A 69,277-nucleotide genomic window follows, 5' to 3' on the forward strand; every position below is an offset into this window, starting at 1 on the left:
ATTTTTGAAGTCACACTATTCTATGAACCTTTTTTATGCAATTTTGATGGCATAACATAGACCAATTTATTGTTTACCAACGATGATGATGTATTTTGTGGGCGGAGCCTAACTGGTTGCAGAAAGTGACAGTTAGCTGCTGGTCCCAGCAGTGCAGTTGTCAGATCATATGAATTGTCCAGATGTTTTTCCTGATTATTTTTATGGTTTATTATCAAATGACTATTCATACATGAGTAAGCTAACCCTTTACAATGCTGTGAGATTTCCTGACAGGATGGTAAAGGACCCAAAATAGCATTAAATGACCAAAGTTTGAGTGGTTGAACACCAATTTCTTCAATTTACTGCTACTATATATGTAAATGTTACTTTAAGTCGGCAGAAACTCTGATGGAAGTAATCGATATGAATGATACGGTTTTCTGTTCTGACATCCAACGGCACAGCAAGACATCGTACACCTGAAACTCATCTGTTTCCTTTTTGTTTTTATAGTTTTTTGCCACCAGTCTGTGCACGCAACGATTCCAAATTGGTCTATATTACCCATTTTGAAGGGGTCATTTTTGGACATACCAAAATATGGTGTTTTTCTGGCCAACTTATGCTCTAATATGTAGCAACAGATTATAATTGACCCATTATAAGCATTTTTAGGCATTTTCATATGTAACCTTTTTGACGAAAATCAACATACTATAGTATGACTTTTTTTTGAGGGGATAATTTTTAGACATCCCAAAATATGGTGTTTTTCTGTCATGTTTGGCAATATTGACCATTCGCAAAAACTTTGCCCCCTTAGTTACTGTTGCTATGTCAAGCTTCCAGGACCGTCAACAGTCATGGAGTGGACTGGTGATGTGTTAGCGAGTATTTTTGGATACCTCTGAGAGGTAGCCCATTCACAGAATGTTACAAAGATGAAATAAAATAGGTTCATAATGGCCTGTACATGAACTTGTTTGGGTTATAGCAGAGGTTTTGTAACAGAATCCACAAAATCTCTATCATTGGTATGTAACTGATACAAACACCTTATCCGTAGGCTACACTCTAGAAAACATGTAAAATAAGATGTCACTGGTGCCCAGATGGTGAATCATCCATAGCACAGACTGATGTTGCATGTGCTATAGGCTACATCTGTATTTTTACTGTACTGTGACTTATTGTGAAGGACTGAATGAATACCAGAACCGGACCAGGTGTGTTGATAACGATGATATTTATTTGGCTTACCCAGAAACATCCAGTTTCCCCCCAAAAAATCAGCAGCTGCTATTGTTTCACAGAGAGGAGATGAAAGACTAATCCATGAAAAAGATAGCGCTAAGCTAATTTACTGCCGTTAGCATCCTTTGGCCGACTCTGGTAAACCTGAGGCTAACGTACACAGTCAAAACTCTATACAGTTTGAAAGATAAGAAGTAAGACTCTAGTTTCACACCACTCAATTCATAAAACGCAACATGACCAATGTATAGTATAGTATGTTTCTGACATTTTTGAAGTCATAACTACATGACTTTTTTTAATACATTTTTGAAGTCATACTATACTATGTTTTTTCCGAAGTCATACTATACTATGATGTTTTTTAATGATATTTTGAGGACATCCTATACTATGACCCTTTTCTCTGCATTTTTGATGGCATACTATACTATGCAGTCTTTTTGACATTTTTGAAGTCATACATGACTATGACGTTTATTTCTGAATTTTTGATGTCATACTATACTACAGCCTTCTATTTACAAGGTATATTTGTACATATCTATATTTCCATATTTCTATTTTATTTTATTGTACATATTTTTATTTTACTTAAAATGATTCTAGATTTCTATTTGAACGTACTTATCTTTATTTACTTAAGACTGGCTTTTGTATTTATTTATATTGTCTAAATTTAGTGTAGAGTGCTTTTTTACTTTTTACCTGTGTTTGTTTGCAGAATTACTTCTTTATTACTTCTATTCTTATACAGCTGCAACTGAAACAAAAAGCAATTTCACCTGGGGATCGATAATTTATTTCTGATTATGATTCTGATTTGGACGTGTGGAGCTGGGGACTAGAGTTACAGACCCTGTGAGGCCAGGTACCGTTAACATAGCAAACATTAAGTTACCAGGTAACACTCACGCTAGCTAGGCTAGCAAGGTGCATCTATAATTCATATTAACTGTGATATTAATTTGGATGTTGGCTTTGGCTTGTGAACATCTTGAAGAAAAGAACAGAAGAAGAAAAAGCAGTTGACTCCTTAGTGTATTTAAATTTTGTTTTTTGTCACAAATTAAATATTTTGACTATTACATATTACATATCAATGTAAAATTCAGTACTGCACAGATAGTTATAATACAGCAAAAGACATCCATCAACATTGTTTGGTTTGGTTTTGCAGTTTGCATGTTACTGTACCACTTTTCATGCTCAGATGGTTATTTTAACTATTAAGTAGAATATGTAACCACAATAGATGTGAGATGTTTTTTCTACTCTGCATGGCTGACACATCAAACATAGCCAACACTGTAGCAATACTCTGGTGTTATAATTTTACAGTACAGGCATTATTTGGAAAAAATAGGCTACAGACACAATATCAGCATAAAGAGGTTTCTTGTAGCAGGGTTTTAATGTTTCCAGCTGGTGTCTCCGCTGACTGTGTTGAAAGGAGGCTTTGGATGCACAGCAGGAGTCAGGAGTTGTGGGAATGTGTTGTGCAGTCCTCAGTGGTGCCTGCTGAAACTTTAGAATGAAAAGGAAAACTTTGGATATTTGTGCCATCATCTTTCCCAACAAAGAAAGCTGACAGCCGGTGACAGGAAAGAAGTCAGACTTTGCCTATGGTAAATGGGATGTAACTTAACTCTAGGTGTTTAAATTCAGGTCAGCCATTGGCAGTAAGTCTTGTATCTGAATTGAATACCGCATGTGGTCTCCGAATGTGTGTTTCACTTAAGGCATTTAAATCGATTTAAGCCAAAAGAAATATCTGAATTAGTAAGATCAGAGTGGTACATTTTCGGAGCCTGATTTGAATAATGTGTTTACATTTGGACTTTAAATGGAATTTACTTTGCTTTGCCAAATTCTAGACCAAGGGGCATAATTTAGATGTTAAAATGTAGAACAAATCTGATAAAAAGGAGAAGTTTTCAGTGTGTGTGTGTGTGTGTGTGTGAGAAAATAGAGATGGTTCATGGGACTAGATAGTTAAGAGCAAGACATGCAGATGGGGGTTGTGGGGGTGGAGTGACAGATAGAGAAAGAAGAGAGAGAGAAAGAGGAGTGGATGCAATGAACAGGAAGCATCCGGAATGAATTCCCAGAGATGGCCACGCATGGCTGGGCTGAACTGGCCTGGATCCGGGAGGTGGAGGTTGGGTGGGGGGTTGAGAGGCTCCTGCACGTCCAGCTGGACAGAAAGAGAGAGACAGCAAGACGACATAGAAAAAGCGAGCGAGAGAGAGAGAGGCCCCCGGGCGCTGACAGGTGTAGCCCTCCACTCCAGCTGAGGCCTCACAGCTGACCTGGATCTCGGGATATTTCTCTCTATGTCTATGTCTCTCTCTCGCTCTCTCTCTCCCCCTGTCAAAACACATGCTCTAACTCTGAGGGTTACACACACGACAAGCTACGCTATGTTACACCATGTTCGCTATTCTTCATTCAATATGGCAAGTCTCCCAAACCAGGCTGCAGCACAGCCACAATTCATCACACACAATTACCTGGAGTTCAATAACTAGCACCTTTTATGAAACACAGGGCATCTCTTCATCCTACATCTCATTGCAGCTAATTATTATGACTGATGCACACGGTAGAGTACACAAACTCTTAACAAGGCAGTTAACTTTCCACAAGCAGGAAGTTAGTAAAACTTTGTTTTTTCCTCAAAGCTATTCCTCCAAGGATCAAACACAATGCAGGAACAAGCATCCACAGTAATAAAAAAAAGTGGGTCTTCTACAGTGGTTAGATCTGTATGTCTCATGAAAGAAACTGTGTAAGCAAAAACAAAGGGACTTCTTTTCATTCTTGTCTGGGGCAACAATGGCGAACAACATACGGATGACATGAAAAATGTCTTTGGCTGGATTTAGAACAAGGATGTTGTAAGTAAACCAACTGGACCCCCAGAATGGTCACCAGGGAATCACTCAGTGTGCTGGAATTTTACTTGATGCAACTGCTGCTGAGACATTTACCTTATAGAGACAACAAGGTCTCCAAGCTCAACGACAGAATGGACTACCACTGATAACAACAAATATGAGGAATTTGTCAAAAGCAGCTCGCGGTACAGCGGAGGGTTCTTAAAGTTGCACACACGTAATTATACATACACGTATGGTTTGCAGTTTTGGTGAATTTAGGCTACAAAAACACTGGCTTGGGTTTAGGGGAAAAAACTTCCTGGTTAGACATTATAAGATAGTTTAAAAAGTAAATGTATGTAGTACATGTACGTAAATACTGGAAGTGAAGTGGTTACGAGGATGACGTGTCTACTGTACTTCACGTAAAAATGTAAGTCACGTAAAAAGTCACATACTGGGCATCCCGGTGGCTCACACCGGTAGAGCGCTAACCATGTATGCCGTGTGCTGCGGCGGAGCAGGGTTCGAATCTGGCCTGAGCTCCCTTTGCCGCATGTCTTCCCCTCTATCACCCCTTTCTATCTCTCACTATCAATAAAGCAACAAAATGCCAAAAAAAATAATCTTTAAAAAAAGTTACATACTTTTGTTTCACAAACCCTGTTCTCCTGGGAGAAAGTCCAACATTTGTTCAGCCTGAATATATGCTACATTTGATATTTTCAGCACTAATTGTCACCAGACAGCATTGTTATGTTTACACTGGTGGAATTGAAGCGGTTCTGATTTCGTAAAAGCCACCAGACTCTTCTTTTTACATCAGTTGTCAAGTCTCATTACTGTCTCCATTAGAAAGTTTGCGTGCATGACTTTGGTGTTTTCAAAGGTTAGTCTGGATTGGTCAAAGTCAAACCGTAACACAAGCAAACAAACCAACTGATGTGGCAGCAGTAATCCAACATCCCGTATTCTGCGAGGTAAAATGAGTTTTTGTCAAAGGAGTCTGCTGATGCCCCCGTAACCAGCATTGCTTAGCCTTCGTGCCAATCCTTCCTGCATCTCCGAATTTGGGGAGAGCTAACAGCTATGTAGGTAATATACTGACTATGGATAAATATCTCATTCAACACCACATCAATAAATCTGAACTATCCTTCCTCCAAACTAAAACCACCCCTCCCATAAACTCTGTTGCTTCCTACCACAAAGGGAAAAGAGCTTTGGCATTGGACATTTGTCTTTTGGCTTGCAAAGATGATAAATGTGCTGTAAGTAACTTTTTCACTCACTCCAAAACTTAAATCTTCAGCTCTTTTTGCAAATAAATAAAATGCAACCACATGTAAAATAATCCCAGGCTTTCCCACGATCAAATGAAACAAAATGCAAATTGTCATTAGATGTTCTGCTGACTAATATGATAACACATAACACATGATATGAATTCAGCTCATTTGGTGGGGTGGATAAAGAGACTGTCAAGTATTATATAAGACGACCTCCTGGTCCTCATCTTCTGCAGTGTCATAATATTATTATATTTTAATATAAAGAATTATCCCGTCCATCTCAAAAACATCTTTTTACCAATTACTGTTTTTATCATCATCCAGACCTTTTTGTCACACACTGTTATTTGAAACATCAACACTATTAAAAGTAGCCCAGAATTAATTTAATTTGCCTCACTGGCTCGTTACGTGAAGCGACTCTTAACGTGATGAGTAAATGAGTATTCCAATATGACAAGTTAAAATGATAAGGTCAGTGCTGCTGAACAAAGAGGGACCATTATCTGTCATTCGACAAAGGACTAGATTACACTCATGTTAAATAAACAATGAATTAGAGCGAGTGAACAAGAACAGATTGATTTGCTGTTAGCAGCACGGCAATTAATTTTACACCGCAAATGAGAGTACGGAACAAAATACAAAGACAGAAAAAAATACAATGAGTACCATTGTGAAAGAAGCATTGTTACATGTCATTGTCAAATGTAGTGAGTGTAATGCACTGTACTTATTACATGCTTTGTCTTTCCCTGCCTAACAGGGGTTTCATACTTTGTTGTCTTTTAATTTTATTCCCTTTACAAGACAATGTGCAAATTGGATGATTTAATTTGTTTCCAGTGCAGTTTTTTGTGAGAATTTCAACATCGCAATGAGGTAGATAAGACCATAAGTCTAATGTCATTCAATTTAAGATGTGTTTAAAACAGGGTTACTTACTTTGGAAAATAATTTCAAGAAAATCAAGATATCAGAGTTGAGTTTGAGGTTAAAGTAGTTATTCACGCGGACATTTTTTGCAGAATTGCAATTTTTTGTGCTTTTGTATGTTTTGTTCTTCAGTTGTACCATTTATGATTCCTGAGAGCAAAGGCATTTCACATGAGCAAACATGTCTGTACACACTTCTGCGAGCGTTTAGCATCACAGTGCACAACTTCAAAGACTTCAGGGACAGGCATTTTTGTCTTAGTTGTGATATTTGACAATTTGGGCAAACATGCAAGTGCATCCCTGTATGCTCCCACCCCACTCGCACACTCACATCCCCTGAACCAAGCCTTTCCTTCTCAACACACATCCATCCAACCACACACACGTACACTCATGTGGATATTATCAGCGGTGCTCAGCTGAGGCTCCAGGCCTGTCCGGTCCCCACGGCGTAGCGGTGACCAGGGGAGGAAGAGCTTATCTCGGCCCCAGGCCCCTCCCTCGGCCCCATGCCTTGGCTCCGGGAGCTGGGAGGCAGATGCCATGCAGGCCCCCAGTGTGGCGTGTTTCTGTGGCCAAAGCGTATAGCATTTAATGCTTAAGGGACAAGCTTTTGAACCAGACAGTCCATCTTGCCTGTGTGTTTGTGTGTAAATGTGAGTGTTTGTGCAGGCCGTGCAGCAGATGGAGGTAAAGGCTTTTAGTGTGACCAACTCCCTCTGGTCCACCTGGACCAGATCAGAGCATTTGGTACTCTCACACACAGACACACACACATACACAGACACACACACACACACACACACACACACACACACACACAGAGGAATTGACACATGGATTTAAACTGGCTGTATTCCCTGGGTAATAATACATGGGAGTGAATTATTACCAGGTGTAGTGTTATTCCAGGGATTTTTGCTTTCTTTAAATTCATATGGCCACAATCACTGGAATGTGGTGTTAAGATGTTATATGGGAGACAAGTGTAATGAAGACAATGTCTAGAGAGATTAATCGGATGATGCTGTATGAGACATTGAGGGTTTTTCAGATCAATAATTTCACCATTTTTGAGCTGATTTCAGATAAAGCCAATTCTCTTGTGAGCAGCTGAGACAATCAAACACCTCCTCACATCCACAGCATGTTCTCACAGTCTCACTGCACCATCACTTCCATTCATAACAAACTATTTCCCCATTGAAATGGAGAGTATTGCATAGCAAGACAAAGGTGAGAACAGGTGTTTTCTGGAACGCGCAGCTGAAAAACTCCAAATGAATTTTAAAGAGACAAGGTTAACAGCTTCGAAAAGCTCCTTTCGTCTCAGCGAATTATGCTAAGTGTTCACAAAACATTGGTCTAAATATAGGGCTGGAACGCGCCGCAGATTAGCTTGCACAGTGATGGGTCTATAAGACGCCGGCACAGAGCTGTCTTCCCCTTTTTTTTGACTGGCACAGCTTTGAACCCCACTGCTCAAATTCATTCCACAGTGGATAAATATCTGCAAGTGTGTGTGTCAACCTATTAGCCCGTCTGTGTGTCTTCGTATACATGTACCAAGAGGATGAATGGTTTTTCTGAGTTTGGAGCGAATCCTATGTGTTCGACTGTTTTCTTGAAATCGCTGACGTATAAGGATATACAGGGCACTGCGGTAGAATGAAAATGACGCTACTGGAGTTTATTTTTAGAGCGAGAGCACCTTCCTCTTGGCTGTTAAAAGGCATTAAAGAAAGACTGACATTTCGGCTCTTGGGGGTTACTATATCATGCAGGCTCGCAACCCCCGAAAACGAAAAGAACGGCTCGACTTGCTCAAGTCCTGTTTCAGCGAAGACACCCATGCTCAAAAATTGGGAGTCTTGCCTTTGATGTGTAATCACACATGCGCATGTCTACCACTCACACAGGCACAATACATTTGCTGAGATAAAGTGACTGCAGTGTATGACCCATTTTGCAGAGGCAGGGTTTTGCTTTCATAACGATGGGGTGTGAGTGAATGCGTGTGTTTGAATGCACAACCAGTATCTTACACCGGGATGATGCAGCACGACAGGCTTTTAAATCTTGAAAAGGAAGTGCTAGGCTGGTTTCTGGTAAAAATGCTACTGCCACACGTCCAGTCATAATGCCGTTAGCCATACTCCCCCGGGGCGACAGGCGAGCCAGTAGTGAAAGTACTCACAAGTGGCAAGAAAAGGGGAAGCATTATCTTGAGTTGAAAATTCAAAAATCTAGTTCAGGGTGTGTGTTGTGAAATATATTTCATGTTCTTTAAGTGTGGCGACAAGCCTCGAAAACCCCTGAACATGCTCCTCAAGCAGTTAATAATCATTGTTTCACGGTGTTGGAGGAGCGAGGCGAAGATAATGTTTTGTGTGGAGATAACGCGTTGCCTCTTTCCTGCCGCCTCCCGTTAACGCATGAGACAAATGGAATGGGCGCATCGCCTTGGAGCCATCCAAATGAGGGTGTCTGCCATGAAGTGAAGTGAAGTGAAGGAGGAGGAGGAGGAGGAGGAGGAAGAAGGAGGGGGGCAAGTGCCACAAAAATCAGGGAGCGGCTGCTCGACCCTCGCGGCGCATCACGGCAGCAGTCAAGTGAATGTGAAAACAAGAGAAAGCTTTGCGGAATATTGATTTAATGCCGCAGCCTGAGCAGGGGAAGATGCGCGCTCCAGATTACGTGCGCTCTATTTCCCACCCATACAGAACCTTGAGTTCCTCTGCCTCCACACTCCAGAGAACCAGGGAGAGACAGAGAGAGGATGTTCTTTTATGTGTTGTTGCCCTCTGTGAAGTCCAACTGTGTAGAAAATCAATATGGAAATATAAAAGAGAAAACTGCATAAATATGTAAAACATATCGTCCCCCTTTGTTTCTATACAAGTAGAAGAGAATATCAAGGGATCTTCATACTGTAACCTCCCACCAAAGCACCTATAGGTTATATCCCTTTCTTTCAATTAGCTCCCCATCTCCTAAATAATGCATTAGCTTCTGAACTTGTTATGATCAAAAATTTATTGTAAAGGTTGGCTTAGGTTCTGGTAGCACTCAATAGGAAGCACCAAGACAAAATGAAGTCCCAGCATGTCAGAAATTGGAGGTGAATGTGTTTGTTTTTGTGTCCTTTCAAGATTTCTTTCTTCTTTTGTATTCCAACCTCTTTTTTATTTTTAAATGAACTTTTGTCATTAGCTTGTAAAAATGACATGATCCTGTTTCCCGCATTTGCGCCACGATGATTGCTTTGTTAAGTATCTTATTAGTACATTTTCTGATCTTCCTGCATCATGTCATTATCAAGCAAATTATCCTGGAAGACAATGCAACAGATTAAACTTTATGAGCCACAAATTAGAAGATTTAGTTGTAAATTTGCATGCCTTTTGAGTCGCATGTGTGTTGGCGTAACTATATTTCACAGTGAAACACGAATTTGGTTATCAGTGCAATAGCAAACCACTGAAAAAGCCTTATGAATATGAATTACATAAGGCATGAAGGTCGAATAACAAAACAGTATCATCTGTCCAATGTATCAAACTGACAACTTAATGACATTCATGGCACCTTAATGGCTTAAGTTTTTACTCTTCATTATAATGCTGGAAACGAGCTATCAAATGATGTCTCATTTGAACTAAAGTGCCCACATGTTCAAGTTGACAGCCACTCACAACTCATATGTGAACTCACCAGATATTTTCATTCATGCAGCACACAATACTTGTATTTCCCCACGCTGGAACTTGTAGATGACAAAAACCAGATCATCTTTGGAACAATTTGTTACTTACTGACCCCCCTCCACCCACCATCCACCCCCAACCCCCCCTTTAGCCGCTGAAAATTATGAACACTGAGCCGCACTCACATTCTTGCGCACAGCCAAGTGAGGAGGCGCCTCCGCTCCCGTCCTGGGCCAATGGCGCACAGAGCAGCCTTATTATACTTATCCCCGGCTGGCCAATGGCGCACCTCTCCCCTGCTCACATGACGCCTTTCTGTGCGCTCCCTCTCCTCTCAGCGCTCAATCCCGGCGAGTGCAGGCATCACTGAAGACCTGACACCGGCGGAATCGGACGTCCACTCTCCTCGGCAGAATTAATCAGGTGTTATCTTATACAAACTTTATCCTCATCGCACGAAGCTGACCGTCCCTGTCGATGAGAATGAGCCGCGCTTCGCCGGAGGAACAGACTTTTTTCCGTCTCCAAACGACCGGAGAGGCGCAGGGGCGAGACAATAACGCCCAGAAGTTATTGAAATGAATCGTAAGTAGGCTATATTATATATTTTCTTCTTCTAATCTCTTATTTATTGCTATCTACCTTAAAGTAGTACTTGTATTTATCGTGCAGTCGTATTTGTAGTCGACTTCAGTTTTCCATTTCTGACAGCATGTGTCACGTTTGTGCCGTCTGCTTTCTGTCCTTTTTATTTACATTTACGAAATAATCATTACAACTTGTATTGCTAAACAAATGTGACTTTACTTGAAGCTTGAGTGATCTCTGAGTTCATTTTTGTCCTGTCGACATTCTTTGTGCGTCTCTGAATTTTCCCATTGTGAGTGTGTGGCTGTCTGCGCGCAGCGCCATAGCATGAAATATAGATAAAAAGCACACGGTAAACCCGCTGACCCCAGCCAGGCAGCCTGTGCAACCGGTCCACACGGCTCAATGAGGACAATTAGGGGAGGGGGGCACAAGAGAGAGAAGAAAAAAATGGAGTACTTGAAGCGCACTAAAATAGGGCTGCACTTCACTTCAACCCGCCAGGCAGGATAAGGGTGGATCTTCAATAACCTTTTGAGGATATGACAAAAAAACGTCCCTTAAGTTTAGACTGAGGTCAGATAAAGAATTTTATCTTTTTCCCCCCACTGAAATGTCTTCCGCCAAACAAGCATTTATGTCAAATCCAAGTGTTTTTGACAGACTCAGTGAGGTCATGTCATTCACTGAACCTTTTTATTGATTGGAAATTAGAGGGTAGTGGGGTCAGAAGAGGAGGAGGGAGGGGGGCAGCAGCTGTAAAATGTATGTACATTTTGGAGCCAAAGCAAAAATGGGTGCCCTCTGATTTTCCGTGATTTCTGCACAATCAGAGGGAAAGAGCGGGGGGACCGGGGCCATTTGATGTTTTGAAAGGCTTCAGATGGCTTTAATTAGGACCTATAAAATCTGTCTGCCCCATTCTCTGAGGCGGCGCTCTGGAGGAGTGAGAAGGGAGGGGAGCTGACAAAAAAAAAAAAGAAAAGAAAACCAATACAGAAAGTCACTTCGGCAAAGGATTGTCTAATGAAATTTTTATAACCCTCCTTTTTTCTTCTCGTTGCTCCCTCCCTTGCCTCCCACCCTCCCTTCCTTGATGCTGGTGGTATGTAGGCAGCCCTCTTATTCCCTCTTTGTCTGGCTGCTGTGTTATCTACACCCCCCCACAATCCTCCCACCACCCTCAACCTAACTACCACCTACAGTCAGCCCGACCCCAGACACCTGAAGGCTAGACATAATGATCAAGAGAAGTTCCAGTCTGTCTGGAGCACAGCCAGTTGTTTGAGGTTTTCTTCTTCTCTTTTTTGTCCTCATGCTGGCCTGGCTGGCGCTGCCCGTGCCTCTGCCTCTTTCCCCTCTCTCCATCCATAACAGACACACGCTATGTTGTTTGTGAGTTTGTATGTGCGAGTGTGTGTGTCGTACTTGGATGCAGTTTCATCGCTACAGCCACTGTGTAGCTTATATGGATCTTGTATGGAGTGTGGGTGACTCACACAGCTGCAATACACACACTCATGAGGAAACATCAAAGACTTCTTCTGTGTGTGTGTGTGTGTGTGTGTGTGTGTGTCTCAGTGTGTGTGTGAGAGAGTGAGATTTCAGCTATGCTGTTTTGATGAGCGTCTGCAAGAATATAGGTACAGCCAAAGTGCCTGTAGTTATTTCGTTTTATCTGTTTTGTTCAATTAGCTGAGGTTACTGTGCGCTGCTACTTGGCTGTCTTTTAAAGCGTTACATTAACTGCACGATATCGCTGTTCAGAATTTTTTCTGTAGCGCATATAGGAGGCTTTGAAGCTCGACGTTATCCCTTTTTTTAACTTTTTCCGGTGTGATACTGCTAAACCTGAGTCTCAGAATTCAAACGAATTGGGGTGAATCAAATAATTATGCCATTATTAATGAATGGGAGATGAATCTTTAGAGCTTCAAAATATAATTCCAGCTCAGAGATTTAAATTTTTTTTTTTACTGCACTGAAGGTTTTAAACGAGGCCTTCAGATGTCGTCGCACCTTCACTCTGACGGTGGGCGTCTTTGAGTTTAGGCTTAAACCGATGTTGCTTCTGAAGTCGAGCAAAAGGAAATAGAAAACACTAATTAGAGGTGGGAGTCGGTAAAAATGCGTCGATATGTGGATTTCTTTGACGGACAGATTCATCTTTAGGAGTATCTTCCTTTTGAGGAGTGCATGTCTTTGTTTTCTCGATGTGTGTTGGTTAGGGATTACATCATTTGGCTGCTGCTGGGTTAGCTAGATAAGAAGCTAGCTTGCTTTATGGAAAATGGCTGGTTGGAGTGGAGTCTTTGTCTGACGTCTATGCTCGACAACACTGTGAAAACCAGGACAAGCAGAGTGATGTTTTTCTGTTCCTAGTCGAATGAGCCTAATAATTTCGGAGTTGTTTTTGTCAACAATGTCCATTTTTGATAAACTTGTTTGTTAGAAGATTATCCCGTAACAGCTGGGACGGTCTCTCTCTGTACCCTCAACCATGTAATCTTCTCAGATGTGATGTTTTGAAGAACAAGTGTTGGTAAAATTTGCACAGAGCTTCAACCAAAATCCTGCCACTTGTTTTTCTGTGTGTTTTCTGTGTATCATGGCATCAAGGAGATTGAGGATGTCTCTTCCTCTGCCACCACCCTTTGAAGGGGGAAGTAATAAAAAGCTCAATGGGTGCAACAAGCTGTTCTTCCCTCCTACACTTTGAGGCTTTCTACCTGGAGATGAATAGGAGGCCCCTCCATAACGAAGGGGGAGAAGACAACATTTTATTGAAGGCTGAGGATGTGGGGGGATGCACCATAGCTTATAGACACTTGGTGTGAAATAGTCCAGTTGTACCAGTTTACAGGACAGCACTGTCTACTGAGTCTGACACTATGATAATTATTGTTTTAGGTTCTATGAGGGCATAATTTCAAAATCAATAATCTGTCAACATGTTTGAGTACAAATGATGTTAATCTTTTAAGGTTTAAGTAGGTCAGAAGGGTGTTATGTAAACATTAACAAATTGTCCTGTTAAATCCTGCTTGAAGTAAAATATTGTCTTCATAGCGTGATAATACAACATCCATGATAATGACATTGGACAATCACAAAGCCACAGATTAGGATTTACGGTAACCAGATTTATGCGTGAAGGAGTGAAGTCATGGTCAGGAATGTAAATGGCGGAGTCATTCAATTACCACCGTGCCCTTTCCTGGGAAAAGTCCCCAGCCGTGAAGAGGTTAATTGTTTTTGAATCTCCATCCGAGGGGAGAAAATGGGCGAATGGGAGGGATAATTGAGCCGCTGATAGTTGAGTGGATTATGGATTACTGCGCCTTTCCAAAAGGAGAAAAGAAAAGGAGGTGAACGAGAGAGGAAGGAGAGAAGGGAAGGGAAGGAAGGGGTGTGTGTGAAAGGCCCGTGTTGTGCGATGCAGCCGCAGGGGTCGTCTGGCCTTCTTAAGAAGATGGAGAACTCCAATCCTGTTTAGCCCACGAGGTGACCCTTGACCCCTCGCATGCTCCTCCCTGCTCCAGGTGCAAGCCCTCACTGCTGGCAGCTCACACACAGACACAAGCTAATTTTTCACACACTCTGCAAGCACTGGGGGAAGAGAAGAACGCAGATCCTCTCAACATTTTCACCCCCCTGCTTCTTTTTCTTCATGCCATTCTATTGTCAGGGGTTAAAGATCGGAGCCTGCTTGTTGGGGTGGGGGAGCATTCTTTTTTTACCCTTCCTCTTAATATGTGCGTGCCAAGAAAATGGATGACTGTCTTTGAACGGGGGGAAAAAAGATGATCTGACATGGTGCAATAATCACAGGACTGTTAATCAGAGGGATGTCATGTATAATTACTACAGTGTTTGATAACACCACAGCGAACCACCTCAGGCCATCAGGGAAAGTTTCCCGATGCCATTAATGGGCGTTAATAAAATTCAAGAAAACCCGGATGGAACGAGCCCTCTGCATGGCCCACTGGTTAAAGCACTGTAAGGTTAATGAACCAATTTACATACTTTCTGCTGCCATCTGGGTGGAGTGACGAGGCAGATGCTTCCTACTCTGTACTGTTGCTTGGTGCTGTTCAACACAGAGGAATGTGTCAGGTCCACAGAGGTCGATGAGCACATTTAACGTTTAGCCTGTGGTCAAAAGCAATCATGAATGAACTGAAAATCGATGCTGCTGTTAGGTCCTGTAGAAATACAGTGAGCTTTTCTAGCATGTGTTTAATTTCATTTAACCCAGCTGCAGATGGGTGAATAAATGAACGGATGTTAAATATGGTTGGTATCAACTTTGACTACCACTCAAGGTCAACAACCTTAGCTGTTGTTCTCCATTAAAACTGAGGCTAAGTGTGAATTATACGCTCACCCCTCCCTATTTAAAAATAAAGGGGGAAGGGAAGAGGGGAGTCATCTGCCCCTCAGGCGATGAGAAACTTGACAGAGGCAATCCGAAAGAATCGAAGAGACGGAGGTGTAGACTGGGGCAGAAAGAAGATTAGTGTCTGTCCAGCTCTCTGCCGTCGTCATCTGGGTGATCACGTTACAAATAGAGCATTCTCGGAGCGCTCTTTTCGCAGAGGAACACAATGAGGTCTGTCGCTGATCAATAAAGCAGTGTGAAAGCAGAGGGATATACTTAAAAAATCAAAGGCTCTGGCTGGCATGGCCATCATCTCGTCCCGTCTGCTGGAATCAGATAAGGGATCGGGGCCTTGCAGGAAAGGTTGTTCGGCCCCAGGGCTGCTCCACTTGACGCATATCCCTCCTACTGGCACCATTGCAGACTGATTTCATCTGCAAATAGGAAAAACCAAAACGTTTCTGCATCTATCTGGTCGCTCTGATACTGTACATGTGGAAAAACAGCTGAAGGGATGGACGGGTAAAAGGGAGCATAATATATAATCCCCGCAGCGTGTATGTGGAGAAAATACGCAGCTATTTCTCTAACCCCTCTGTTGTCCTCCATGGATGATGGCTTTTACCTCATGCTTCACTTACATGATTTAAAGAAAATAAAATCGCCCCGGTTTTGGTTTGACAATGTGTCAGAGCTGGTGCGAGTGTTCGTCTCAGATTAGCTCTTTGTGCCGTGAGGAGAGAGGCAAGACGCGGGGGGGTCAGGGATAGGGGAACAATACCTCCGCGATCCCAGTTGAAAGAAATCATTTGCACAATTTTATGAAAGCTGTATTTGTCCGGTCGGATAGTTCTATCAAAGCCTAACAGCCATGGTGGAACGTGATTTAAATGACGGGGTGAGCAACAAAGCTGGCAAGGTGTCGGGTTAGAGTCATTTCTCAGCTGAACGCTCTCCAGGTAAATGCAGATAATGCGCTCTCGAGTTTTTCTTTCTCTTTCTTAAAGAAGTCTAATTTCTACAGATGGCTCAGAGCTGACACCAGCGCTGCCAGAGCTTCTGTTCTCAGAGCTAAGCTTGTACAACATTTATGTGAGATGAAAAGACATCATGGCTACACTTTATTCCTGTAAATTCATCCCTGAAATACTAGCTCAGAAAAGCACTGCGTTTCTTGTTCTGCTTAAAGTATTATCAGTGATTTTTTTCTCTCTAATTTCAAACCGACTGTCTTTTCTAAAGCCCTCTCAATTCTGACTTTTAAAATTTGAAGTACCAGGGTGATAAACGTGCACAGGATGAGAGTTCAGGTAAGTGCATGTACTAAGAGGATGAATGTGATTTGTCAGGTTGAAACCTGCTGTTCCGACAGAAAAAAAAATGGCCTGTACCCATATCTGTTGTTGTTTTCAGTTTCAGAACCCCCTACAGTATTTCCTGGTGACTCACTTCTTTCCGAGCCATTTATGCTTGAAAACTTCCTAAGGATGAACCACACATATTCTGGGTTTTATCGTCGATGAGGGACCATTGGGCATAATGAAGTTCTGTTTCCCAGCATGAGTTTGGGAGGCTCATGATTACAAATGCTTCTCTCATTGTCTCCCATCATCTCTTGCCTAATTGAAGACAATATAACGAGACAATGGGGTCTCGCTCATCATTCTGCATCAATGGCATGCTCTATGGAACGTGCCAGTCTGTTAAAAAGTGGGGTGTTGGTGGTGGGAGGGGGTGTGTATCTGTATGGATACTTGAATGCGCTCGAGCTTGTTTAATTTGGACCAAGAAGATGGACAATTAAACAACAGCTCCCGGGGGGGCTGTTCATTTTGGTCAGCTTCCCCACTTCATGGCCGCCCGCCCTTGTAAAGTCTCCTGGATGTGTCTGGGTCATGCGTTAAGGGGGTGGGGTGGGGTTTGTAGGCGGGAAGGGGATAGGGCGGGGGTGTGCCTCTGGAGAGGTTGTCTCAGATGATTAGGACAGCCAAGTGGGGAGAGTCCCTCAGTGCCTGGCCTCCTTCACCTCCCTAATATGTTCTGAATAAGTCCCCCTCCGCTGTGCGTTTGTTGTGGGGTTTGGCGGGAGGTGGAGGGGGGGATTATGTCTGGCCATGGTTTAGGAGTGTTTGTCATCTGCCCCCTCGAGGCCTGCATCGGCTCCTTTGTCTGAGCGTCAGTCGTTGGTACAATGTCAAATCACACAATGTGCCTATGCAATCAGGGTATCTCGGGTTAGGAACTGACACAGGATTTCATGTCTGGATTTTTCTTTTTTCACTGACTTAATTTTAGGGTTGAGAATTTATACAGCCAGTTTTCTCTACAAACTGTTATAGAAGTTTTATTTCTGTAGTAATTGCGAATTCATGCTTATTTTCAAATCCTAGTCACTTAAATTCCAATTAAAACTACTTAAAAACCGCAACCGCGTCACATCTCTCGGCCCATTCTGTAGTTGCATTATGTTTTACTCGCATTTCCGTAAATGACATGGCGTGCTATGAATGAGACGCAGTATGGGGGTGTTCTCAGAATATTATCAGGTTGAGGCACATTTGATCTATGAGTAAACAATGTCTTATGAGTTGCTCAAAATCAAAACAAGAGCTCTGCCATTTTGCTCCGGCTATTCAACAGTCATGCTGAGAAAAATCCATCACAGTAGAGGAAGCAATGCTCATTTCTCTACAGAGGCATCAATCAACCAGAATGCTTTGCAGCCACAGCTTGCATCTTTGCTAATCTATGATTGCTAGCGTGAGAAATCCATCAAACTCTTTAACAGCTTTTTTTCTAATTTGAACAATGAGGCGCAATGGCATCGTTTGTTCCCCATTCTCAACGCTCTCACCCATGTACTCTTCATTATGTGTAAAGGCTTAAAAAAAAAACACGCAGGAGACCACAAGGAGAAGATAGTCAATTATAATATATGCAGCAAATGATGAATTGAAATTCATCAAACAATCTATTATATAAAAGTGTAACAATATTAAAGAATTCACCTTAAATCAAGGCTTATTACTCGCTTTATATCAGTTTGTAGTATCCTATAGTGCCCACAGAATTCAGTTTAATGGTCTCAAAGGTGTTCCTATGGTTTCACACAGTGCATCTCTGTATGAAATTTGGAAGAAAGATTCATTCAGCTCCACACAATGGCTAACAAAGAGAGCACTGAGCCCCAGCCAAATATCACAAGTTACATTGAAAACAAACAAAACGGTCTTGGTGCATACTGAGAAGGCAAAACCTCTCAATGACTGATAACAGTGCTGGAGGATTTAGGCACTGTGGGAGAAATGGCTTCTGTGGCTTTGCATTCAAGTCACTTGGCCATTTGGAGCACCAGGAAATGACACACATTCCTCCTTCCCAGTAGCAAAATAAACCTAAATCTAGCTTCCTACTATTTCTTCACAGTTCCGTGTACAATTTCAGTGTTAATCACTTCGAAAAATTGATTTAGGTGGTCTTTATTTTCCGGCAGTTTGAGGACAGGTTTTGCGGAATTGGTATTGAAATCCAATGCAATTTTAATTTAAGGTTTTATTTAAATTTGTGGAATAAATAAGAAGTAAGACGTTTTGTGAATAATTTATGAGAAAAAGAAACACCCATCCACACAAACATGCAGGTTCAACTCTCTCAAGCTCAATCATATCTTCTGAAAGGATTAGAAAAAAGTATTTAAGTTTGGGTGTCCTGAACCCCATTGTAAACTATGGGAACACTATAGTTTTTAAGTCTCAGCGGTTGTTAATCTGAACTTGCTGTTAATTCTGACTCACACACGTACACTGCAATGACTAATCGTTTCATATCCCTTTGTCTCAATATACAGCTGCTTGTAATGCGTACTCTCCAAGGGCGGACATTCCTACTTTGCAGATGAGTAAATACTCCAGATTCTGATGAAACCAAACAAGTTATTTTTATGATCACTTTAGCCTTCACACACTCTTATGAGTGGCAGTTTCAGGTGTTTCTCTTACTTCTGTATTCAGAGTCTCACAAGCTTTTTAATTCACCGAAAATGTTCAAACAATGAAAATATCACAAGTTCACTTGATCTGCCTCGCCTGCTTGTGGAATTTTTTTTTTTTAGCTTCTAAGTAGTTTCCACTTCATTTGACTGTGCCTGAAGGTATATTAAAACCATTTTCATAAAGATTTTTGAATAAGCCCTTGAGAGGATTTTTATAGCCGGGATTTTAAGGAGTGTAGATAGACACATCAATGGGCTGTTTGTGTGTGCGATGGGGGTAAGGGAGTAAGTAATTACAGTTGTGTGTATGTGTGTGTGTGTGTGTGTGTGTGTATAATTGAGTTTTCCTGGATTCAGGGTAAAAGTCTCATCTGACCAACGGAAACGCGTTCTATGTTGCTTCTTTCTATCCTGGTATTTCATTGTAGAAGAGGGAGAATAGTTGTGGTATCAAAGTCGTTTCAATCGCAGCATGATTTTTGGCGGATATTATACGCTTCCAAAATTAGTTGCACCACTTCCCACAACCCAGAGTCCTCAAAAGGTGAGAAAATGATTGAATTTAATTAAATTTCTCTCACACAGAAACATCTATTGCGTGTAACATCTTTTGAGACGTGGAAGAGGTTGTAGGAGGTTCGGGTTAAAACACTGGTAAACATATCAGTCTATGCAAATCAGCTATCAAATGCAGTCTGACTTTTGTCTGGTGGTACAAGAAAGCAAATCTAGTGCGGATGATCTCTGTGTGGGCAGGAAGCCTTGAAGGTTTGCATCATGTCTGCCACGTTCTCCCCGAGGGCATTCAGCCTCCTCGCATGCAGAAACGCACACACACTCACGCACGCAAGCCACCGTTTTTCCTCAGCGCGCGGCAGGAGTCTGTCTTCATCTGTCCTATTGATTGATGAAGCAGGCACAGCGGGGTGTCCGAGAGAGGCAGGAGTCTAGATCAAGGCTGTGTGCTGAATCACTGGCAGTCTCCACACACACACATTAGCACACACACATTAGCACTCACGCTCACACACTTTTTTTTCCCCTCCGTATCTGTCATGTTCTCTCCGTGTCTGTCACAGCAGACAGTGTAGACACAGGCAGCCATGACACACAAGTGTACACACATGCATACTGAGAGACATGACACTCACAGCAGTGCTGACACACGTGTTGTCATAGCTCACAAAGACAACATATCACACACACACACACACACACACGGAATGAATTAGCATGGCTTGGCTGTGCGTGTGCCTAAGCTGGACAGACGTTTTCTATAAACATAATGTTTGTAGATTAGCTGGGGTTAATGATCCGATTGCCTCGGAGTTGCCACGGCGTCTGCGTGTGTGTGTGTGCACATGTGTGTTTTTGGCCAAGGGGAGAAAGGCAAAGCTCTACTGTGCTGTCTCCCTCACTTCCAAATGAGACATGCCCCAGGCCCCATTACAAGAGCACTATTTATGCTATTAGGGAACTGGGTTTGCCGCACGAACAGTGGTACCAGCACGAAAAAAAGCTAAAATTATGTCTTGACTAACCTCACTGGGCAGGTCCTGTATTTTCTTTGCATAAATGAGAAATCATAAGTTGTGTACTTAAAGGTTATTTTTAAAAATTGCCTGTTGGGTTATCATGCATATTATTTCTGTGCCGTTTAAAATGTTAAAGCCAAGGAATAGAGCGTTTCTTTTTTTTTTTAAGTGTTTGTTCTTTCAGAGCAGAAATAAAAAATCTGGATTCAGAGTTTTTTTTCCCCCTCCATCTTTACTTTGGTGTTTAAAATTAGCCTCCTAGCCCAAACCAGAAATAGTCTCTGTAAACTACTTTCTTCAACTCTCCGTCAACTGGAGTCGTGGGTTCAATGAGGGTGTAGTCACTCCGAGGCCACCCCCTCCTCCACGCAAACACACTCTGAGAAGCCCCTCTCATGTAATGCTGAATGGACAGAAAAGTACAGGAATGAAGGAGTGAAGAGAAAGAATGACTGAAAAATGACTGTAAGACCCCTACTTTTTCCCCCCGAATTGACACCCCTCCTCTCTCCACCTACATATTTTTCTCCTATCCCTCCCTCCCTCCCTCCATCCTTCGTCCCTCCCTTCCTCTCCTCCGGCGTTCCTGTCGAGGCATGCCTCCGTCCCCACCAACCAGCATCGTCCGGGGCAGGGCGAGGGGGCAAGAAGAGAGGAGGGGGAGGAGGGCAAACAAAGGAGCACTGTTGCTGCCTCGCTGGGGTTTTTGCAGAGGGTCGACACCAGGCTGGAGGGGTGCGGGGTGGAGGGGTACAGACGGAGCGAGAGTGTGACTGAGGAGGTTTATCATTAAGAATAGAGATTAAAATGAATGGGAGGGGAGCAGGGGTGTCTGTTCTGTTCACAGTAATAAAGAGGACAAGCAGTGCCAGTCAGTTTTTCACACGCACCCAGACACACACAGTTGCCACACTCTTAGCAACGCTGCAGTTAGTGTGAGCGAGTGAGTGTGAGAGATAGGGGAGGGATGGGGATGGTTCATTGTTTCCTGGCCATTGTACAATATTTGCTTAACCCTCGTGCTTTATCTGTGCAGCTGTATGCTACAAATGAGACGGGCGAAAAGCGCATATGTGTGCGAGACGGCTGCTGTCACAGCTGTTAGCAATTTCATCAGTGCGCTGTAAGACGCCACCTACACACACGCAGACACACAAACCCTGTCAATTTGTGGAGCAGTATGACCACGATAAAATCATTCTCCAAGCCGCACAATTACACCTCAACTTAGTCTCTGCAAACAAAAACCACTGTGTGTTAGCTGTGAAATAGACGACGCAGGTATGCAAACTGTAAATGGCAATCACGCAGCCATATAGGAGCATATAATCTTCATTCTATGGCTCCTATTTGACACCGGTTGCTAGTCAGTGCTCCCTGACCCCGACTTGAACCTCATTCCTCCTCACTTTGAGTAATCTTGCTCCACTCTGCAAATACAAAACTGGTTGTTGTCGCTCAGGTTTTCAACTTTTCAACCCAAAACTTGGGATGAAATACAACATTGAAAAATACTTAAACTGAAGGTCTATTTTGCTAAGCACAGACTTCATCGGGTCATGAACCGCATTGATTTGTAATCCCATCTTGTTTATACATTCCTTCTACACGCTGAGTGAGAAACTGTTTTGAAAGATAACTGAATTCTAGAGGCATTAACTGGAATCCCACAAGGCCCGACTCTACCAATATAGTATTTTTCTTGATGTATGTTGCTGGTAGAGATATCTCTACTCCAAACAGTGAATTAATGGTTTTGTTTCCCCTTTCTGTCCTTTTCCATGTCCATGAAAGGAGCTGGCACGGGAAGAAGAACCCGAACGAGCACTAGCAGCGTTAGCCTTCGCCACAGAGGGAAGAATCAGAAGCAGGAGAGACAAAAGCGATGAAAAGAGAGGTAAGAGAGCTCAGTTTTACCCCGGGGGTATACATTGTCTCGTTTGCGTGTATGTCTCTCCTCTGTTGCCCTTCCACCTGAGTCATATGTGTACCTGGGGTGGGTTTGGTGTTTGCATGCTTGCGTGTGTGTGTTTTTGTGATGTGTTTGAGTACGTCTGTGTTTGTTTTGTGTGTGTGTCCCTGGCGTCGAGCCACAGCCGCCCGGTGAAGAACAACCATCCTGGCTGAGTCACCTGCTGCATCCTCAACTCTTCTATTGTCTTTATCGCTCCATCTTTTTCTGTTTTCTTTTCACTTTCATTTCTCTGTAGTTAAGAGGAACCCACCAGCCATTTTAATTTCTTTGTATCTGGATATATTTCTTGATTTATATGATTAAATCACTTGAAAATGCATACATTCCTCAGTGTTTTCATGTTTTCATGACTGTGGCTTACCAATGGATGACACTTTCTGTTACAGTTACAGAAGAACAGTCTGAAATTAGATTTTTTTGCACATTTTGATATTTGAATGGAATTAAGTAGTTCCTACATTCAATTCAGAATGTATTTAACATTTTATTCAGTTTTCTTTAATATTAAAAAGGCAGTACTTTGCTTTAAGGAACCATGAAAGCTAAAACAATCTAGATCCACGAAAACAGATGGAAATTCTAAGGAAAATACTAAATATTATAAGTAAAAATAAAAAGAAGTAAAAAGAAGAAATTATCTGCACGAGTGTTGATTTTGTTAAACCGTACCGCATACAAACTCCACATGTGTGCTCACAGATGTTTAGCTCGTCCCTGTTTTGTATCAGAACACACAGGATCCATTTCATGGATACTCCAGCATCCATTACAATTTTAAAAAATCCAACATTTCAGGGATGCAGGGAGTCACAAAAAAAACAAAAAGCATTGCCTTGGAGAACAGCATAGCCAAAAGGCAAAACACAGGAGTGAAACTGGGAAAAGAGCCACCGTATTGTTTTAACTGTGTTTCAGTGGTTCCCAAAGCGAGCAGTCTCTCAGAGAGTAATCTTCTCACTCTCTCTGTGTGAAGCTGAAAGCAGCAGTAAATCATTTTCTTCCATGCAGGCATGGCCAGAATGGCTGCCACCGTACACAGATAGGGGGATGGTTAAAGAGGAGAGGCAGTGTGAGGAAAAGAAAATGTTGTTTTTCTCAGTTTTTGTCATCCTCCCTTCTGATGAGACTCTCTTCAACCTCAACCCTCAACCCAGAGGTTACAACAGCAATGGTGGGATTTTTTGTTAAAGCCTTTTTTTGGATGCAGTCCAGGTTTTCTTACATTTAGTCATGGAAGATCCAGTGCACTTCTTGCAAAACATGATCCCTTCTTTTCCTCTTGATCCATCTATAAATACCAGTTATTATCTGTATTATATTTTAGACTACATAAATGCTCATTTGCATTATTTTTTTCCTTTCTTTTTGGTGACTTCTTTCTTCTATTTCTTCTATTATTTATAAAAGATGACTTTCTAAAGGTGTCACACCATCTGTTTTCTTTCCTTCTTTCTATTAAACACCAAATGTTTCCAGGAACTGGATAAAAGAGCCAATAATCCAAAACCAAATTGCTTTTTTGACGCTGGTACAGGAGGTGGTGGTATGCATATTTAAAGTTGGTTTGCTCTCTGCTAATAAAGACAAAGAAGAAGAACAAGTGACTGTCTAGAGAGCCAAACATGCTGTCAGTGGTGTTGGCATATTTTCATAATTGGAGAGGTTGTAATGGATGCTCTACAATGACTTAGAGAGGATTGTGTAACACAACAAAGTAGTAAAGCTATAAAGGCCTCAATTTTGGGGAGAAATTTTACTAGAAATAAATAAATGAACATTTGAGGAGTCAGGAAACCCCACAAAATGGGAATGCACAAATGAGCATTTGGGAGTGTCCAGGAAACTTTTCCAGAATCCCTTGCTGCTAGGGAAATGAACCTTTGACTCCTGTATTACATGACATAATACTTACTGTCTTGCTGGCGTGGCCTGCCAGTGCAAATGTCCTTTTCCATCGCTCTTTTTCCTCTGTGAGAAATACTTACAATATGAACTGTACCTCACAATAGCGTTCTGCAGAAGACAGAACAAATTCAATTCAGCTTATTTCACTTCAGCTCAACTCATTTTATATCAGCCCAGTCCAGTCCAACTCAATTCTCTCGTCGAGCTTTTCATGTCTTTCTCTCTTACTCACTTATTTTCAGTCTGCCTGAGCCATGCAATCTCCTGTCTTTTCTCACATTTTCACGTCCCTTCACTTCTTTCACTCGATACTCACACTGCTGTTGCCTAGCCCAATCTAACAACTGCTAAAAAAAAAGGGCATTCCACCATTTTAAGACAGGAAATGATGATGAAAGAGATTTGAAAGGTTATGGGATGCGGAGGGATGATTTTAAAAAGTGGGAAACTATCCTCCGAGGGATTTTCCAGTGCCAGATATAATGTGTTTTAATGATTGGAATTCCCCACATCTCAAATCTCTGTCCAAATCACCCCAGTCGGACAAGACAAAGCTGTTTTCGGATGGAAGTGGGTTTTGAACCCGTTTGAGTAAGAAATGCCTCCTTCTTTCATCATTCTTTTGATGGATGTGCTATATATCAACCAGCAGGGATTAGTGGAGTCACAAGTTTTACAGCTACACACAACCCCATTGTGTTTGGAACTGGTCAAATGATGCAAGTGTAGTCTGGGGAAGAAAGGAAGGAAAAAGGTGGAGGATGTTGTAAGCAAGTATCCAGACATGCCACCGCTCTTTCTTCCTCAGCCTTTTTCCTCTCAAGTGTGTCTGCCCTCTGCTCCGGTGGAAGAAGGTCTTTCAGGAGCAGCCGAGTCTGTCTAAGCTGGCTTTAAAAGCCACAGGACTCAAGAAGCACCACGGTTCTCTTTTAGTGTCCATTTGTGTGTATGGAGGAGGGGTTGCAAGGCTAATGCCGCAATGTGTCACACGGTTTCATATTTCAAAAAACGCATATGGGGAAATGACAGGCAAATGAGTCACTCCGTCAACTCGTATTGATTCACTGCAGGACTGGGGGACAGAGCGAGTAATTGTCAGTTTCACGCTCACGCAAAATAACTGGCAAATGATGGACGATGGTTTACGATGGTGAAGGGGGGGCTGGGGGGACATACTCTAGTTGGGGAATGGGCATAAAATCCTGACGGACAAGTGTCCAAAATGGTAACATTTGTGTCCACACAATGAAAAGCATAGAACAACAGAGTGCTCCTCCATCAAAGCCTTCCCCCCTCAGCAAAGACACCCACCAACCACCAGAGGATTAGAGATTAGAATGAGAGCTCTTATTGAGTTTGAAGCCATAGCAGTTTCAAAATGGATGGATAGATGGATGGATGGATGGATAGAAGATTGATGTGCGTGAGGGGGCAGAGATAGAAAAATTTAAATGGAGAAAGACGGTGGTGGGCTGACAAGATTTCAGAGAGAGTAGGACTCAACAAGAAAGAGATGTTGGTGGAGAAGATTTCAAAGTGAGCGTGAGAGAATTATCCATGAGGATGAAGAAAAAAGAGAGAGTTACTATAGAAGTGGTAAATAGAGAAGTGGCGGTGAGGGCCAATGGAGCGATGCCTCTAATGTCTTTATAAGGTCATAAAATACTGCACTTCCTGGCCTCTCTCTAATTGCTGCGAGCGATGTGATGGGATGGGGGGAGCCTTAATTCTACCTGCCTACTAAATGAGGCCTCTAAATCTGTTCTGCTTGGTCTTGGGGGCTTTCTTTTGGATTGCTGTGCAAGCAAGTCAAGGAAGGTCTGTGTTTGAATATTCTTTATTGTTCTTTTGCCTAAGATTGAAGTTGAGAAAGAGAGAAATGCAAAGAGAGGGGGAAGTTCTGTACTTTAATGATCTCCTTAGAGTTATCCGACTGGAAAAATGAAGGTGAATGACGAATGACAGAAAAGGGAATAAGGAAAAATCCAAAGACGAAGTAAAAGTATAACGCACTTGCTATTCCTGACAATAACCACTTGAAAATACGCCTGATAAAGAACAGAGTCACGGAGAGAGAGAGGATTTTATTGACTCAGCAGGAAACTGCCGTAGAAATGTCTACTCTTCCCCAAGGAGCTGTGTGCTGAACTCTTAAAAACCTGAACAGTAACGCTTGCCATCATTGGAAAAGAAAACATTTTCATTTCATAAACTGCTTGTCTAAGGGACCCTGCCCCAACCTCTAACCCTCAAGTAAGCACAGTAACTAAAAGAGCCCTTAGAGGCAGAGAAAAGCTCCACTTTATTTACAATGTATAAAGGGGGGTAAAGGCACACACCATTCAAACCATTCACTACATTCTGGACCTCCAGATGTACTATTAATATCAATATTTGTTTCGAATTGAGACAACATCCATTGGAGAACTGTGACAGTCTTGTGAAATGTTTGGGAGAATGAATCATAGAAGATAGCAGATTAAAAAAAAAACTCCTTGCCAAAATGGAAAGCCTTTAACTACATCCAGATATTTTCTATTTAGGCGAACCAGATGTCTAAAGATGTGATAGATGTGTCTGTGGGTTGAATGGTGGAATTAAATGCCTTAGACAAGAATAGTGTTATCTCTTATCTTTTAATATTCTATGGCATAACTTTTCAAACTCTCACAAATTTAAATGACAACAAAAATGCCATAAAGTCTCTTCCAATGCATGTTTAAATCATTGTATATTGTTATCATATAATTTGTAATAATTAGCGGTCTACTTTCATTGCTGCTGTATGCACCAAGCCCACGCATCTTGTGGTTTTCCCTTCCTATCCAGTCAGCCTATATGTGGCATATTAAAAAACGAATAGTCATTTCAGGCATTGTGATTTTGTTTTCCAAAATGTAAATTCCAGCTTTTTCCAACTTTTATCTTTTGTCAGTGACTTATACCGAGTTCATGAGCCATGCACAAAACTTTTGCTTATTTTGATGGCGGGGGCACAGGGGTGTATTGTGTCTCAACTTGCCACACTACGGGAGCTGTATAACAGTTGCCTTTTTTGTGCTGGGTTTTATCAGTGGGTGAGAGAATGAAAAGGAGTCAAAGGCAGCCCCCTAAGCTTTCCATAATGCGTCCCGAGAGGAGACAAAGGCCTGCATTCACTGCTGGGTGTCGATAAGACCTATCATTAGTCTGCCATTGGAGGTATTACCAACACACACAAACACACTTATACACACACACACACACACACACACACACACAGACACACACATACAGAGTGCAGTGGAGTACTTATTCCTGTACCCATTCTCATTTTCCACATACACATGCATAAATACTCGTGTGCGTGCCAGAGGAGGGAAAGAGGCAGCCAGGCTCGACTTGAATCGAATAAAGGCAGAGGAGTGGACCCCCTGCCGCTTTCCCATCACAGCAGAATTCACTCAGCCTCACATGGCAGTGGATCCACACTCATCTATACCTCTTCCTCCATATATGGCTGCAACTTCAAATAGCTGATGCTACAATGAGCTAAAGATATGGAATGCACAGGGCCGTGAGGATTATTTTTATAAACCTCCAATGGATGAAAAAATTACATTAAAGACATGAGTAGAAAAAAAATGCATAGACGAAAAGAAAAATAATCTCGATCTAGTATACTTATGACCATAGGCTGTATATATAGATGATCAACGTCCTTCTCCTCCCATTGTACAAAATGAAGCCAAAAATATCCAGGATACAGAGGCTGCCATCTTGTGCATTTGGAGCCAGTGATGGAGCTGGTGGATCTGTGTCTTTATTTTGAAAAAACCTGGGTTTGTAGCTAATGCATGCAGCGTAGCGACAAGGTGCCAGATTGTAAAAACAGATCCTGTAGGAAGCTTCGAAAATGGTTCAAAACATTGCAGAAAAACTGCAAATAAACGGAAGTAAATCGCCAAGCAGAAAGGCTCAAGAGTGAATCTGGTTCTTTCACCCGCAGTCAGTGTGTGAGTGTCCTGGTACCAGTGAGTCCTATAGCCATATCAGATAAACTGTGGTTTACTTCCATTTTAAAAAAGCATATAAAGTATAAAAATCATCCAGGACTGATGGCTTTTACAACTGTAATAATGTTATACTGTATTTATTTTTCAAAATCTACACAACCGCAGTTAAAAGGTCAAAGGAAGCTGCCAGCTGTCTTGATGATAGAACTCCTTGTTTACAGTAATAATACCAAGGTCTCAGATTTAATGTGGTATTGACTTATTGATGATAAAACGCTACACAAAGTACATTTACTTAACAAGACAGGAGTAAAATGAGGTGCGAGAAGAGGAGGATGGTTGGGTTTTCTATTAGGGTTTTCCTGTTTGTGTGTATGTGTGTGTATACACTCAGGGGAGGACGACAGCACTGCTGTCTGGGTCCTAAGTAGATGATGGACCGTAGCTCGTATTCCCATTCCCTCTCATTAGCGCAGCCCCCGAGAATATATGAGGTTACTTACCTTCCCTCGCTCTTCCCGGCCAAACGGCAAGCATCGTCTCAGGGTCATTAGCCTCGCTGCTTGGAACAAATGGCCTTCGATAGCATCACTCCTAAAATACAGCAGAAGTAGATTAACCCCTTGATCCTCGGTGGATAACATATTGAAAACATTAGGAAGGAAGGAGTGGACAGAGGTGATGACCATTCTGTTTATTTTTAGCCTTTGTCTGTCTTAAATATGCTCGTTTGTGTTAGTGTTCCTTTGTTTCTTTGTTTCTTTGCAGCAGATTTTAAGAGTGCTGCTTTTTTGGGGACCTTGGAATCTCATTGCACTTCAGCTAAACATCACATTCATTTGTCTGAAAACAAAAACCGCAGAGAGAGAAGTGGGCAGAGGATCAAAGCCTGGGAGGATTTGTCTGGCAGATAGCCGCTGGGGTCCTGCCTGTGTAGACGCTCTCTCTCTCTGTCTTTGGCTTTATGTCTCTCTATGTGGACACCGCTAGGTTGCCCCCTCACACTGCCAGCTTGAAAATTATAGATCATAAAAAAGAACTGTGCAGTCACAACAACCTCCTCCCTGGAGCAGACGCCTCCTTATTACAACGTACGGGCGTGTGCACACACACGCGCTGTCTTGTCTTTTCCTCGCTTTCATCTAAGTGCCTGGCTCTGTTCAGGTTTGATATTATTGGTATTTCATCCCACCTCTTTTGATATGGTAAACAATTCACCCACTTGATTCTAACATCCTGCACATTTTGTTATCAAAAGAACCTCTGCAGGAACTTTCAAAGGCTGGGATCATTTACAAGTCTCAGGGTACGGGAGATAATCCGACAATAAACAATATAAAATCAGATCGTCTATGTAACCTCAATGTAAAAAACAGTGCTGAAAGGGTTTATTTCCATCTAAGGTCAATGCGTTCACCAAAACGTTCTTTCCATAAGGCCTCGGTGAGGTTTGTGGCCTGTTGGTGGGGAGAGGTGGGGGGGTGGCTCAGATGTCTGTTTTGGGCAGAAAGACACGCCCAGAGGATGGATATAATTAAGACAAGTGACTTTTCTTTTTTTTTTGTGAGTAAGGAGGGTGTTTGGGTAACTGCTCTGGGTGGTCTAGCTCTACATGCCTGTGCTAGTTTTATTACAAACAGGCACAATATGGTAAGAACAAAGACATATCCTGACAGAGCACAAAGATTGGTGTATATAGTATGTTCAGACATAAAAGGTAAAGATATGCAAACATCCATGTCACTTGTGTCCTCATTCAGTGAGCCTGTCGGTTGTTTGGATATGGCACAGCAGATTAAAAAAAATCTGATTTGATCAAAGCGGTTGGCAGACATACCTGACATTCACAGAGGCAACCTTACAAATGGTTCCTTTACTTTACAAAGAATAACTGTGAGTCAGTGCCCTCTGCATTTCATCACAGAGCCAACTTTAAACATGGGCACATATATCTAGAAGCCGTCATCTACATTGTACAGTTTCATGTTGGTCTTTATTTAAGTGTTGTACTGAAGCCAAAGGACTAGATGTATAAGGTTACCATGAAGACCATAAATGCTTCTCCACTCCTAAAGATACATTTTTTTTCTTGTGTGCACTTATTTAGCTGAAAGAGCATGAGGCGAGACTGTAATTGCAGTTTTTCCGTAAAGAGCAGACATCTCTTACTCTACCGATCTTACATTTCAGCCCTGGGTGGCCCAGTTGAACTCTTAACTCTTCGCAATATTTGTGTTGTTTTTTGCTCATTGAGTCTTGCAAGACCTCAGGTACTAGAATTAGCTTCAAATTGCAAGGGGGTGTTCATTAATAACTTATAGCATGGTTTGTTTGTGTGACCCTGCCGAGAGTAAACGTCACCTGTGTCATTAGAATTAAGGTGTTTGCATTAATGATGTAGGACGTCATTCCTCTAATACTGCACCACATAGTTTGAAAAGTCCAAGAACACCCAAACCTGACCCTGAACGCATCAGTATATTGCGCAACCACACTATTTTCTGTTTAAAATTAGCTGTTGCAAGCTTGACAATGGAGTCCACAAAGTATTTTTTTAATGCGTGGTTAGCGATTTGAGTGGATGAAATGTAAATTGAATGATAGAAATATTGATCAGATTGTCTTTGAGCAGAAGGAACAAAATTCTCAACGTTCCACTCTGCTCACACACTCTTAACAGCGCAGTTTGTCTTAGTCAGTGTAAAAGTTAAACACATTTGACTGGCTTACACGCACTCTTTTCCGACACATTTGGAAACAAAATGTAATTTACACAAGACTTCCTTTATTTCATGGAAAAAGAACAAAAACTGTGAGGCCAGTCAATCCCACAACAAGGGCTTTTCAAGCCCTCAATTCTGATTAATGGCGTTTTCTTGTTAACACATAAACAGCCTGTGTACCGTCGAACCCATCCGTTAATTTGCAACTTCTTTCTTTCCGTTCGTGTGAATTGGCTCATTTAGCCGCCGGAGAGAACACAAAACTTTTATTGTTGCATTTTGTGTTGAGGGGGCCTAAACACGTGGGTGGTCCCAGTTTTTTTTTCTTTTTTAATGTACTGAGCAGCACATGGATCTGTTAATGAGAGTATAAATTGGTGACTCCGTGCCGGGACCTTAATGACTGAGGTGCTCTCCCTGGTTTTGGCAAGTCAGCTTACTGGAGCAGAGAATGGGAGAGAACAAAAACAATGAGAGAGAAATGGAGAGGTGGGAGAGAAATGATGCAGGAGATGTTTAATAAAACAGTGATTGTAGGAAGGAGCATACCGTAGAAAAGAGCAGTAGCTGAAGGATTTGCCTCGGCAAGACAGAAATAGTAAATTGTATATTCTGGCAGATGCAGGCAATTGAACAGAGTGGAACTTTAGAAAGGGAATCAAGGGGGGGCTTTCTTAGGAATAAAAGGTTTAATTTCTCCTTCAGCTGCAGCGAGCAGCTTTCCTGTGCGGCCCTGTTTCACTGTATTTAACATCAAAGTGAAGTATGAACAATTGAGGCAATTTTTCATCTGGCCAAGGTCAATCATTGTTCTTTCTCTATGAATGCAGATCCAGCCGAGAGGAACTATTTTTCACTTGCTAGTCTTTATGTTAGCAAGCAACCTTTCAACAACCTTTGGGACATGTTCTTCTTTCTGTGTGTGCTTTCATCTGCAACCAGGTTTTCACATTGTACAAATATTATTTAGGAATATTCAGGTCCATTTATTTATAAAGCGGTGGTATTTTTCTAGTGTGGGTTTCATTAACACTGTGTCTGGACTGCTTTAAATAATACATGAACTTACTGAATGTAATATGAAAGAAAAAGATGACTGATGTGAGCATTAAATATCATCATACATGCAGACGTGTAGTTTAGGACCATGGGCCTGATCCTGGATACAATTAAGGCTCAGAACTACACTGTTTACAATGTTTACACAAACTAAAAATGGAAATGGTTAGGACAGATATAGCATGCTCCAACACAGCACATTTAGACTTCTTTAGTAAGAAGAACGTGTACATGCCACATCTAACTGTGACCACTCACGAGGGTTTTTGCCAAAGACCAAACAGTTCTCAGAGCAAAGATGTAAAAAGGACTCTGAGGGCTTAAAAAACTAAAAACAGCAGAGTGTCTAAGGAAATCATAAATGGTCAAAGTGGCTTAAAAAAAAGTATGAATATGTCTTCCACAGGAACTTCAATGCGCTTATTGACTACAAATGAACCCACAGCTTTCAGAGTACGCAGTGTGACTCATTATTAGTCACAATGGGAGACCAAATGGCACTCGAATCAAAGAAAACATCAGGGGATGCAGAGAATAACCATAATAGAAAAATTGCCATGTAATTCAATACTACCAGTACTATTACTACAACTAGTAAAGATAATGAGTGCATTCATTTTACAGTGTCCAAACATCCCATTTCAATTGGGGGACTCATCATTTTTATGCTTTCCTGATGCTTCATGCAGGTTGTTCTTTGTAGTCTAAATTATGTTCGCTACAAATATAGTTATACTACCATTCACTTTAGAGCTAAAATATTACATTTGTTGATGAGTTCAGCAACAACTTTGAAGAAAAAAAAAAAGATTTTGATTTGAATACTTTGGGAAATGCATTTGGGAAAATTGTGACTGATATTTTAACTATTTTCTGACATCTTATAGACCAAAGGATAAATTGATGAACCAAGAAACTAATCGATTGCAACCCTCGTTCACTTTTCTCTCAAAGTAAATCATGTAAAGGTTCGGTTGAATTGTATCTGGTCAACTTTAGACTTCATACTCAGAAATTCTTTTTGATAATTCATTCTGTCTCAGTGCACATCACTCCCCGCTCTATATAATACATCACAGCCAGTGCTGTCAGTCATTATCCTGATTTTCTTTATTGTGTTTAGTGCTCCACATAAAAGCACATTAGTGACATTTTAGCTTTATTAGAAGAGACGGAGCAGCACACAACCACTTTCATGTTTTATCGCTCTGATCTGATTTTACAAACTGCAAAGTGGCTTCAAAGGCTGATTCCATATGTTTGTGTTAGTGTAGCTCTTGTTCTTGAGGCATTACAGTATTTTTTCTTTAAACCATCTAGCCTACGTCCAAACTTCTTTTTTCTTTTTTCTAAGATGAATCATGTGTTAATGTACACACACGGCGGCTGCTTGTCATTGTTTCTCAAGACCACCCAGAGTGTAAATAGGAACTGGGTTGTGAGTGGGCTTGTTGTACATATAACATGAAAGTGCAGACTTATTACAGCTAATACTGTTCCACACATCAGTCAGTGCTGTTGAATAATTTAAGTGCACCTCACAGTGTCTCTGTGTGTGTGTGTGTGTGTGTGTGTGTGTGTGTGTGTGTGAGAGAGAGAGAGAGAGATAGTCTGTGAGTGTATGACATTTTAATAACATGGTTTACCAAACAACACCTTAATTTATCCTGTGCTTTCTTCTCCTCTGTTTGTTTTCTGTCCAGGTCCAGACATGAAGGAGGCATGCATTCACACACATGCATGCGACGGCACCTAGAGTCTGTCTGCGGTCTACCACCATCCTGCCACACACACACACTTACACACAAGCCTGTTACGGTAAGAATCAGAGACCACCGAGTTGTTAGGAGGATAATAATGGTGTGAATGTGAGAAAACAATCTCATTATCTGTTGCTATTTTCTCCTCTGAGTAATTTAAAGACAAATTGGCTACTTGGATTCTAAAATACTTTAAATTCAGTAATTAAAAAAATAAATTAGATGGGTTCAGTAATTTAACTTCTGAAAAGTCGTTTATTGCTGCTAGTAAAAAGTCAATGAAAGGATGCATATTTTTTAATTCAGCTGCTTTTGAAATTGAAATCTTAATTTATGCAATGTCATTGTATATGGCATTTCATTTTATGTTTTTGCTGCCATGCATGCCATTTGTAGTGTGTCCCTGTGTGCATGCACAAGGCCTGCTTCATCTTTTTGCTATTTCCATCATTCGAAACCAATCTCCACAAGTCAAGTTTAACAGCTGCACCACATATCCCACAAACCCCTCATATCCAGCCCCCCTTACCCACCGTGAGCCCCTCCCAGGCTTCCCAGCATCCTGCTTCGCCCTCTATCCACAAAAAAAATAAAACCATGCGTGCTGAAATTACAGTGTTTGCGGCACCATTGTGGGAAATCCTTCCCTCCCTCTGCGCTCTCTGTATTTGCCCTTCTTGTCCCTGCTTATCTTTTTCTCATTCTGCTACTGTTTTGGACAGGGTTTATGTTGATGTTCATTAAGCTGTCAAACAGCTGCCCATACTTAATTTGAAACTATAGTTTCAGTGACTAAAGTTCATTCTTGGGTTAACAAGGTATTAATGCATTTTTAAATAAGATTGGCCTCTTTGTATTTATTAGTTTTTTATTTGTTGGCCTTTGGAAATTACGTTTAGGAAGACAGTTCGCTTTTTAATTAACCTCAACGTTTGTATTTTATGAACTGCATTAAACAATTTAGATCATAAGTAAACAACAGATATCATTAATTAGCATTGATCTGTCCAATGTGTTTCCAAGGTAAATACAGAGGTGTGCAAAAGGGGAAAAAAGGATAACATCGAATGAAAATAAACAATGTATTAGATAAATTAAAGCTGCAAGCAGCGATGAACTGGCCCGAGCAGAGTGCACTGACAATTATTTGTTTCTTACCAAAATAAAAAACACTTTAATTTAGAAGTGTTAGATAATTGATCTTGTTTTAATAGTTAATTTCTTATTTTAAGTGTTCAATATGCTTATTTCTTTAAGAGATAAGATTTAAGAAATCTTGTCATGTGAAATGATCTGTCCATGCATCAAGATCATTTCCCTCAGATTTAGTGTTTTTATCTTGTTTTTAGACACACCTTTTTTGCAGTGCACATACAGGAAGATTCAGAAGAGGTAGTCATCATGAGCAGTGAATACCAGAAAAGATAAAATGGTAATCGTTGAAAAGTACAGCTCAAAAAATATTTCAGCATGACAGTGCAGACATGAGAAAAATAACCAAATACATGAATGAAAGAAGAAATTCTAGGCTTGCTGCTTGTAGGAAAGCTACTTAAATCAGTAAGCAGCCCCATCCTCGTGGTTTCTAGCTTCAGGTTAACTGACGGCACCGCCCTCACAGCAACCGTGTTACTAACCAGCTGTAATGACACACTCCATCAATTCGGCTTTTCCTGCGCAGGGCTAGCTTGGTTAAAAGTCGGCCGAGGTGCGGCATGAGAGTTTGTGTGTGTGTGTGTGTGTGTGTGTGTGTGTGCTAGCTATTAAAGCACTTGAGAATCAGAGAGGAAAGGACTCGCACTGCTAATGGATGTGTCTATTGATGTTCCCATTTAGCAGCACACTGTAAACGATAGGGCAATGATTGTGTTGAAGACGGAAGGAGGTGGAGGAGGAGTGGAGAGCGGTTTGGCTGGGCGATGATAATGACAAGGAAGGTTATTATTTGGCGCCCTGCGGAGTCTCTGCTTTGTGTGTGTGTGTGTGTGAGGGGGAGAAAGAGAGAGAGCCACTCTCCCTACATCTCTCCCGCTCCTGTCGCTCTCTCAGCCTATTGGCTATTATTCACTTCTCGCTTTTCCTCCCCAGTCTGCTCCTCTCTCACGACATTACTCACTGCTGCTAGTCTACATCCAATTGTGGCTGTCTCTCTCTCACATCCACTTCTATTTCTCTTTTCTCAATGGCCGTACCTTTTTTTCCCTTTAAATGTACAGTGCATGTATTTTGTGATGGTGGATACAATAGCAGAAAAAAAGAAGTCAGACAGAATAATGCAGCGGAGGTGGCAAAATAGTTTCTCGTTATAAATTTTTCAGAATAGCAGGTTGCCCTTGAAATATTGATTTACTCACCGGTAGTTTTTTTTTTTTTCGCCCAGCAGTGTGTGTGCGTCTGTGTGCGTGTGTGTCCTGTCAGTTCCAATCAGTCTGTGTGTGATGAATATGAATACAGTCAGCCTGCCTGCAGGTTTGGCAGGAGACCACCTCCAGCTGGACTCAGACCCCCACTCAAGTGTGTCCGTGTGTGTTTTGAGAGCGTGGTTGTACACGTCAGCTTGCATCTGTCAGCGCCGTGACAACCTGAGGATGAAATACCGAAAAATATACAACATAATATGCAGCTTGGCACACGATGCATCCACAGCCTTTCAACACAGAGGAAAGCGTCCAGTGGGAATGAAACCCCTTGTTCTACTTATTTAGATGTACAAAGAAGCTCTACGGATTCTAATGTATTGAAATTAGCTACAAATGTATGCTTGAAACTGGTATTGCAAGTTTTGGCATATTCTTGCACATGTTAGGTGCTTTTATTTATTTACTTTTTACAACTCTTTTTATTGATTTTCCTCATTTTGAACATAAAACATACCAGTTACTACAGACACCATACATATCTACAAGTACATGTTTACATAAAATTAACACATAACAAAACATTACATAAAAAAAATAAAATTAAAAAAAAGAATATACCTATATATATGTACCCAAATATGTATACACTCTTCAAAAGTTAAAAATAAAATAAAATAAATAAGCAGAGACAGGAAAAAAAACAAATAAATAAAATTAAATAAATAAATAAATTAAAAGTTCTTTCTATCAAGAACACTTTTATAACTTGCCCTCAGACTATGTGTTCTGGTTAAAATAATAAATGAATAATCTATGTTTTAGGGGCTTTTATGTCCATATTTCAGTGCATGTAAAATCCAGCCTTCTTTACTTCCTTTCCCACAATTACTGTAATCAGCCCCTAGTTTTTTTCCACCCCAGCTTGTCAGTCCCTGTGTGTGTTTTCTGGTTCACAGCATATTGTTAGCTAGAAGATTAACAGTGTTTAAATGTGTAAATATCTTGTCAGTGTGCTAAAAGTCCATCTATCGTTCTCTGTGTGTTTCTAATCGCAGGGCGGCAGATAAAGAGGGAAGACGCCATTCCAGCTGTGAGGAGACATAAGAAGTCAACATACACACTCACACAAACACACACACACACACACACACACATGCACACACAGAGCCGGAGGCGCGTGAGCAGGTGAGCATTAAGTCAGGCAGCTAAACAGATCACGTCGCAGTATGATATCTGCAGACAGGCAGACAGAGGAGGCCGGTCTGTACCTGCAGGCAGAGAGCAACAACTCACAGCACCCTCGCCAGGAATTTCCTCCCCCTCCTGAGAGAGAGAGGGAGAGGGAGAGGAATGAGAGAGAGAACGAAGGAGAGACAGACATAAACTGGAGTTTCCACTGAAGTGTTGGTACAAACCAAATAGTAATAGCCTGATTTGGCTGCCATTTTTCAGATACCTTTAATGTTACAAAACATTTTATAGGAAGCAATGGAGACATGTACTAATGGTAAAATGGGAGGCCTGTATTTCAGCCCAGAATTTCATGAAAAGATTTCAAAAGATTTTTTATTTTTTTCCCAGAATTTTTGTTATTTCTCCTAACGTGCATTAAAAAAACCCCTTTTAAATATTTAAAATACTGCCATAATTAGCAAATTAAGGACATTAATGTCATTACAATTAATCACTTATTTGATCGTAAATTTTAAGTAGTTGCTATTTTTATTGAGCCTAAATTAAAGTTACAGTAAGTTTTGTAGCTAATTTTGCTGTTTTATCTTATGATTACTATGTTTTAGCATTTAGTTTTCATATTTAACTCCCAGTTGAAATAAACAAAAGCACAAACTTTGTGTATTTAAAGGATATATTTTTTACATTTCATACAGGTTTGCTTTTGCATGCCTAAAACTATCCTTATGGCTTAAATTGTTTATGGAGAGATAATAATGTAGAGGAAAGTGAGATTGGAGAGTAGAGAAAGGAAAAACTGCCCCAGTTCTCCTTTGAACGGCCACATTTTTAACTCTTTTCTGCCTTTAGCTAAGTTTGTGAAAGCAAATCTTTAGCATCAATAAAGAACAGCACATTCACACGCTACTGTCCTATCAACTACAGATGGGTCTTTTGTTATTTTGGAGTAATCTGATCACCTCCTGTATGATTTGTCATTCTGGAATTACTGCGGTGTTTTGACAAGAGTCCGCAGCACTAATTGTGAAACTGTGACAGTATCCGCTGCACAAACTTGTTCTGTGAGTTTGCTATTGTTAGCGCTCCTCTGAGCAGCTTTGACATTTTTTTTCTTTTTTACAGCTTTCTTTCATTCACAATCTGCTCAGCATATGTGGCATCCTGTATCACATTTATAGTAATTCCTCTTTGAGAGATGTCCATTGGAGTTTTAGTTTCTACTGAGCCAATGTCTTTAACTGGCCCTGTCATTTTTCACAAACTTGGTCTTTTCTTTTCTTTTTGCCGTTGAATTTAAGTTGTTTGTCTCTTATTCGGCAGATCACTGGAGATATGTGATTTTTGAGACAAATACAGATAACAAATTCACAGATTACTGATTTGGCAGCTGATTTTGAGCTGGAATGAAAATAGACACTTTCCATTTCCTATGTGCCTTGTGCACCAATTTTGCACTAATATTACTATGCAAAGATACTCAAACTGCGGTCTTAAACAAATAACATTAATCAAGACCAACAAATTATAGAAATAAAGTGAATAATAATAATAATATTAATAATATAGAGTTAAATAAACAGACCTGTATTTTCAGTATCGGGCAGTTACTGACTTTTTTTTTTCAACCACCCAAAGCATTGCTTGCTGCAAAAAGGTTTTCTCATCTGTGTATATTGACAGACCCATAAACCAGTGCTCATAGACACTGATATGTCTGTGATCGGTCGATATTAGCCGACAAAATCAGCTGACCGATAAATTGGTCGGGCTCTACAGATCACCCGTGTTCTGTGATCACCATTATTCCTTGGTGGAGGTTTTTTCTTATCTTTAGCCATAAAAATTGCCTCCTGAAATTTTAACAAGTCACAGCTCTACCACATCCACTTATCTAAAAATGATTCAGTGGTTAAATGTCAGAGCTGTCGGTGCCATTAAGGCCAGCATGTTTGAAGGAAGGACACCCTTGCCCGCCCTCCCCCTCCTCCCCCCTCTGTCTCTTCTTATTCCTCTCGCTCTCTCTCTTCTCCTTCTCTCCCCTTAGCTTCCTCATCATCCACCACCCCCCACCCATCCCAGGCTGGTTTGAGGGCTGATGTGCAGACCTTGTCATTCAGATTAGGGCCACATTGTCAGCTCAGGGCCCTTCTCTCTCTAGTTGCGTGTCCCGGATCTTTCTTCCTACTGTCACATTCGTCCTGCGGCCAGAGAAGACCTTATAAAGCAACATTCCTTCTCATCCACTTCTGTCAATTCCGACACTGTCACTCAAATCACTGCGGGAGAGTGGAGAGAGGCCGAGTTAGCGGTGTCCCTCGCAGCAAGGACTGTGCTTTTTGGCCCGAGCTTGGGTGACGTGTCAACAGTTAGAAAAGTGGATTTTTGACGGAGGTATTTTGAGTTGTGATTATTTTTTTGGTTTTTGCTCACAAATGACAAGTTTTGCTAGAGACTGACAAACACAGGAAAGGACAAAAGTAGAAGCAGCTTTTCAGATCTGGAGGAGGAATAGAAGCAGCACACTCTTTGCTGTCAGGCATGTAGTAAAATTCAAGTCCTTAAAAATCCTCATATTTAGTGTTTAGCTTAATAGTAAAGTCTATGACAGGCTTAGTGTTATTTTTAACTCTATGTTTTCTGTGTGGAATGAGTACTTGGCAGGACATGAGATATCCACCACATCATCTCCTAGTCACTCCTTATCCTGCTGTAAACCATATTTATCACCCGACCGCATCTTGACTCACCGCCACAGTTTTATTGTGAAGTCGTATCTAATTGCTACAGCAGCTCTGTGGCGTTTGATTTTTGTGCTTTTCAAAAACTCTCATGATGAGCAACACTGACTCAGCAGCGGGTAATAAAACCTGCGTACAAGATGGCGGATAGTTAATTTACTGGTATTGGTGAAAGAACTAAACAAACAAAACAAAAAACACCCTAGCCATCAGCCACAGTGACACATCATAGTGAAACAGTAGATGCTATTGATCTGGGTGAGTCGACAGTTTCATATTCGACGTCTTTCTCATCCTCCACCTTGCACAAAGCCCTCGGGGCTAGCTGGAGCCTCTCTAGAGGCTGTGCCGCTGTGCTTTAATACAGCACATGGCGAGAAGTTGCAGCCTCCACCCAGGTGATGTGTTAACTAAAACCAGCTATGAGTCATGAGTTTCAAGATGACTTCCCTTTTCTAACTGCTACGTGTGGTGAGGTAAAATGTGTTCCCGCTCACTGACACTGTCTTTGCAGCCATGATGACCATGCGTCATTGAAATTAATAATGTATAGCTCTTATATAGCTACTGCCGGATTAAGAAGAGGTGGGGCAAAGCCACTTCTGCTTAGTTTTTGCAAGGGCTGTGGTAGAGGAAGGCACCCGGGACAGAAGTTCCTTTTAATAATAAATCTAATAATGCATTTTATATGTATATATCTAAGCAAGTTTGGCTCTTTATATGAATCCATTTGCCTGTCTTTTATCCTCAGGTACAGTATGTGTATGGCAAGGTGCAAAGAATGAGACAAAAAGCAGAATGAGGGAATTCATGATGTATGCATGTATATTATTATTATGTATTTATCAGGAAGTGTTGTGAATTTTAGTTTGAATCTGTAGTTATCTAATGAGTCAAGATGGAAAAGAAAGCATTATCAGTGTATGGTAAAACACTCATGACTTTTTCAGTGTCCTTCCCGCTCAGAGAATGAAAAAGTGATTTAGTGAGAGAGTTAGAAGCCTTTATACCCACAGAGAAGACTTTCTCCCTCTGCATCTCTAAGCAGACTGTCATCCCTGGTCACCATCAGGTCTCTGCTCGCCCCAGTGAACATTCAACGCTGTCGGTGAGTTTCAGCTAAATTGAAAAAACCATCGACCGTTGATTGTACCCTGTGGCTCAGCCTTTGTCACTCAGTGTTTCAAAAAAAAGAAGGGAAAAAGAGGTAAAACACTTGCAGAAACCTGCACACAAGCACCTGACTCCAGAAGAAATGACATGAAGCAAACATCCTTTACAAACAAACAGAAAATTCTTCAAGCTTCCAAACCACAGCAAAGGTCACAATCAACATTCATTGCTGTCGGTGGGTTTAACTGTGTGGAAGAGCTCACTGAACGATGAATGCAACTGTGTCCCAGATTTCATCCGAACGTCACAAGGAATAGCATCATGATATGCTGATGATGGCATTATTTATTTCTCTGCCTGTCCCCCCTCCCCCTTAGCCTCCCACCAACACACAATCACACACAGCCAGTGTGAATTGACAGGCAGCTCAGATTGCATCTCGGTCACGCATGCTGAAGCGTAGGGGTCCGAGTCTGGCTACAGAAGAGGAGGAAGAAGAAAAGAGATGCAAGAGATAGTTGCAAGAAAATGACCTTTAAAGAAAAATACACAGATGTACGGCTTGCATTCCATTTAGGCTGATAAATCATATAGTTGCTGTAAATATTACAGGATTAAATAAAAAGATAGAATAGTTTGATATGAATACATGCATTCCAAAATTATAAGTGACCTTTATGGAGAAAAAAGGGATTTAGTAATGAAAAGTCATCATTTTTATCATGCTATTTTTTTCAATAAAATATTTTTTATATAGTGTGGGGGGAAATATGAACTTGCTTTTTATGTAGGTTTTATTTTTTTCTGTCTGGCAAACCATAACGTTGTACAATATAACTGTTTTAATACTGCATGCTATTTTAATTGTTGTATTTAATCAAATAAAGTCACCAGCTCAGCCCTCAATAATGTTGTGAGTCTCTTTGTTTCTTCATTCTTCATTGTTTCCATTAGGAGGTTAGATGAAACATGGTTTTGTCCTTTAAACACTCAGAAAGCTAAAAAAGAAAAAAAAAATAGCTCTAGATTAATTCTTATTTAAATCTATTAATACTGATAAGTTGTTTTTTCAGTAGCAGTTTTTTTTTTTTAAATCTATCATTACTTGTTATATCAGGTGAATATGTGTGCTCTCATTCCCCTCAAATTTTCCATAAAGAAACATGTTGTTTAACAGTAACTCAAAAAAAGTATTATATGCTATTTATATTGATTTGTTTCACTTTGTCTGTTTGTCTTCATATAAATTATTATTACTAAATACACAGCAAATTATTTAAATACTGTAGAGCAATAGTTCCATACATTTGTCAATAAAATCTTTATAGAAATGTATTTTGGTTCAACAGATTGTTAACATACAAATAAGTGGAATAAAAGTACAGTTGTGACATTGACACGCACACACACACAACTGCAGTAAGCTGTCAGCAAAGTTGAAATGAACAGAACTTGCAACTGGCAATAACAACCCCCACAAAACTTTTATGACTCAACATGCAATCAACAGAAGTGCAAACACATCACACTGTTTTTTTGTTCAGTTAATCTTGCCTCTTTATTTAGCCGAATTCACTTTGGCCTCGATGTAGACTAGACTGCTATGCAATGATAAGATTCATATTTAATTTACCATTTAGGGTTGAATAGCATTTCATTTCCATTAAAATATAAGATGAGGAATGTAATGAAAGTAAAGGTTTAGTTAAAGCCAGCTGCGTGTCCAGCTTGTCTAATTGAGAGCACATTTTGCAAAACACAATTCGAGACATTGCATCATTCCAGTAAATTAAACCTGAATAATTACTATTTTCATGAGAAAAATATATTTCAACTGTCTTTTGTGTGTCAGAAAACCTCATCTGTATTTCCACTACAATTGATAGCAGTGACAGTAAAGCCCTCGTGTTTACCTGCTCGTGCAGTTTGGTTCGGTCTGTGGATGATTAAAGTGTGCTGATAAAACACCCACACATAATTAAGTACTGATGCTCAGTCTGCTTGGGGAGTTATACATTTGTTCTGCAGCCTTCTGGCCTATCGCATCAGGAAAGTACCCACACAGTATTTCACTGAAAACTGAACAGAGATAATTCTGTATCAAAACCACTGATTGTCCAGCAAGAATGAGGAACCGTAGTGGTGCAAATGGAAAATCCCTTCACATGATCTTCTGGTTTCATTAACGCACCATGGGCCATAACTGTAATGTTAAGCTTTTTTAAAAAAAACCTGCACTATATTGTAGCACTAAAGATGTACAGTGTCACCAATATTTTTTTTATTATAGTGCTATTTATGACAAGAAATATTAAGCAATATTGATTCTGCAAATTTAAGGCCATTATCTCAAGAGTCTAAATTGTAAATTGCGTGCATGGGAGAGTAAATTCTGAGATATGCTGTCCTGCTTAGTCAAGTAATGTAATGTCTCGCCGAGCCACGGGGCTGATGTTAGACGAGGACATTCAAGAGGACATTCATTGTATAAAACCACGATGATGCTTGTAAGAAAATATTGGTGAACCACTCACAAGAAGCTGCAGCTCTTTGAAACGGAATGAGTCACGATAACAGTAACTAAAGCTCTTTGTTCCTAAATAAGAAGTGCATTTTTGAAATAAGAAAAAAATGCATCATGCAAAACAAATGGTTATGTAGCACACTGAAGTATAAATATGTTGTTGTAGGATTGAGGCAACTGAAGCCCTATTTGATAAAATGTTAAACAGATTATTTATCAGTGACTTACAGATATTAAACTAAACTTAAGGTTGCAGAAATTAAATTGACTTTTTTAATGTATTGTTAAAGAGGGATTTTAGTATTGAAAAACTGCTTATATTAATACCAAACAAATTCTAAAGAATCGTAATGGATGAAGACCTCCAGACTGAAGAAGAAAATGAATGACTTCCTTTGTCCACTAGAGGGACACCACAGAACAGCATGCAGAAAATAACTATAGCCACCCACTTTAGGTTTAGTTCATTTGTATTTTTCTTTTTACTACATATACATCATTGTAAAATAAAGGAGCAACAAAATACAGCAGTGACAGTAGAAGGCAATGAACAATAAGAAAAGAAAGCATTTCATTACATGTATGCAGAAATGATGAATGTACACATGACTGATGATTCGTTTTTGACAATAAGTATAAAAAAAAAAAACATCAAACACAACTCACAGTGAAGGGACTATATTTTTAGGTGTCTGCAAAGTTAATCATGTATTATTAATGGTCTTATAGTTTAATTACCATAGGTAATTAGTTTCATGACATTCATTTCATAATAAAAGTACCACAGATACTGAGCTATATGATCTCTTTGATTTATTTTTAAACCTGGGGATCGGGTTATAAAATAAGGTCTCTAAAATACAAATGTTTTGTTTTCAGTGGTATGTATTAATGCTTGTGTAAAAATAAAGAATTTGTGCAGCTTCAAGAAAATTGAAAAAGTGAATTACCCTGAGGAGATAATGACTGGTTTTTAAGCTCACTGCTCTGGACATAAACATGTAAACAATTAGATGAGATTGTGAGAAAAGCTGACTTCAATTTGTGATTTCTTTGACTTATAAAAATCCCTTTATAATGATTTTATTGGCTTCCAAAATCATGTAGATTATGATACAAAACACAGCTACAACTCAATCATTTTTACAAATAAAAAACAGTTTTGCTACCAACTTGGACAGTCTCCTGATCTTAACGCAACAAGTGCTGATGTAAAAGTGACGAACTTCAGAATCCAGTTTCTACATATCTCATTATATGGACACAAATAATAGAACTATATACACAAAAACACCTAATGCTATTGGACGCTATTATATCAACTTGCCTGCAATGCATTTTTTTTAACTATGACATATATATAAAACACATCAAATTACATCACACTTTGCACATCAAGTTCCTAAAACTATAAGCATCGATTTATCCATAAAAAAACTATCATGCATGTGCCAGCCTCTTACTATGAAGTTATGATATGTTCTTTAAAACTACAAAAAATGATGTGCTTAACTACCAGGCTTACATCAAGAAGAAAAGCATCATAATGTTATAACTATGTCATGCTTGTTTTTTTTTTTACTTCTGAATGACCCGCATTTCCCAATTTTGATTTCAACATCATGTTCCTGTTCACATGTGGGCTGATTAAAAGCAATGTACTCTTCATCATTGACATAAACTATACATACAAAAATAAATCAGGCAGCTTTGATGGCGTTTCAACACATTTTCAAAAGTGGAATCTTCAAGTACACACTTTTAATAGAAATGAAGCAGGACTTTCTTAAGTGGCAAGTTCATCAGATGTGAATATTAGTAGAGGATGTTGCATGTTTGACTTGCTGTATATTGCTGAGGATTGGAGATCAGAGTTCATTTATGCCTTGGATGTTGCCCACACTCACCCAAACGTCTGCAAAATTGTTCAGTGTAGGATTGTTTTGTACCCTGAACTAGTGGTATTACCTCTTCAGTGCTGTTCATACCCACCTCCAGCAGGGGTCACTACTGTCTGATGTCTGCTGGCCTGAGCTGCCTCTCCCCCTCGGCCAGGAAGATCTGCATGGCCCTGTAGAGCAGGTGGACACCCAGGTCCCGCTTCTTCTTCACCTGCCAGTTGGACACCACGCCATAAAAATCCCCTCGCTTCTGATTGGTGAGCATCTTCAACCCTGGGACAATTGGAGAATTTAGAAGGTTACTGACATGCTGGACTGGTGTCAGATTAATGTTGTCTGTTCGTGTTCATTTATGGATTTTCTCTGTACAGATGATCAGGTTTGCCTCGTACAGTTCAATGTCAAAATGTTGCAGAATCAAACTATTTATTAAAAACTAATATAAAACCATATTAAAATGACATACATTATAAGACTCAAAAAAATAATGTGTCATGGTCTTTTGAGAGATAACAGATATACAGTACAGGCCAAAAGTTTGGACACACCTTCTCATTCAATGCGTTTCCTTTATTTTCATGACTATGACATTGTAAATTCATCAAAACTATTAATGAACACATGTGGAATTATGTACTTAACAAAAAAGTGTGAAATAACTGAAAACATGTCTTATATTCTAGTAAGCAAAGGGTTGCTACTTTGAGGAATCTAAAATAAAAGACATGTTTTCAGTTATTTCACACTTTTTTTGTTAAGTACTTAATTCCATATGTGTTCATTCATAGTTTTGATGCGTTCAGTGAGAATCTACAATGTAAATAGTCATGAAAATAAAGAAAAATGCATTGAATGAGATGGGTGTGTCCAAACTTTTGGCCTGTACTGTACATAAAGTGAATAATGATTATAAGTAGGGCTGTCCTTGACTAAAGAAATTCTAAGTGAAGTAATGTATTTTTTGGATTAGCTTTATCAACATATGTGTTATGATGCACACAAGTTTCTTGGTCTAGGTAATTTCTACCAAGAAATATTAGTCAACTAAGACCCCGTTGACACGAGGACATTTGCGGGTAAAATCAACAAAATATTTTATGGGAAGTGCCTTTCGTTTAGACGGTGACGCTGTTTTTGGGGCTTGAAAACGCAAAAATCTGAAACCACCCTCCAGAGGGGAAAACTTGAATCCGCTCCGCCGTAACGTGTCCGCCTACACTGCCAAGACGCAAAACTCTGCTCACATCTGCTCACGTCGCATATGCGTTTATGTCGCATTATTTCCATGCATCGGACCTTCAAGCTGCTCTGGCAGCTCTAACAAACTTACAGGAGTCTTTCCACCAAATGTACAGGATCTGTACAGATAGTATAACTGAACAGAGAAGGATCTGTAATTACCTCTATCACATTTTGGACGCACCAATTGATCGGAGGCGAGCCAGACGGCTTTGGACAAGACCTGGGAGATCTAGTGGATGGTGGAGAACTTTGTGGAAGGAGTAGCTGATGAAAATGCATGGCGTGAAAACTTCCACATGCCCAAAGATGCTCTTATCGCTTTAAGTGATGCCGCCTGGCATGCATACAATCCAATTCCACACATTTTGCGTCACTGTATGCACGCAGATTTCCTCCCGAAAACGCTCGTCTAAACGCAGAATAAAAAGTGAAGATGTGTCGCCACTTTTGCGTGTTCTGTTCAGACCGTCATCATGTAAACGTAGCGTAATACCAAAACATCCCGTTAGTCAACTAATTGACTAAGTGGATGCCGCCCTACTTATAATCATTATTTGTAACCTCTAAAACACTCAATAGGATAAGACAGACAGAGGAAAAGAAAACTAGGCAAAACGTGCTACATAAATCTGATAACAGAATGTTTAAGGAATAAAGTTGACACATTGGATCAAACAGCTGTAAGATAACATGTTGTCTGATTCGTCCGCTTTTTGATTATCCCATTGCAGTGATGGGAACTGCAAGAAAGATACCTGAAATCTGGATTATGAGTCAAAAATATCAATAACACAAAACACATCATTAACACCCAAAGGGGTAAGTATTTAGAAGTCCCTCATGCAGCTCTTCACAACCACATCCCTCTCCTGCATATGCCTTATTAAAGTGCTCCAATATATCATAGTTTTAAGTAAGTTTAGAAGTCTACTTGTCACCTACTTACACATTATATATTATTATGTGGCCATACTTGGCTGAGGACAACATCTGGGAATGAGGAGTAACATAAGTGGGTTACATCACTGTTTGCCACTTAATGGAGATAATTGGTGATGAGTTTCATCCCCTATGTGCTTACCAATGGCCTCCACCATGCAAGCCTCTCTGGTGTAAGCCTCCACTGGAATGACGTTCTGGAAACAATGCAGAGAGATGACGCCCTGGTCGGCGCTCCACACCTGAAGGATGTGCTGCACTTTACGGGACAGTTTCTGTCACAAAGAGAAGAAAGGGTCGGAGATTTATATACATATATTAACCTTGTTTATTTAAAAATGTAATTTACTAAGATTGTTAAGTGTGTGCTGACTTACCTTGGATGTCTTGTCCCCTTTAAAGTACTCTAAAGCCTCATACAGGTGGCTATAGGGTCGGGAGCGTTTTCCTTTGCCCACATAAAATATAGCATTAATAAACGTCTGGAAACACTCCTGTGGAGTCATGGTGTGACTGCGGAATGGGAGGTTTTTCGTCACCCTGGGAGAGAAAAAAAGATCAATTTAATTATACTCTGAGGGTGAAAGGTGTTAAAGATGAGGTTGTTAAGACTTAATAAGGAAACAAGTCGGCACTAAAGATTCATTGGGAATTAAACAGCCATTGCTTAATGTTAAAAACATGGTTATTAAAGTTGATTATACAGATTGGTTAGTGTAGTTTCTGGTCTGTTTACCCTGTAAGTGAGTCTGTGAGTAAGTGAGTCTGGTCTAATTTGTTTTCTCTCCCGTGTTTATGACTTGGGAAGAAGTGAAAAACCGTTTTGCCAAATTGTTAAGTTTCTTAATGTCTTTTTTTGTCATTGTGAAACAGATAGGAGAAAAAGTTTTTCCAGGAGAAAAGAAAAAAATTTGAACATATTTTTGTAATGGTCTGTTATTTTTCTAACATCTTAATTTCCATCCAAAATAAAAGTTTGGGCAGGTGATTATATTTGTTGGGATCGTTTTTTAAGTGTTTTGCTGTAATACACATTTCAGCCACAAGAGGCTTAAGTGCCCTACCCTGTGTTCTCTATTGGACTAGAATGCTTTTAGTCCTATTCATTAGTTTAGAATAGTGATTCAGCCTCTTGTGGCCAAAGTGAGTATGAGAAACACACACAAAAAATCCCCTGCCAAAAGTCTCAAATTATACAAAGGAGAGATTTTTTTGAAGGTTGAGTGTTTGCATACAAGTGTTATCATAATGGGGCCTAACATATAAAAACACATCTATGGAGACAGGTTTATACCTCGGGTCAAGCAGCAGGTAGTTGAAGCTGGACTTGATGATGCCCTCTCTCCACTTTCTGTTTTGATCTGGTTGGTCAAACTGCTGGCACAAAGCCTGCTCATCATCCTGGCAATCAGGCAGCTGGAAGGTCTGCAGGGCCCGACACAATTCTGGACTATAACCTGAATCTACAGCGATAAAATAAGAGAACACAAGAAAATGAGTTGCTGTGTCGGTGACAGGATTGATAAACTAAATGATGATAATTGTATTAATATGCCTCATTCGTTCAGTGCTGCTAATCTAATCCACCCACAGAGTGATGTCTATTTGAATCCCCCAAAGAGTGGTGGGGAGCTTCAATACAAATAATGAGTTCAATTTTCCATTTCCATGCTTCACTAGAAGAGTGATTTTACAGTCAACTAAAGGACACAATTATTTCACTACTTCACAGGACAAACATCCATTAAAATATTAACATAAGTATGTGCTTTACTTTCTTTTTTTATTCAAAAATTGTTCCATTTAATCTGCTCACAAAAACTGTTCATAATGCAAACCACAAATTCAGAAATATTTTTATTACCTAATCATATATCAAGTTAGCCAAATAGTAATGACAAACTTGAAATAAAGAGGACATGGGTTACCTGTGTGTGGCTGATCCGACTGCTTCTTCGGATGTGGTGATTGGGAGGTTGACTCCTGCAACAGGCGACACAGTCTTCTCATGTATGTGGGCCTGGTACGGCAGCTGATAGGGCCCGGGCTCTCCCCCAGCTCTAATAGCCTCAATCTCAGCTCCTTGTCAGTCAACCCTTTGGCCTCCGGCAACATCTTGTCCTTATAACCTTCCTCCACCTGGGGCTTCTGGTTCTCCTTTCCTCCATTCATCATGTCAGTCTGCATGGAGCGCCAGTCATAAAGGATGGTCTCCTCGCTGCTGCTAGTACTCATGCTGGAGCTGAGTGAGGTGTTTGCTGTGGGTGGGATGTGGATCTCGATCAGCTTGTGGCCCTGTTCTGAGTCAGTGTAGAGGTACTCCACTGGTTCGTCCAGATCCTGAATGAGCGGGCGCCCCCCGGGGGTGTAGGACAGGTTTGCCAGGTGCTGTGGCCTGCGACAGCTCGACAGCCGGCTCATGCTGTACCTGGGAGTGCACCCGGTGCCTGGAGTGGGAGGAAGGTCTGAGTCCTCCCTGGACCTCCTTGGGGAAAAATAAGTGGAGCTGGATGAGGATGACGCAGACTCTGACTGAGAGCTACAGACCTCAGTCATCCACAAAAGGTCCTTATTTGGGCTATCTGCTCTGTCCTCATCAAGAGCCTCATTTACATTTCTCTCTGCCTCATCTGTACTAGTCACATCATCAGTCAAAAAGTCTCGGCCATCAGTGAGTTCTTGGCCTTGCATGGCCTTTATAATCTCTGCAAGGTTTCTTTCATAAGCGTCCACTGTTGAGTCCTGGTTTTTCTCCACTATGACTGTGTCAGACAGAGTCTGCGATTCAGAAGCAGAGTCGGTCGCACTTTTTGGGAGGATGAAAGTGTCGGCTTGGCTATCGCTAACACTTGAAGCAGCTCTGAGAGTGCTGGACTGTGTGTCCTGGCAATCAGCAGGCAATGAGTCTCCTGCTGTGCTGTTTCCTGAATAAGATGGTGTATGACAAGGTACATGTGGTGAGCTGTAAAAGTCCTCACTGCTCTCAGATCTAGGCGTCTGGCGGCGTGCTCGAACCGGTGTGGGGAGGGTCTCTTCAAAGAGGGAAGACGTGAAGAGGAGGCTGTCGGGGGTTCTGCTTGTTCTCATTGAGCACCGACTCAACCTGGAGCGAGTCCTGCCCGTTACAAAGGGACTTGGTGTGAATGGAAGGTCGAAGTTTTCTTGTAATGCTTCAGTTTCATCATTCATTGGCGCATCTGCCACCGGCTCGTCAACACCACATTGACTTGAAGTGCCCACAAGGGGACCACTACAAGCCCCAAGCACATCACTGCTTGGGTGTTTTACCTCAGACAGTAGCAGTTTGTTATGCACACCTGGTACATGCTCTTTAGTTTCTGGTTTTGAATCCATCTGGAAGTCTGTGGAAATCTTTTCATCAGATTGAGCCCCAAGAGAACCAGCCTTTACTGTGGGGAGTGAAAGATGTGTTGTGTGTACAGAAGCATCAAGTGCACTGGTGTAATGGTCGCTCTCACAGCTACTATAATGGCTACTTCCCGTCCCACTGCCACTGCTGCCAACATGGGAAGGGGCAGCCTGATCTGGTAAATTCACCTGAGTGTCTTTTACATGTTCGTCCTCCTGGTCATCGTCACTGTCTTCCAAAGCACAGTGACTGATGACCGTTTTCTCCATGTCCTCCTCTGTGCTCTCACTGCTCTCCCTGCAGAAAACATATACATGATCCGGCGATGTGACGTCGATGCCCTGCTTGCTTAAAACAGTGGCCATGCGTTCTGAATCCAGGAAGTCAGAGTACTCAGACATATCAAAAGGTAAGGTGCCGCTGCACTGGAGATCATTACCACCAGGCTGCTGTTTGGGAGATTCAGGACTAAAAACAGGGAAATATTCATCTACATCTCTAAAGCTCACACTCTTACGACTTGCTCGCCTGGGGGTAAATGCTGGGAGAGTGTCTCTTCTGGAGGGGGAGATCCTGCATTCATCAGTTGTAGCCGCATGTTCATTTGCTTTTGATGTGAACACATCATCGTCAGTATATAAATCATCTTCCTTAAGAATTGGCATTGGTCCCACTGCAGACATGCGAGTGCTTGATAGTATGGATGAACCTTCAGGTGCCCAGTGTGAGGAGGCATTGTTCCAGTCCTGGCTGTGACGCTGCTTAGCGCCCATATCAGAAAGTCTGTTATATGCTATTCCTCTGCAATTTGGCCTTCCATTAATGTTAGACAGGTTGAAAAATGACGAGCGCCTTGTGCTGCTCAATGGGGCTTCACCAAAGTCACTTATCATGGAAGAGTGGGAACTGAAGCTGTATTCTGATTCAGGGTAGCTGGATGTGTCCGTTTGGTCTGAATACACAGCTGTGGGGGGAAAAAATAGATAAATTAATAGACTTCCTGCAAAAGGTAGAAATGCTGCAATCAATTTTCATGCACTGCTGGATAGTTTACAAATGATCAGCATTGTATTCATCTTTTATTTTATTGGGAAAAATAGTCAGTGCAATTGCCAAATTTTGGAGTAAATTCACATCTGATCAGTATATCTGCCTTTGTTCCCTATTTTTTAAAGAAACAATATCCAAGATTAATACTGGTAGTGTCAAATGTGATTTCTAAATTTCAGCTTGAGGTTTAAATATCTTATGCATCTTCACGCCATTTCTAACAATACCTGATATGTATTGTTTTGTTCAAGTTTTGCAGTAATTATATAACACAAGTGGGACACATTAACTTTGCATTCAAGTGGCATTTGAATGAAGTGTTTTAAATAACACCTAACAAAACAAAGGCTTCCAAGAGACTTTCTTACAGTATTGAAACTTTGGTATGTCATCCTCCTCTGTGTCTACTGAGCTGGACTGGTACTCCTGAATGAGTTGGGCACATTTTCGATTCTCCTGTTGCTCTGCAAGCTGCCTTGGTGTATTCCCTTCCTATAGAATTTAAGGAGATAAAAGGAGTAAACCAAACCGAACCAAACATTTATGGCACAGCTTGAGTGTGTAGTTCTTGTGGAAAATGATCGATAATGCTACAAAAACAATTCTTACATCATCTTTAATGTTTGGGTTCCCTCCATTCATCAGGAGTAGCTTTAGATTTTGATAACATCCCCACAGTGCAGCGATGTGAAGAGGAGTCAGGCCATCCAATGACCTGGGAGAAATAAAAGGAAAAACAACTTTACAAAACATTACATCACCAGTATGCTCAAAGAACTCTGTGCCTTGAGTCTATATTTTACATCTTTCCAAATGAAAGAGCATATGGAAATAACGGGTGGTCTCTGCAGACTTTGTGTGTTGCAAAAAGTCTGTAGCAGCACACTCAGAAATCTATACAACCTTCCTAAACATGTACTGATACTGCATTTTTAACCATACCTGATATTGGGGTCAGCATTATATTGCAGCAACATTTTCAAGCAGCGTGTGTTCTTCTCTGTCTCTTTGCCAGCAGCCAAGTGTATTGCAGCTACCCCTTTACCACCCACCAGGTGAGGGCATGCACCTTGTGATAGAAGCAGCTCCACAGACCTGCAGAGGAAGAGTGATCTGTTAAAATCCAATACGTATTGTAGCATACAGTTTTAAAAATACAGTATAGGTATGATGTCCTGCAAAATGTTGCATTCTGAATAATGGATGGATAATATAATATATGATATATAATAATAATATAAAAAAAGCATATTTATTGAATATACTAAAGTCCAATTTCTCTGTAAATGTTTAATATTTTAGCAAAGGTTTTAATTTAAATTCTGATTTGTCAGAGGTTAATTATTTATAGGTTAAGTTAAAAACATAATGTATGTATAGTGTATGTTCAATGTATGTTTGCAAGCTGCTACTGGATGCTTGAATTTCCCTCGGAATAAATAAAGTATCTATCCATCCATCCATCCATCCATCCAATTGAGCCTCTAAACTCAGTGACTAACATAAAGGGGATATAAGATCAAATTTGTTAAAAGAAAGAAGCCATAGAAACAAAAGATCACCTTTTGTTATAATTTTTGAGAAGTCACTGCCCAAATGTAATTATTTGATCAATTTAATTTGATTTATTTACTTGTAAATTTAATCACTTATTTATATATATTTACTGATACTTTTTTCTATTACATATGTTATATGTAGTGAATGCACTTTCAGCATTGTTGTTATTTTGCAGTCAATATGCCCACCCAGGCATTAGCAAACCCATTCAGTAGGAATATCATTATCAGGTATTCTACTTCCCTTTATGTTAACTCCCAAGTGCAAAACATGTAAACAACAATGAAAAGTAAGCTTAAAGTGTTTGTGGACAGGAAGAAGAAACAAGTAAATTTTATTCTACCTCAGGTGGTTATATTTGTATAACATGGGGCCTAACTGAAGTCTGATGGTATGTAAAAGGGTAAAAATCGTTTAAAAAAAATCATGGGGACATAACACAAAATACACTATTTTGGGGAAACCGTGATCACAAACAGACCTCTAATGCTAATTAATATTTTATGAACAGGAAATCAATTTTATCAACAGGAAAACTGAAAAAGCAATCCACTTTAAGGAAAAATAAATTATTTGTTTGGAAGAAAATCAGAGGGAAAAGGACTTTTTTGTACAGCTACTTCGGTTTTTATGAAAGTTTCACATACATAAGAAGAAATGGGCTGACTCCAAAACCCAGTTTTGTTCACTTTCTAAAACAACTGGAGCAATACTGCACTTCTATTAAAGGACTTCAGAGCAAGAAGGCTCTGAAAACTGACTTTGTTTTGGACAAATATTTTATTGATTGATGAATTATACATCATGTTTTTTGTTTTTGTTTGTTTTGTCTCTGTTTCTTACCCTGTGTTTATTTTGGATCTCTGTTTTGGAATTGATGTTTGTCTGATTTTATGTGTGTCATTCTTTTTGTAACCTCTTGGCAAATATTGTTTATATTGTAAAATTTTTTTGTGAATAAAAAAAGAAAAAAGAAAACAAATATTTTATGAACCATGTTTAAACAATGAGCATTAATCAGGAAATTACACGTTTTAGCTCAAGCTTTGTTGTTTTGATTACTTCAGAGACACCAAACACTAATGAAGGAAGTGATTATAATTAGGCAAGAACTGATGCAAAAACTTTTTCATTCAACATGCAATTTACTTATACCACGTGTAAGCTTGATGAGCATGCAGTTAGTATAATATTTAATGTAAATGTGACAGAGCTGTGACATGTTATCAACAACGGGCATGTCTGGACAAAACAAAGAGAAAAGGGGCTGAGCCTCACCTCGGTTCTCCATCCTTCACAGCTTTACACAGCTGACTTTCGAGCCTCCTCGCCTTTCGATCCATGGCCAGCGTTGTCTTTATAAATCACCTATGGTCGTGTATCAGCATCCTCCGGATTAGCCCATAGCCGAGCCCCGAGCAGCAAACTACGCGCAACCTTTAATGGAAGTTAGCTAACGCTAGCTAAGACAACCGAAGACATGCAGAAACTTATTCATTGCGTGAACACGAACTACGTTTTACAGTTAGCCACCCGTAAATGCGTATTATCCTTCGTTTTGTCTCTTTAATGCTTGGAGATATGGGTAGTTGTTTTTTTCAATCTCTAAAAACAAGTTGTTTATCAACAGGGGTTAGTTTTCGAGGAGCCGCAAGAGTGTTTCTGTCGTTCAAATTCCCTCCAAGCTCCCAGTCACGCCTCCTTTCTTGCAGCAGGCGGAAGTCCCGCCCTTTGGTGGCTCTGATTGGACAATGATTTTATTTTGCCCAATCAGATGAGACGTTAATTGAAAGGAGCTGCACGCCCAGTCGATACTTCCCAGAGCCAGTTTCTGTATCACAGTGGTGTTGATATCACTTGAATTACTCAATATTTGAATAAAATGGGTGTTGTTGTTTTTTTTGTTAAATAATAATTCTGCTAATAGGTTTCATACTCTGGTGTCAATGCACCATTTCAGAAACTAAATTTTACATATAGCCTAATTTAAAATTAGGCATACAAATCACATATTGCATTTGTTTTAGTCACTCTCACTCTGCAATGGAATACTTTTGCATTAACTGTAGGGCTGCAACTGGAGATTATTTTCATTATCGATTATTCTGTCGATTATTTAAACGATTAATCTATTAGTTGTTTGGTCAATAAAATGTTGAAAAATATCAATCAGTGTTTCCCAAACCACAAGATGACGTCCTCAAATCTCTTGTTTTGTCCACAAACCAAAGATATATTCAATTTATTGTCATAAAGGAACAAAGAAACCAGAAATATTCACATTGAAGAAGCTGAAATCAGATAATTTGGATTTATTGTCTTTGAAACTGCTCAAACCAACTATTTGATTATCAAAATAGTAGACGATTAATTTAGTTATCGTTTACTGTTCGATTAATCTAATAATGTTGCAGCTAACTGATTAAGTAAAGTTCAACTATGCACTTAATATTATTATATGATGGAAGTTGACACTTTACACTATGCACTTTGTATTGTGTTGTTTTTTGTTTTTCTTATTTAAATTGTAGACCTATTTAACTGCATCTATTTTTTGTTTGTTTGTTTTGTTAACCTGCTTATTCTCCTTAAATTTAAAAAAGTAAAGCTTGAATATATGCTACATCTTCTGCGAAGACATTCTTTGTATATTTATATGTATGTATATATATATATATATATATATATATATATATATATATATATATATATATATATATACTATGTTCATTTTTCGTGTGATTACACCAACCGAAATTTTATGTTTTGTGTGTTCATTGCATAGTTCTTACACATTTTGGCTGTGTAAATTAAAAGAGAGGCATGGACAGAGATACAGCAATAGCACAGTATGAGAAAATCACTTCTTTATTCAAAACATATATATACAAAATTACTACCACATTTTAATATAAATAAACACAATGGAGTGTTAAAATCATGACTCTGCACTAATAGCACTAATGTTTTTCACAAGGTTATCTGAACGAAATGACTTAAAGTGGCAGTGATCTCAAAGTTGTGCAACTATACAGCTATTAAATTACACCAATAATATAGTGTTAAGAATCATTCATTTTATGACAAACTTGTTAGAAATCCCCAGGTCAGGATACTTTCTCCAAAGACTGTCATCTCAGACAGAGCAGAAGGAGAGGAGAAGGAGGCCCAGCAGGAGGAGCAGCAGGCTGGGGTGGATGGATCCGGCATGGTTGGGCGGGGGCAGTTTGCACTCCTCGTAGGGGTCCAAACAGGCAGCAAAAGCCAGGACGTGGGCAATGTAGCTCTGCTCCTGGACCCCGTGGAAAAGGTGTGACATGGGACCTTTGGCAAAGATGGCCACATCCTCTATGCCGTGGGTCTCTGAGTCAAGAGGGACTGGAGCCTGCTGACGGTAATCCATAGTCGCTAAGGAAGAATGAAACAAAAGAGCATTATAGTAGATATTTTCTGGCACAAATATTAATTGCAAAACTAATGTTTGTATATAGAACAAATCCAATATAGCTGAATGATCTAGCCTATATCTGCTCTTTACACCCCAAAATGTTTTTGCAAATAATGTGTTGGTACAAACTCTTGTCCAAATTGCTATAGTCCTTGCAGACAAACAATTACATTTCATAGAGGTTACAATAGATTAAAGTGTCACATTGTCAACAAAAACTACACTTACTTGCAGTTCTTTAAAAAAGGAGCTTTGAGCTATAACACTTCATTCTCAGGTTCATCTATTTTTCATGCCTCTAAAGTAGGTATGCTGTTACACCACTAGATGGAGCTACTAAATTACTTTCTCTGTCAAAGAAAGAAAATCAGGGTATACTAACATGCCACACTCTCATTCATATCTGGGCGCTCTCCAGCCCGGTATCCTGGTCCATTTCCGTACACAGCAGTGGTGAAGTGCTTTTTGTCTTCAGCTAGTGAGCTGGACAGCCCTGTAAATTAGAGGACACATTGTTATCTAAAGGTTTTGCTCAAACTTGGAACATCAGATGATATTCACTATCAAGTTGTAATTGTGTATTCCTACCAAAAACAGAGTTTCCTCTAACAGAATGTCCTCCAAAGGCAAAGACATGAGAGTGGTCAGCAGTGACCACAGTCAGGGTGTCCAGCTCACTGGTCAGTTCAGATGCACGTCCGATCGCTCGGTCAAACTCAACAGCCTCATAGAGGGCTTTATAAGCCTTCCCTCCGTGGTGCCCATGGTCAATTCTCCCACTTAAAGTCCAAAAGAAAGTAACGGAAAAATGAGCATAAGCAGCTTTTTTTTTATTAGTTCCATGTAAGCTATTAACCATCTGAAATCTTGGGCTATTATGTTCTTTAAAAATATGTTAAAAACCTTTACCATGCCATGTTGGTATCAGTTTTTTCAGCGTTACCTCCCCTATCCTCTTGAAAATTATTTATTTTTATTTATTTTAAATGTTGCCAATATGAACACAGGTTGCAAATATTACATAGAACAGGTAAAATTAGATTAATCTCTCATTCTATATTTTTTTACTAAATATATTTGATATTATCTCCGGTTTTACTTGGCTGAATATAATCCAAAAAAATATCTGGCATGGAGTTTCAAGCCAGAACTTTAGAGGGAAGCTGATGGCAAGGCTCGACGTTGCTTCATTTTTATGTCTTCACGTCATAAAGGAGTAATGTGCAGGTTGTTTCATGGACTCTAGAGGGTTAACTGTAACATGACTTGTTAAGTAGATTCACATTTCAATGTCTGAACAAAAAAATGTATCATGCACCTCCAATAAACCAGCCACCAATGAAAAATGCTGCAAATATAATACACCCTTTATTTGAAAGGTAAGAATGGGTTTAACTTTCAATGAATGTTTGAAATGAGTGTTTAACGTTTAACAGTTAATTTATGGTACAAAAGGGACAGTTACACTTACAGGGTTTTCTGGGAAATATGTACAGAAAACAAATATACTTATCTTCCACAAAGAGGTAATATCCTTTCGGGTTCCTACGGAGTATTTTAATTGCTTTCTCCATCATTTCAGAAAGGGAGGGGTCCATGGACGCATCACGCTCCACTTCGTAGCGGCAGTCTTTGGGCTCAAAGAGGCCTAAATGCAGAAACAGCAGGTGTCAGTTTGTAGAACAAAAACACATGCAAGTTTTAATAGAAGAGGCAATAGGATTGCACAATGCAAATATATATTCATATTTTTTTTAAATTCAACATGTCAGTGCATATATTTCTTATATTGAGCAGCCTGGCCATGTTAGTGCATTGAGTATGGACATTTTAAAGTTTTTTTTACGCAAACACACACACAGAAAAATGCAAACTTGTTCTAAATTGCAAGTAAATTGAGGCTGTTCAAGAGAAGCAAATCTTGTGCTAACTAATTATTCCTGTTTGATTAACTCTTTTTGCCCAAGGGCAGTTCAGGCATTTAAGTACCAAATCTTTGGTTTTATTTAAGAATACTACTGAGTGATTGATTGATTGATTGATTGATTGATTGATTGATTGATTGATTGATTGATTGATTGATTGATTGATTGTCAAGATGGTTAATCAACAGCTCTTCTTACCCATCAGGAAGTCTGTAGTGTCAGGATTTACAGCATCAAACTCAGCTTTGTTCCAAACATATTTAGCATTCTGTAGAAAATGAATACAACAACAACATTAATTGTTATTTTTATATGCACTTTATATTATCTTTTTATGGAAGTTGACACTTTACACTATGCACTTTTTATTGTGTGTGTTCTTCTTATTTAAATTCCCAGGTCAGGATACCTGCATCTAGTTTTTGTTTGTTTGTTTTGTTAACCTGATTTTTCTCGATAAATTTGAATAAAGCAAAGCTCGAATGCATGCTACATCGCTTCTGCAAGGCATCAAAGGCGTCATTTACCTTTTTGTTCTTTGCCCACTCCATGACAAGATCTCTTCCATCATCTCGATCTCCTCTGGAAGTCGGATACTCTGGGTCTTGTGTTGTTCTTGAAAACATATATTGACGACCTCCACCAAGAATGACCTGGATCAAGAGACATGGTGACAGTTTATATATATATATTTCATTCTCTGCGCATTTTAAGCTTTTAGCAGATTCTCTAATTCAGATTGATGTCCCTACTAAGCACTAATGCCCCTTAGCTTTACTCAGTTCTCCAAACAACCATTGTTTATGATTGTAGTTTAGGTACAAGGTAATCATATTGTTTGGTAATCTCTGTCATCAAGGTTATCAAAACGTACGTCAAGAATTCACTTATTTGAGAGGCTGTATGACATGTGAATACTACTGCGTTGGTGCAACAGTGTTGAAATTATTCATATTGCTTACATCTATCTCTAAGTTATGAACTAGCTGGTAGGCAATGTCGCGGCAGCCATTTTGGATCGCCTCAGGGGTGAGGTCAGAGTCAGAATACCAGTGTCGGTTGGCAGAGTGAGCATAGTTTGCACTAGGAGACGCATGCTGCACTCTGGTTGTTGTGACAATTCCCACAGACTTTCCTGCAACACACAGATCATCTCAGGTTATTATGTGGACATCGGTAATGCTGTATCGACATGGATGGATACACTTACGAGACTTTAAAGGGATAGTTTGGATTTTTGAAGTGGGTTTGCATGAGGTAGTTATCCATATGCACAAGCATAATTATTTTACTTTTCAAGTTATCTTTTTAACGGTTATTCATTAACATTGTATTTTTTTTGCCAAACCTTGGAAGAAGAAGCAGCCTTGTCACAAGGGTTATCGGTAAATTCATGAATGAGGATGAATTGGTGTCCTTCAACCTTTTAGGGCACTATTGTTGGAAATTCTCCTGTGGTAGTACTTGAGGGTAGGAACAAACGACATATGAGGTCATGTGGTTTGGAGGACTTCTTGTTCACAGAAATTAAGCAATGTTCTGCTGGTGGTGTGGGCTTTGGAGACAGCATAGAAAACAGTATCAGTTTCCCTCGTGTAAACTCAAACCGGCCTGTCTGGCAAGGCAAGGTAAAGGAAAGGCAAGGTAAACATATTCTGAAAACAGTGCTATTGGCCTGTTTTTAGGTGGCGATAATACATTTTGCTGCTGCCACTGTCCACAGCAGCATATTTCTAAGTTTACTCCTATCTGCTTCTTTGAATCGGACACGTGTTCACCGCTATTGGTCCCTCATACAACCACACTTCAAAAAGCAGATCCCTATATAGCAATTTATCATGCAAAAGTGGCTAAATCTGCATAATATACACAAACCAGCAAAAACGTATCAATGAAACCAGGTTTAAGTAGGCTGTGTGAGCTCACCTGCTTTCTTAGCACGGTACAGAATTGATCTGACCTCGTTTCCGTAAGAAGCACTACAATTGTACCTCGGGCAGGCAGCACTGACACCAACGGTGCCGTAGTTGGCCTTGACACCACATAAGTAAGCCGTGGCTGTGCCAGCACTGTCCGGCATCTGCTGGTCCACATTGTACGTCTGCAGGGGCCAAATATATTCACACACAGTATTAACATCAGCATTTCTCAGTGCAGGCAGGTTACTTACACTGAGATTGTATTCTTGGTGACATTGTGTTAGCGAGCTTTACAAGCCAAGAGTCAGAGCCAAAATACTTGTGTCACCAAGACATGATTATAATGACCACCCTCAAAATATAGCCTGCTCACATTAACGAAAATCTTTTTCCAGCAAACAGGCTGGTTCATGTGGTCTGAAAGTACAGCTCAAGCAATGTCTTCTTTCTCAACAATACCGCCCTACAAAGCCTAACTGCAGTAACTACACTTTTGGTTGAAATTGAGTTATAATTAAAAATGAACTCCTCGATGTCTGTTTTATCTTGTGATAAAGTTTTAGGTTTCAATTTTGCTTTATTTCAGAGAAATAATGATGAATGAAAAATTGCAGTAACTACAAAATCCCCTGTGATACAGTGTAGCCTTGTATTTCTTCATTGTGTTGAATAGTGAAGACGAGAATAATAGGAAATTATAACTTTATTTGATAGGGAAATGAATATCTAGATAGTGATTAAGTAAAAAAAAAAGTAAGATAAACTTATATAAAGACTAAAATATAACATTACTTTATAATATTAAGTCTAAAATACACACATCTTTGAATAGAGCTGTTCAAAAACATTGTAGTTACTGCACTCTGTTTTTGCATTACTATTAGAACCGTTTACAGTAATGCAAAACCAGAGTGCAGTAACAACATTTTTTAGGGTCAAAGGTCAAATAAATAATCATAATTTTTTAGCATAAAAATTACATCATCAATTCATGTAGAAATAAGTGTCATATCACTTACCTACCTATAACACATTTGGCTGGCCAGTAAAAAAACATTAAAAAACCCTTTAAAGCAGTTTTTCTCAGTTTCACCCTTTGCATAGTTACTGAAGTTAGACTTTGTAGAGCAGAAGGGACCTCACTGATTTACGTCAAATCATTTATAGTGAAGGTTGTTTATGTTGATTTATAAATCAAATTGCAAAACAGTCAACACACAATCAGTTTGTGCCACACATACTCCTCGGCAACCTTTTGTTTAGAGGAGCGTAACAGATGAGCAATCAAACTCTTGTTATCAGTGAAGAAAGAGAATCTAAATTGTCCAACACAAGTAATAAGCTACACATGGGTTTATAAATGATCATGTGTTTTACAGTGTTGGCATTGCAGTGTCACAAGCTAAAACTGCATTAAACATCATCGCTAATCACAGTATGATATACGTACAAGGATGAGCTATACTGTCCTACAAAGTCTAACTGCAGTAACTACGCAAAGGGTAACACCGAGAATAACTGCTTTAAAGTTTTTCGGTGTTTTTTAACTGGCCAGCCAAATGGGTTATAGGTAGATGATATGACACCTATTTCTACATGTATTGATAATGTCATTTTTATGCGCAAAAATCATGACAAATATTTGACCTTTGACCCCAAAAATGTAGTTATTTCACTCTGGTTTTGTTGTAAAAAAATTCTAATAGTAATGCAGAAACAGTAACTATAATGTTGTTGTCTTCTTTCAGCTTTTACATTTTGTTTTCAGTGAATAAACATTTTCAAATTGATTTCGTTAAAAAAAGTGTTTAACAAACTATATTCAGATATTTGTTTATTTTAGACTTAATATCATAGAGTAATGTTATATTTTATCTTAATATCATTGTATCTCACTTTTATACTTAATCACTATCTAGATAGTGATTTCCCTATCAAATAAACTTATAATTTCTGTTATTTTTATGTTTAAATTAGTATATATATATCCAAAGATGGTGGTAAGTGCAATAACTGCTTGGTTTTGAGTTGGATTTTGTGGCTTTTATATAATTATTTCTCTGAAATAAAGCACAATTGAAATCTTAAACTATGTCACAAGATAAAACAGACATCAAGGAGTTCATTTTTAGTTATAACTCAATTTTGACCAAAAATGTAGTTACTGCAGTTAGACTTTGTAGAGCAGAATATGAATAACTTGTGAGTTACTTTATGCACACATTGCAATCCTTATTCTACATGCATGCATCTTATCCTCATTGATAGAGTTTAAATACACATTCCTGGCAGTCTGAATGTGTTGGTCAGACCTTAGACAGCGCCAGGTGAGGGAAGGTATCCATAACCAGACTGGTCTCCTCCCCTGAATGTCCTGCCTCTTGGCCTTTGAGGATCCGGGCCGCAGTCACTGTCGGTACCCCCATACCTGAAAGCAGGTGGAAACACACCTGAGTGTTAGATAACACCAGCCAGGCAGACACAGAGCTGCCATTGTGCTCCGTGAAGCTCCTGAGGCTCAGCTGATGTAAGAGTTTAACAGGCGGTGAAAGACATCTGAGTTATTTAAGATAGCAAACGCTGGAGAATATGCAAAGAAAAAGCAGCATGATTCCACATTTCTTCTCCTCTATAAACCTGATTATACTTTGTTACATTTCATGATCGAGGGCCTCGCGTCCAACATTCCTAGTCAGAGCTCACTATTTAAATTGCAGATTCAGACTGTGTGGAGTATTAGTTAAATTCCTTCACGAACCTCAATTACATGTTAGAAACTACCCTTGCAAAAACAAATGACCTATTTCCCTCTGGGTCTATATTTTTCTAAACCATCAGATCATAAATCCCTCTGAAAATCCCAAATGTACAATATTTCAACATACATCTGCAAAAATGCTTAATTTAATTTGTGTCATTTACTAAAGTTTCAACTCAATTATGCCATTCTTCTTCATGAGGGTACAATAGTGCTACTTGGCCATTAACGCCAAGAACTTGTTTTCATTTGTGTGGTTATTAAACGAACACTGACACAATCTTTAATGTGCTGCTATCAGCTTATGTGTGGCTTTGGGTGGAGGCAGCTGTAAACATAAATTCATAATTGATCTATAAATTTGTGCAACGGAGTTCCTAAGTACTGATTCCCAATCATGGTGTGTGTGTGTGTGTGTGGGTGTGTGTGTGTGTCATCATTGCACAACTGTGAAAGACGCAGTCACAAAACTTATGTGGTGTGTAGTTGAGATCAAAATTAAGGCTGAGTTTGAAGATGGATGTAATAATTGTTTAGTTTACATTTACATGACATAATCTGGGACCACCTTTCGCCTCACAGCAGGGTCCAAAGTCTGGCTTTTCGTGTCTTGAGATTCAGATTCAGAATACTTTATTAGTCCCAGAAGGGCAATTCAGTTTTACAGTCAGCCTGTCCATAGTACAAATATATATATTTTAAAAAACAGTAGAAGAAATAAATAGTACATTGACATCAACAACAACCACAACCAGTGACGGTACAGCAGAGCGAGATGCAGAATGATTTTCTGTTCATACTGCATTTTGTGCGTTAAGCAGCCTTATGGCAGAGGGGATAAAAGAATTTGCAAAACAGTTTGTCTTCCAAATCGGCACATAATACCGCCGACCTGAGGGCATGATTGCAAATTCACTGTCAAGAATGTGATGTGGTTGGGTTAAAATTCTCATTGCTTTCTGGACCACCCGCATTGTCCAAAGGGAGCTGTGCTCCTTAAGCTGGACTCGAGCATGTTCTGATGATGCCATCCAGACACTGTTTGTCTTTCACAGAAAGACAACCAAACCAGCATACAAAATAATAAGTTAAAAGATATTTCTGTTGACACCGAAAGAGTTAAGTTTCCTCAGCAGATGGATTCTCTGGTTTGCTCGCTTAACAATGCTGTCAGTGTTTTCACTTAATTTCAAACAGTGCCCAAATACATGTACGATTGTACAATTTGTACCTCTTTACCATGGATGGTGCTGGTTTTGCGGTCGACAACGGATTTCCTTTTTTTCTTCGCAGTGGTTTACCTTTTTCTTGGTGTTCAGATCAGTTAAGGACACATATGGAACACATGCAGTGTAGACTGTGGTTTAGCCTCAGTTCATTGTGTTATGCTTGGCTTTCCAAGCAGTAATAGCTGCTGGTGATCAGATGTCAACATTCGTCTCCTTCTACACATGAAGCTATGCTTTTTGGGGTCACAGTGGATTTGGTTTGCATTGCATTCTCTCCCATGGTAACCACAATAATGATGAAAATCACACTTTTAAGCTATAATGGCTTCTTCTCACCTGAACAAACGAACTGAACTGAAAGGGAAAGTGCTGCACAAATCAAAGAAGCTCTTAAAAGCTGGAATATGCTCCTTTCTGAGACTCACCGTCCCCCAGGAAGAGGATGAGGTTCTTAGCTTGGTGAAGATTAGGCTGAATATTCAGGGCAGTGAAGAGAGCCTGTCTCCCTTTATTGTTCCAGTAGCTGGCATGGAGCTCTTCCTCTACAAGCAACAAAAGACAAAACAACAGTTTCATCCACAATCAGAAGTGGCCAAATGAAATGAAATGTTTACATTTTGAATCAATATGAGCCAGTCAGGTGATACTTGAGTGTGATTTGCAGTAGGTGTAGACTATAAACCAATTCTTACACCAGCCCAATTTAAAATAAGAAATAAAATGACATAAGTCTTAAAGATGGGCTATTTTACTTAAACACTTGAATAATCACAAAAGAAGCAGCCATTAAAATGAATAAGAAATAAAAACAAAGGCTGATTCTTTCACCACATTAGTAAAAAAAATAAGTAATCAAACTAGTGAATATGAGTATTTCATGGAGAAAATAAAAAAAGGCCTTGGATTTTTTTCTTTTGCTTGTGTACTGTAAGTAAAGCATGTCATTGTGTTGTCCTTGGAATCCAGTTGTATAAAAGTCCAACGTGACGTCTGAAAGCAAGCATTCTTAGTTTCTGCAGAAAGCAACATGTAACAGAGCCTTACCTGAAATACACTCAATCCATTGCACCGAAATAAAAATCAATAATCCAGTAAAAATGAGTTTAGGTTTGCTGGCCATGGCGTTGACTTAATGTGAAGTTAAAAAAGTGCAGTACTGCTTGTTCGCAAATTCAAGTCCTTTTATAGCAGCAGCCAGGGAGCAAAGGGCACATAGAAGATCCCTTCAACGTGAGCAAGAGGTTATAAACAACACAACACAAGACAAGGGCAAGCTCAGTAAATTTCAGTTTTTTTGTTGTTGTTCATACCCAATGTGTGTGGAAGAGGTGACACGTGGCAGGCCTGTAGTTCATGTGTTCTCTCACATGATTGTTTAACAGTACATGTATGGACAGTAGAAAATGTGTCAAATATTGATTTCTCATTCATAATGGGGCATACAGAAACAGCAGTCTCTACAAATAGCATTTAGTACAGACTGAGGTTAGATGCATTACAGTCACAAAAGATATATATATATATATATATATATATATATAAATAGACACACACACACACACACTGCCAAAAAAAAAACGCAGCTTACGGTAAAAAAAACGCAGCTGTGATTGCCAGAACTTTACCGTTATGGTAAAATGATACTGGCACTGTTGATTTCACATTTAAGAAAATACTTAATAAGAATTTACCATTAAATATTACAGGATATTTTAGAGATTTGGTGTTTTGTACATTTAAAAGTGAGGAAAAGTATTTTTTACAAAAGATAAATGCAAAAATTACAGTGGTGGCTTGTATATATATTACATTAAATATATATTACAGTGTATTTTACAGTGGAGTAATGTTTTTTTTTTTTTTCAAACTGTAAAAAATACTGTTTTGGCTGATATATACATTTACCCATTTATCATTTTACGGTCTTTTACTGTCATGGTTTAGCAGTTTATATATTTTTACAAACAAATATAAATTGCTTACAAAATATATCTAATTGTTTGACAGTGCAATAGGCCTAAAATGATATCAGAAGATTTGCATGAGGTTTAATAATCATTAATCTGAATTGTAGTATAATGTACCCATTAACTGTTTTTATTTTGGTGTTTATTAGTTCCACGTCAGCACACAGCTGTAATACAGAACACTTAATGGTAGCCAGAAGCAGCTTTTCTTAATATTCTCTTACAGCCGCCATAAATCATCATAAAGTAATGATGATAAAGATAACTACAGTGCTTTTATGGTGCTATGTTTTATTATATATTACACTGCAGTTTTACAAATGTCAGCAGCTCATGTTGAAGCAGGCCAGAATTTAAAACTGTTAAACCCGTTTTCTAACAAAGCAACCATTTATTTGAATTTGCGGCTGAATTAATTGACAACATGTGAGTGTGTGTGTGTGTGTGTACAGGTGGGTCCGACTGTACATCTGTGGGATGTTTTTCAGCAGTGTGGTGAAAAAATCCTCAGCACTCTGTACTCTGATTGGCCTTGTGGTTCAGGCAGACCTTCAGAAGGTCACATTGTTTTTGTCATATCAGCATTTGGATGTATTACAGCAAAGGATTTTGTGAGAAGCGAGCAAACGACCTGTGAAAAACAGAATGGATCGTGCAAAGTTACTGCAAAAATAATTAGAGTTAATGACAATGAGCATGAGATGGACAGATTTTCTCCAAGGTCAATAATATGGAACCTGCTTTAACTGAGAATGTTTTCTATACTGTTGTTCCTATATTGGGCTGCATGGTGGTTTAGGGTTTTTTGAGGAGTTTTTCCCTAGCCGCTGTGAGGGTCTAAGGAAAGAGGGTGTCGTACCATGTACAGTCTGTAAAGCCCTTTGAGGCAAATCTGTGATTTGTGATTTTGGGCTATATAAATAAAATTGATTTGATTTGATTTGAAAATTGATTTAGTGGTTAGCACTCTTGCCTCACAGCAAGAGGGTCTCCGGTTTGACTCCGGCCTGCAGCTCTTCTGTGTGGAGTTTGCATGTTCTCCCCATGTCACCGTGGGTTCTCACTGGGTACTCTGGTTTCCTCTCAGTCCAAATACACACTGCAAAAAAGGTGTGTCTAAAAACAAGATAAAAACACTAAATCTAAGGGAAATGATCTTGCTGCATGGACAGATAATTTCACTTGACAAGATTTCTTAAATTAAGATTATTAAATTTAGAAATAAGCATGTTGAACGCTTAAAATAAGAAATAACTGTTAAAACAAGATAAATTATCTAACACTTCTAAATCTACATTTTTTTTTTATCTTGGTAAGAAACAAATAATTGTCAGTGCACTCTGCTCGGGTCAGTTCATCGCTGCTTCCAGCTTTAATTTATCTTGTTTGAAGAATTCATTTCTTATTTTAAACGTTCAACATTATTTCTAGATTTAATTATCTTAAAACAAGAAATCTTGTCGAGTTAAATTATCTGTCCATGCAGCAAGATCATTTCCCTCATATTTAGTGTTTTTATCTTGATAATGAATGAATAAATGTTACCGTATATAAAAGTATATTAGAGTACATTAAATTCTTAAATGTATATAAAATTAATAGGGACATCAAGAAAAGTGTTTTTTCTCCATCCTTATTTAAGTAACATTTTGCAAAACACAGTATAAAAATACATTGACAAAAATATTCGCTTACAAAATACATTCATGTACAATCCAAATAGATTACATATCAAGTGATCTGAACAGATTTACTATTTGGAACCAATGAGGTCAAGATACAAACTTGATTAAAAAAAATAAAAGCTACATATTTTCCACTCCTGAAGAGGTACAGCATCTTTATGAGTTCTTTTAAGGTCTGTTGGTGTCGCAGCTTGGCATGGCACGATGGCTAGTAGTTCAGGTTTCTCTCACCGTCATAAAGTCATTTGGTCCACACGGACAATGACGATCATGTACATCAGCAGGTGTGTGCACTGTCTGAACAGTGAGCCCTCAGCCTGCATGCTTGATTCAAGTTATTCTGGTTGAAGCCTCAGATTAAGTACATTAAAGCTCCTTGTT

General features: G+C 39.7%; 2 protein-coding genes and 1 long non-coding RNA gene across 3 annotated transcripts; 1 reads left to right on the forward strand and 2 right to left on the reverse strand.

The window, feature by feature from the left end:
- Window positions 1–10,430: 10,430 nt before the first annotated feature.
- On the forward strand, window positions 10,431–35,191 carry LOC131978432 (uncharacterized). The gene is made up of 3 exons (XR_009394959.1): window positions 10,431–10,644; window positions 22,352–22,454; window positions 33,918–35,191. It is a non-coding gene; the product is annotated as an uncharacterized LOC131978432 (long non-coding RNA).
- A 9,164-nt stretch (window positions 35,192–44,355) lies between these two features.
- On the reverse strand, window positions 44,356–55,612 carry ankle1 (ankyrin repeat and LEM domain containing 1). Its single transcript, XM_059340339.1, has 9 exons — window positions 55,244–55,612; window positions 53,348–53,500; window positions 53,015–53,120; window positions 52,774–52,897; window positions 49,914–52,319; window positions 49,280–49,448; window positions 48,363–48,525; window positions 48,128–48,260; window positions 44,356–46,077 (listed from the first exon to the last, which is right to left on the reverse strand). Exons 1-9 carry the CDS (start codon window positions 55,306–55,308, stop codon window positions 45,911–45,913), a joined length of 3,486 nt encoding a protein of 1,161 aa, XP_059196322.1. The 5' UTR covers window positions 55,309–55,612; the 3' UTR covers window positions 44,356–45,910.
- Window positions 55,613–57,101: 1,489 nt separating this feature from the next.
- LOC131978036 (intestinal-type alkaline phosphatase-like) lies at window positions 57,102–66,364 on the reverse strand. Its single transcript, XM_059341537.1, has 11 exons — window positions 66,289–66,364; window positions 65,670–65,786; window positions 63,570–63,685; window positions 61,265–61,439; window positions 60,301–60,473; window positions 59,866–59,991; window positions 59,537–59,606; window positions 58,923–59,061; window positions 58,002–58,192; window positions 57,796–57,906; window positions 57,102–57,373 (listed from the first exon to the last, which is right to left on the reverse strand). Exons 1-11 carry the CDS (start codon window positions 66,362–66,364, stop codon window positions 57,102–57,104), a joined length of 1,566 nt encoding a protein of 521 aa, XP_059197520.1.
- Window positions 66,365–69,277: the final 2,913 nt, after the last annotated feature.

The sequence above is a fragment of the Centropristis striata genome, chromosome 9, assembly GCF_030273125.1.
Source record: "Centropristis striata isolate RG_2023a ecotype Rhode Island chromosome 9, C.striata_1.0, whole genome shotgun sequence".
Classification (NCBI taxonomy): domain Eukaryota; kingdom Metazoa; phylum Chordata; class Actinopteri; order Perciformes; family Serranidae; genus Centropristis; species Centropristis striata.

Excerpts from the sequence above, each read along its gene's own strand:
- LOC131978036 (XM_059341537.1), bottom strand. The coding sequence starts at position 66,364 with ATGGCCAGCAAACCTAAACTCATTTTTACTGGATTATTGATTTTTATT. Across the intron at positions 65,787-66,288 it reads ATGGATTGAGTGTATTTCAG|AGGAAGAGCTCCATGCCAGC; the intron begins GTAAGGCTCTGT and ends TGTTGCTTGTAG. Across the intron at positions 59,992-60,300 it reads TTCATAACTTAGAGATAGAT|GTCATTCTTGGTGGAGGTCG; the intron begins GTAAGCAATATG and ends CTCTTGATCCAG.
- ankle1 (XM_059340339.1), bottom strand. The coding sequence starts at position 55,308 with ATGGATCGAAAGGCGAGGAGGCTCGAAAGTCAGCTGTGTAAAGCTGTG. Across the intron at positions 53,121-53,347 it reads AATGCTGACCCCAATATCAG|GTCATTGGATGGCCTGACTC; the intron begins GTATGGTTAAAA and ends TATTTCTCCCAG. Across the intron at positions 48,526-49,279 it reads TACCTGCTGCTTGACCCGAG|GGTGACGAAAAACCTCCCAT; the intron begins GTATAAACCTGT and ends TTTCTCTCCCAG.